The 72,089-nt window shown below is 42.1% G+C and overlaps 1 protein-coding gene and 2 long non-coding RNA genes across 3 annotated transcripts; 2 read left to right on the top strand and 1 right to left on the bottom strand.

Annotated features, from left to right (window-relative positions):
- Positions 1-38,467: 38,467 nt before the first annotated feature.
- Positions 38,468-39,875, bottom strand: LOC140120570 (uncharacterized). Its single transcript, XR_011853878.1, has 2 exons — positions 39,062-39,875; positions 38,468-38,904 (listed from the first exon to the last, which is right to left on the bottom strand). It is a non-coding gene; the product is annotated as an uncharacterized lncRNA (long non-coding RNA).
- A 1,631-nt stretch (positions 39,876-41,506) lies between these two features.
- On the top strand, positions 41,507-42,898 carry LOC140120569 (uncharacterized). Its single transcript, XR_011853877.1, has 2 exons — positions 41,507-42,304; positions 42,462-42,898. It is a non-coding gene; the product is annotated as an uncharacterized lncRNA (long non-coding RNA).
- A 16,318-nt stretch (positions 42,899-59,216) lies between these two features.
- PTMA (prothymosin alpha) lies at positions 59,217-64,757 on the top strand. The gene is made up of 5 exons (XM_072142460.1): positions 59,217-59,419; positions 62,074-62,145; positions 62,776-62,863; positions 63,174-63,253; positions 63,757-64,757. Exons 1-5 carry the CDS (start codon positions 59,375-59,377, stop codon positions 63,805-63,807), a joined length of 336 nt encoding a protein of 111 aa, XP_071998561.1. The 5' UTR covers positions 59,217-59,374; the 3' UTR covers positions 63,808-64,757.
- The last annotated feature ends 7,332 nt before the right edge of the window (positions 64,758-72,089 follow it).

The following is a 72,089-nucleotide window of genomic DNA, read 5'->3' as shown; positions in this document are numbered from 1 at the left end:
ACTACTGGGGGCAAGCTGGGCTGGCTGTATACTATAGGGGTCTGGTTGGCTATATACTGGGAGGGGTCTGTGACCAATGCATTTCCCACGTTCGGCTTATACTCCAGTCAATATGTTTTCCCAGTTTTTGGTGGTAAAATTAGGGGTCTCGGCTTATACTCGAGTATATACGGTACTTTATATTTATATGTTTCTACACAAACCTACTTATAGAAATCTCAGCTGCCTGTGATAGTGAAAGACACCATCAAGATTATACTGGAAATGGAAAAGCAAGTATACTCCCACCTGGAACAGTGCAGGGGCAACTGTCACTATAGAAGAGGTCATTCTTTTGGAATCCCTAGAGAATGAATTGATTGATTATTTCTGCTTCCCCAGGCAACAGACTAAAATCGTCAAAGGTACTAAGTTCTGTTTTTATCCCTTTTATTTTACCGAAATTTTATTTTGCATTGTATGTATTTGTCTGTGTATTGTATGTTAGCTTTTCTATAAAACCCCCTTTGTTTGTGGGCACTGTCATGCTTTTTTTGTATAAAAACGTAACTTTAAAAAGAGCCTTCTTGTTTTCCATTCCATGACCTCTGAAGAGGTTTGCTTAACCTAGTGAGTATTCAAGTTCATTGGGACATTGTTTTTTTTAGCCTTTTATGATGAGTGAGTAAAATTGCTTAGGTTTGAAAGATAGAGTCCTGTCAAAGGACAGTCCATCGTGAATCTGCAGGATCCCACCCTAGCGTCGCGTGTGATTGATAACCAATCGCATGCGTTTCTCTGGAAACACATATACGATCGCCCCGAGCCCCTCCCCCTGTGGCTAGCATCACTTTATGTACGCGACGCTAGCGGAACGTGTGAACGCGCCCTGAATCTTAGGTTGAAGTTGTGATTCTATGTTTACGGCCAGGGCATTCGGCTCATGCAAATGCAACACACCTGCCAACGCAGTGTAAACCAACATCAGTTGTGAAATCAACATCCCTCTCCATTCAATATGGTTTTCTTTATGGCCTGATCAACCTAGGAAGACGTCTAGTGTCTGAAAATGGTAATGCAGCTGATAAAAATCTGCCTGAGAATGTAGCTGTAACTGTGTGACCAAATCGCTGCCGGTAGTACGGACCCGCCATGTGCTGGCAAGTCCATACTACATGAAAAATGAATTGCATCAGTGCCAACGTAATTGATAGGCAGAGCGGTGCTGCACAGCGTGCATGTGTCCATTGCTCTGCAGTACACAGGCCGGCGCGTTATAACATAATCACACGTACCGGCCTGTGTCTCTACACAGAATGAGGCTGCTGGCGCCAGCATGAGGGGGCCAGAGGGAAGCGCTGGGACTGGAGGTAAGTACAATGTTTATTTTTTTAAACATTTTAGTTTCCTCTTGATATTACCACCTCGAATGGGGGAATAACTTTCTCAATGGCCAACCAACAAAAACTATCCACTTTGTTATTGTGAAATTCATGAAGCTGCAGAGATATTAACTGTCTCATTGTCTACATCTTTAAGGGTCCCGTCGTGTTTCTCACTTACTGTTTTTGGCACGATGAACACTATGAACACTATTGCAGTTAATATAGGTTTTGATAGGTTTGTAAGTACAGGAGGAGATGATATTACCCGTTTTTATAAAGGAATATGCCTTGCAGTGTTTATGGTCACATTTATGAATGCCTGGAAAGTTTATCCAGGTATAGTCTTTAGTAGTAATCTCTTGACTTTTAAATAGACTAGGTGACACATTGGTTCCTATCGTAGGGGCCTTTTTAGCTACGTATTTGACACCTTGATCCACTAACGATGTTAACGAAGTATCACGTAGTAAGATGGCAAAATAATTTTTTATTATTTTTTTCAGAAAATTTCAGAAAACTGATTATTGAACATCGTTGAGAAGACCAAGGGTTTGTCTATTTTGTTGTTATTTCTAGTTATATTTTTATTTTTTATTAAGGCAGATTGTGAAATACAATTTTTTTTTACATCACTCTTGGTATATTTATGTTCAAATAAATGTCTTTTCATAGTGTTTTTTTTCCATGGTGAACTGACTATCCTCGCTACAGTTTCTCCTCAAATGTGAAATTTCTCTATAAGGAATGTTACTAATCACATATACAGGATGACATGATAAGGCCAAAAGTATTGAATTCCCTGCAGTATCTTTTGCGTATGGAGAAATCATCACCTTATTTTCTTTACCTTTCATGTTCATATCCAAAAAATGTATGATGTCTTCCCCCAAAAAAGTGAGTACATTTCAAATTCATAGTACTGGCGTTTAGATAAATCACCAGATCATTAAAGTCATTCTCTGATCCTTTCCACACCCACACCAGGTCACCTATGTAATGGCCAAGCCATACTATAGACTCCCAGTGTGGGTTGGTGGAACAGAAAATGACCTGTTCCTCCCACTGTGGCATATAGATGTTGGCCAGAGATGGGGAAAATTTGGCCCCCATCGGTGCCCCCTCTACCTGTAAATAATATTTGCCTTTGAATATGAAAAAATTGTGTGCAAGCAGAAATTCTGTGGCCAATAACATAAATCCTTTTAATTCCTCTCCATAGGTACTGTACTTGTTCATATGCAGACGCAGTTTATGTGGAATAGATGAGTAAAGTGGGACATGTTGTCTACTTATACTCACTACTTCAATGAAAATCCTCCATAACTAGGAGTAGGTGTTTGGTATCTTGGAGAAATGTGGGTGTGACCCGTGTTAAGGGTTGAAGGTGGTAATCGACCCATTCTACCAATTTCTCACCCAAACTCCCAATCCCAGCAACTGTGGGTCTGAGGGTAGAGGAAAAAATCCCTGTGTGGATTTTAGGGAATGAGTGGAATACTGGGGTAAAAGGGTGATTTACCAACAGATATTTTTTTCAACTTAGAAGTGATAATTCCTAAATGTTCACCTTCTTCTAATAATTTGTTAAATTTACCAGAAAAAACATCTGTGGTATTACTGGTGATAGGGCGGTAGGTGGTGTCACCCCGTAATGTCTTCACATTCAGAGATTTGTACAAGGAGGCATCAAGGACCAGCACCACAGCGCACAGTGTGGCCTCACGACTACATTAGTATTTTTACTTAACTGTTTCATGGCCTCTCTTTCTTGTTTTGTCAAGTTTCCACAACAGAAAGGGTGGATAGAATTCTGCCGATCTGCAATACACTTATTTCTTAAGGAGACTAAGTCTCCCTCCACAAGCTCCTGAAAACTATCCACTATAGGGGGCCAAGAAGTTACTGGGAAGAAATCAGGATTACGCGTGGAGAACGGCTTGCCCACATAATCGTTAGTAGGTGCTTGTTCACACCACAATTCCCGCAACATGAGAGTATTATTTTGTTGAACAAAGTTATGGCAAACATTTTGGGTAGATGACATTAGAGCATTTGTGTATTCATTTTAATAAATCTAAGTTAAAAATATTACAAAAACATAAACTACCATAAACACCGTATTCTGTTTATTAATGTTTAGATTTCACCCATCTTGCGAGTTCTTTAGAGGGAGGCTGATGACAGCAGGTTGTAGGTTCATCTAGGTCAGGATAAAGATGTAGGCACTGCCCCTAGTATGCCCTAACTCAGCTCACCCTCATGTCACTAGTACACCCTTATAATCAAAAAAATACAATGCTCCCGACACATCCCCAACACGTCTTTCATCAGGGGAATCGGATCCAGAAAAAAAAAGATGCTGCAGTCGACTAACAGTGGTCAGTAGGGTGGGTAAACAGTGGTAAGAACTACTGTAGCCAGGAGTGGGTCTTACCCTAGAATCGCTGCTGCTAGAATCAGCCCTGCTGTTATTGTTGCAATGTAAAGAGAGTGCTGGTTAGATAAGAAGCTTGCCACCTCACAAGGGGAGTTTATAAAACCCCTTGTGACTGGAAAGTTCCAGGTCAGTCCAGGAGAAGGAGAAAGTCCTAAGGACTTCTATTGATTGAGCTTCATAGAAGCAGGTGTGTCTGTGACATGCTGCCCTTACACCAGGCCCGGCACCAGCACCCAGCTTACCCAGGCAATTGCCGGGGCCCATGGATCAATTGTACCAGCTTTGCTTTTAGACAGTGGTACAAATGATCCCCTTTCGGCTGATGTTGTTTCCTGCCACTATGCTGCGCTCGACGGGAGCGCAGCATAAAAGCAGAATCCGAAACTCACCTGTCCTATTTCCCCCAAAGCGGCGTTCCCCACTGTATGCGATGGCTCTGAAGCCGGCGCACATGATGACATCATCGGATCACGTGTGCCGGCTTCAGAGCTGGTGCATACAGCGGACGCATGCCAAAGAAAGATGGTGGTTGTTCCTGTGCTGCTTCCGGGGAATGGGGAAAGGTGAGTTTTTTTTCTTGCCTGGAGGGGGGGGGGGGCAGTGAAGCTGGAGTGTGGCCCATGAAGGGGCCCACTGAGGCTCTATCGCCCAGGGGCCCACTAAGACCTGGAGCCGATGCTGCCTAACTAGCCAGCTACCTTTATCAGTCTGTGAGCACCTCCTGTGGAACTATATCCAACCAGCCACCTCGACCCAGTTGAGGTAACTGCTGTTGTGGCTGTTGCCAAGTTCCAAATAAATGAACTGTAAGTTGAATACTTTATATTCCCTGCCTCAGAGGGATCCCTGTGTAAGGCTGTTACCACCAAGGGCGCCCCATTCACCATGACCAGAGATCCCTACAACTACATTGGGGTGGTCCCAGGGAGAAACCTTCTACATCTTCAGCCTCTCACTTCTTTCTTGTACTTGCTTCTGTCAGAGACCTGCCAGGCTGTGGGCGAGGCCTCTGTTCCTTGGTACCCAGCACCGTGACCACAGACGAACACTAGGCTGTGCTCCACCAGCCACTCATGTACCTAGGGATCCGGTTGTTCCCAAACTACAAAAAGGCTAAGCCCTGGTGTGGGGATATTGCACAAGGGGCTCTGGAATCATGAGCTGTAGCACAAGCGTTTGAAATACATGGGGATGTGTGTTAAAGAGGACCTGTCAGATCTATTTGGGACCCTAAACCAACCACAGGCACTTATGGACTTGTGGTTTAGGGTCGTAAATGGACTTTTTTTTAAGTCTGTACATGGAGGAAATTGAAAAAAATTTACTTTTATAATTACCTCAATGTGAATTAGATGAGGCAAAATCTTGCACTTGCTAGATAGTCCCCAGCTTCCATTTTCGGAACACATAGGGGTGACATGGTGAGTATAAATTGCCCCCCTAAATCATACACTAGCCTTACACATACTGTAGACTTTTGTGGCTTTTCCATGTTCTGATTGATGCTGGATATTACCGAATGCAAACAATAATACTACAATTCCAGCTTTCCTTACATTGCCTAGTGAACACCTTTTACACAACTAAAGATAGCTGACTGCATATGATTGACAGCATTTTTTAATCATTCTCATCTATATGACATCATATGATTTCCTAAGTGAACAGTGTGTGCGGTAGAGATGCCACGGAGATGTGATCTGGTGACACCAATTGCATAAATAGATAGTAAGTAGTAAATATGAAGACTGAATTGATTGTATGAATTCATTTCCTGCCAGTAGTGCATCATGGTCCTAAATTTGAAGTTGGATACTTTGACTTAGTTTCATTTTGTATTTTTATTGTCTAGAGGAAATGTTTACCTTTTGTTGTACAGCTGGTTCTTTTTAATAAATATACCCTTCTCCTTTGTTTTCTGCTTCCCTTCTGTCTAACTTACATAGTAACTACAGCACAGATACAAAACAATAAAGACACACCCTTAACAACGGCGATGTAGGCATGCCAACACACCTGGCCCTACATCCGCCCATATTATATTTTACTTGCCATGTTTCAGGAAACACATTGCAAACTGCTGAACTACTTGTACTGAAGAGAATGGTGATAACTGTAATTCAGTAACTGTAAAATAAATCTCCAATTCTTACCATCAGATTGTTTGCAAGTGCACAATTCTGATCATGTTCTATGTTTTCTTTCTAGAAGTTGGAGCTTTTGTTATACAGACTTGTGTACCTGCCACTAGGGGGAGCTTACTGCATACTATATGGACTGGGTTCAGTTTATAACATATTGCAGTTGGCTAATCTCCTGGGTGCTACAGATAACCTGATATATTCTGAATGTGTGCCTATGTAGATGATTCTGAGCTCTGACAATGCAACAAATTCATTTTAGGGGTCTTAAGTTAAAATGAAACCTACCATGAGGAATGTACTATCAGAAATAAAATAAAGTTTTTAACAAGTTAGGTTAAATTCCAGGATCACTGAATTACAGATTAGGGCAGAGGCAGCGGGAGGAATCTACCATCTAATTCTGATAGTAGATTGCTCATGGTAGGTTTCCTTTAAGTGATATCCCCACATTCAGCCCTCCCTGGCACATAGATGTGGAATGAAATGACAGGACACAGGCTCACCCTACAGCTGCATTAATCAGGGGAATATGACACCATTTCTAGTGATTGTTTGGTGTCCTGGTAGTCAGACCACCACTGATCAGTTATTATGGTCTATCCTTTGGCTATAGAGAAAGAGTAAAATATACAGCAACCCCTTTATAGAAGCTTTGTCACCAAGTACAAAATATGGGATGTTATACATAATTTGTGTCCCTAAAATTGAAAAGGAATAGTGATGAAATGGTCCTATCTCAGAAAACTGATATTAGAAAACTCTGGCAGAGAGAGATTACAACCCATGGCGGAGTATCCCAGTAAAACGGCATAGCACAATAATAACAAAGACTCTTTTTTTGACTTTCATTCAAAAAACTCAGTAGAAACATGACCACTTTATATTAAAATTATTGACCATATTTTAAACATATTTGGAACACGGATTGAAAGATTAAATACATTTTACTGTATCTCTAAATGTACTAAAGTGAATCTACCATCCAAATCAAGCATGATAAACCAGGGACACTTACTCATATACCCAGCCAGTGTGACTGTGGTAATCTTGTTGTATTTGTTATCCATGGCATTCTTCATTCTAAAATCAACTTTTTAAATAATGCTAATGATCCAGAAAAGCTCAGGAGGGCGCTACCAGTGTAGCTCCACAGACTGTTAAATGGACTCAATGCAGCAGGGGGAAGTGCCGCTGCACACAGCAACAGCCTGTGAATCTGCAGCACGGTTGGACTCTGGTAATCCCCCCCCCCCCCCGCTCTTCTTGCTCATTAGTGTATTTTTAAAAGTTGATTAGAAGAAAGGAGGCCATGGATAACAAATATAAGAAGATCACCAGTGTTACGGTGCCTGGATCTATGTGTAAGTGTCCCAGGTTTATCCTGCTTCATTGTGATGCTAGATTTCCTTCAAAGTTAACCTTTCATGAGGGAAGACATTTTTACCTAATGACAGGTTGCAGTAGCCTATGGCATGTTCATTTCAAAAAATGCCTCTGTCAGCAATGTGAATAAATCCAGTGCTCAATTGATTATTTTACATTACCTGGCTCCCTGCCTGCAGTGTGGCAAGTCCCCTGGGGGGAGTCCAAATGGCATGAGTCATCTTCTCCTCAATCCTTCCTCTGCTCCTCCTCACTTATGGCCCTCCTTCAGCTATAACCTGTGTCATTCACTGTAGGGGTAATTATTGTAAATTAGACCACCCAGGGAGCCTCCACCCACCTTATCATAAGTAGCCAGATTGGTAGAATTTGCTCAAAAAGTCTAAAAATCCAAGCGTACATCTGGATTTGCACTTTTTTCATGCCTTGTATCCCAGAAAACAAAGCCTGATAAATCTGCACTCCATAAGCAGATTACAATATGAGATAAAGAACACAATACATATCTCAAAAGCAATGCAGCATAAAGGTTAAAGTTATATAGTATGGTCATACTGTATAACTTAAATGTAATGGTCATTCATGTACCATCACAAAGTAAACATTGAAAAAGCTAAAAGGCTTACATGAGCCTTTGGGTGCTGAAAGTCAGATCCTCCACATATCTATTATTGATGACCTGCTCTAAAAAAAAGACCATCAATATGTTGATCCCAAATACCCTTTTAAGTAACCAACAGAAATATAAAAAATAAATATGGGAATAAACTAGTTTAAACCAATACATACAAATAGTGGGAAAAGAAGTAGACTGCCTATGTGATTATACACTTCAAACTAAAGTTCTATGAATCGACAGCAGATGGTAGTAGTAGACAGTAAAATGTGTGCTGAATGTGTAAAGCAGTATAATTAGGCAATTTTATTTCTATGTCTTATATGACTTTAGACAGTGGCAGGTCACAAAGCATAAAACAAACATTCTACAAGTATAATAATATACATTGCAACATGAGCTTCTGGCAGTGAACGTTCCCTTTAGCTTTGATCTAAATAATGGGAAATGATGGACGAAGAACAACAACTGTCACGGAAGAAGTTAAGGACGCATTCACGCGTGGCATTAACGCATGCGTTTGGAAATGCATTAGAACAGCAGAGAAGCAGAAATTTTCCTGATTATGCTGCTGTCAACATTGCGTTTACAACTGTTAACACATTATTAACGTGTGTGTTATAACAACGCTAACGCATGTGTTAACAAATGTGTTATCATTGAGTTAACACATGGGTTTTTTATTTTAAATGCAATGTAGTAATGTGTCTCAAATGCAAGCGTGCGTTTCGCCCGTGGCTTCGTCAGGAGGATTACTGTCAGCTAATGTAGTTTTCATATGTAACATGGAATCTATGAACAGGATCCACACTTGTGTAAGGGGAAAGAGACTGCATGGTTTATAACGTTCAAATTAATATTACTACAAAACAACAGTGTGAACCCCAATAAGAATGAATCTCATCTTTATAGCAATCAGTATTGTGTATACATGGGAAACACTGTTTATGGTCATTATTTGACTTGTGAACAATATTTTACTACATTACCACCACTGTAGTCTGAGAAGACGTTTGTTTCTGCTCACTGTGTATCTAGACAATATCATATAGTTATCTACTATGGGTTGATCTGAATTGCTGTGTTTAGCTGCCAAATTTATATATAATATGCTGCCTGATATATCTTTTGGGGCCTGAGTGGGGACAAAATGTTTATCTTGGGGGGTGTTACCAGAGCCCCTCTGTACTTCAGCTTCATAGGCTGTTACACTGTGCAGGAGCATATCTCACCTTACCCAGTGCTCCGTTCTTCTTCTGTTGTAATCGCACACAGTGGAAGTGGGAAGGTGCTCCTGCACAGTGTACCAGCCCGTGAAGTTTCATCAGGGAGGAGCACTGGTAACTCCCCAAAGACCCTCTGACACATTAAAATAATTGTAAAAGAAAGAGGTCATAGATAACAAATATAGGAAGATTACCACAGTCACATTGACTGGATTTATGAGTAAGTGTCCCTGGTTTATCATGCTTGATCTCGATGGTAGGTTTCCTCTAAGTAATTAGTAGCTTTAACAACCTGTCTACAGAGAGAGTGTAAGTACATAGGGGAAGTTTACAGAGAAACGGTAATAAGTAGAGAAAAGAAAGGAGGGAAAAGAAGTAGAAGGAAAAAAAACTGGTGAAAGAACTGTTTTTTTCTTTTATAAAAACATGACAAGATTCAATATTATCACCTGGGCTAAGTATTTAGGTTTAATCATTGAATCAGATTCTGTGTACAAGGGGTGTAGATGTGGGGTTTGCAGAGGAAGCTACTGGGGCCTGATACTATTACTATTATGGGGGTGGTACCTGGCTTTATATACTATCTACTGTGTGGCCTACCTATATATACTATCACCTGGGAGGTCTGGCTGTATATACTATCTACTGCAGGGTCTGGCTGCATATTACATCTACTGCGGGGTCTAGCTGTATATAATAGCTACTTGGGGGGGGGGGGTCTGCCTGTATATACTATCTACTGGGGATGTCTAGTTGTATATACTATCTACTGAGGGATCTGGCTGTATCTACTATTAACTGTCGGGTCTGGCTGTATATACTACTTATTGTGGGGTCTGCTTGTGTATACTATATACTTGGGGGTTCTGGCAGTAAATACTATAAACTAGATGAGAGGGAGTCTGCCGGTATATACTCAAGCAATGTGATACTATGACTATTATGGGGGTGATACCTGGCTGTATATACTATCTATGGGGGTGGGACCTGGCTTTATATATATTGTGAGGTCTGGCTGTATATACTATTTACTTCGGGGTCTGGCTGCATATACTATCTACTGCAAAGTCTGGCTGTATATATTATCTACTGCAGGGTCTGGCTGTATATACTAGCTACTGAGGGATCTGGCTGTATATAATATCTACTGGGGGTGATAGGTGAAATGGGGAAGCTTCTGGCACTGGCTTAGTAAGTTAGGCGGAAAAGTCCATAGATAGAATCCAAAAAACTCCCAAAAAATTCAATTATGTTAAAACTGTTCTAAAAGATACTCCATCATGACAGAAAAAACACATAAATATACTATTTACTGTGGGGTCTCCTTCTGTATACTATCTACTTGGTGGGTTTTGGCAGTAAATACAATCTACTGGGGGGGGGGGGCTCTGGCTGTAAATACTATCTACTAGGGGGTCTAGCTCTATATACTATCAACTGGCTTTATATACTAATAGCTGTAGCTCCTGGCGTTGCTGGGGATAGTAAATAACTGCTCTTAGCTATAACAAAAGAATGGGTTAACAAAAAATATTTTGTGTGTCTCTCTCTCCAATTTTTCCTATGTGTGTTTCTCTCTCTCCGACTGTCTCTGTGTGTGTGTCTCTCTCTCCGACTGTCTCTGTGTGTCTCTCTCCGACAGTCTCTGTGTGTCTCTCTCTCCGACAGTCTCTGTGTCTATGGGGAGATTTATCAGAAGCGTCAGAGAGAAGAACTGTTCTAGTTACCCATGGCAACCAATCAGAGGTCAAGTTTCATTTTTCCACAGCCGTTTATAACATTACAAATGATCTCTGATTGGTTTCTATGGCCAACTGGAGGAGTTTTACCTAATTTCTGATAAATCTCCCCCTATCTCTGTATCCCTCTCCATATTACCTCACACATAAGTGTCTTATACTCATTTCCTATACTAACCAATCAAAGCTCAAAGCTCAGAGCTTAATGACTTGTGGCACAATAGCAACCAGTCACGGCTCAGCTTTTAACTGCCACAGCAGCAGCAGACAATGGCTTCTGTATATGGTGGTTAATAAGTGCATTTTGGAACGCTTGGGGTGAAAATTTCAACTCAAAACTGAGTCTATGACGTTCACTGAGTCACAGAGAGCAGCCGTGCAAAATTTGGTGATTGTAAACGGGACGGTGCAGATTCCTATAGCAGACATACATACATACACTCAGCCTTATATATCAGATCTACTGTGTGGGTCTGGCTGTATATTCTATCTACTGCGGTTTCTGACTGTATATACTATCTACTGTGGGGTCTACCTGTATATACTATCAGCAGGGGGGTCTGGCTTTATATACAAGCTACTGCAGGGTCTGGCTGTATATTCTATCTACTGCGGGTTTGGCATTTCAATTTTCAACTCAGGCTGCAAAAAGGCCAGAATCAGCCCGGTCTTAATACATTCATTTATGGCCTCTGTGTTGGCTGTTAACCAAAAAAATTGTATAGGGTAAAAGAACATCTCTGATGCCAAGTTCAGTATTTTCTTGCAAACATTTGGTGACGCAAAAAAGAGCAACAAACTAATATACAATATGGATGATAAAGGTTCGACACAAGGCTAAGAAGTTAACACGCACATTAGCCTTATTGGAGTGTGTATGTGCTCTCATTATGAAGAAATGTGTTCCGCACAATCTGCAGTTTGGGAAACTGGATGCACCAATATGAATTAGGAGATTAGTGATTTATGCCCAAATGGTGGTTAGGTCAACAATATTCTAATTAAAGTGTATTACAATTAGGGTAAGGGTCCAAGATGGAGGTGGCAGACACACCTGGTGACTGGGAAAACCCAAAATCTTGAATATTTCCAGGATAAGTTCTAGATGTATTTTGATCACAAAATTGAAGTTTATTCCATAGTTTCACCAGAGCTGAAATTCCATGTACCAACCTGTTGATGGAGCTCTTTACTGAGTCACAGTAACGACCTTCTCTATTAAACTGGCTGATTTCTGACTTTGCACTAGAACAGTGATGGGCAACCTTTTGAGCTTGGTGTGTCAAAATTCGCCAAAAAACCGAGCATAACTCGGATGGTGTGTCACCTTGACAAAAAAACATAATTTTGTGATATTTATAGTTTAAATAACAAATATGTATACTATTTAACTTCTAGGGTAATTTAACCGTAGATTGACTGATTGGCAGTATATGGGGATTTTCCCAATCATCTATTACTATGTGCAAATCGCACATTGTAATAGATATGTTACAATCAGACATGTGTGGAAATGCTTAGTAACCTGTGAACTTTCTGTCATGAAAGTTCACAGGTTATAGCGAGGGCGCAGGCACCGCTGTCTGCATCTCCCTCATGCCCTCTTGGCATGGAGAAGGTGTGAGGAGCAAAATAATCGCAATGTCTGGCGATTTGCAAGGTGTTGCGACTATTTCAGGGCTTGTACATCACAAAACTGACACACAAGCCCTGATGACTGCCTTCTATCATACAGTGCACTGACCTTACTTACTATATGATGGGAGTTGTTGTCCTCCCTGGTCCCTGCTGTGGAGATGGTCAGTGTAGAGGTGGCAGCTGCTGGGACATCACACAAGGCAGCAGCGATGTGACCTCTGACTGTGCTGCCATCTTCCCCCCACCACAACTATCAGGAGCTGCAGAGGAGTCTCCTGGGTGTATGGCCGGGTCACCTCTCCTGCTGTGCCCCATGCTGATACCTGTGCTGACTGGAGACACTAGGCAAAGCTCACACATGGGGAGGGGCCGGCCTGGGGGAGGAGGAGGAAGGGGGAGTGCTGGAAGCTCAGTGCAATCTCTCAGCCTCCCGGCTACTGCACCTGGTCATGTAGGATGAAACTTAACTCTCAGGCAGCCGTGTGTCAGTGAAAATGGCTACGCGTGTCAGCACTGACACGCGTGTCATAGGTTAGCCATCACTGCACTAGAAAGAACATCTTTGGAGCTTCCACATGTATTTAAGAAACTTCTGCCCCAGTGGAACTGACAGTACTCACCCCACCTCTGGTCCTCTTTTGCTCTTGTTTGTAAGTGCTCTATAGCACAGCGTGATGGAAAAAGAAATAAAAACAGGTGCAGTATATAAGGTGCAGTATATAAGCTATGCTAGCCCGGCTTGTTTAGGAACATTCTCTTGTATGGTATAGAGAAGGAGTGTCTGGTGCTTTTGGCTACATTAAAAAACAGAGAAATATATATAGAAAAATAATGCCTCCTTAATCAATATACTGTAGCTGGCTGTAAGACAAGTCACTATAAAAGAAGCCCCCCTATTGTGTCCTGTCTGCAGTTATTTTTCTTTTATGGAGCTTCAGTACTAATTTAGTGCTGCTTTAACCCCTACACACACCAGGACAGTATAGTGCGTCCTGATGAGTGGTACATCACAATGTACTATATGTCCTGAAGATGGCACAGGCTCTGAAGCAGCAGGAGCTTAGCATACACTGACAGCTGGGCTCCTGCTGCAGCAGCTACGGTCAGTGTACTCACCCATGCCTTTTCCTGTAGTGAACAGGGTTTCTGAAAGCCTTCTGGAGTACATACACAGCAGATAAGGAGAGCTTAATCATTTCTCCTCATATATCCAAGGAATATTCCACTTGATAATTCTGCTCCGAGGAGATAAGACTCTATTTGTAAGGAGTTAAAGGAAAAGTCTACTATAAACCAGGGACACCGACTGATAGATCCAGACACCTTAACTGTGGTCATCTCCTTATATTTATTATATGCTAATGAGCCACAAGGGCTCTACCAGAGACCCACCATTCTCTGGCTCACAGTCTGTTACACTATGTGCAGCACCTTCCCCTTCTCATTGGGGCAGATTTATCAAGCTGTCTGAAACTCAGAATATTCCTAGTTGCCCATGGCAACCAATCACAACTCAGCTTTCACTTTACCAGAGCTCATGAATATTTTAAAGGGGAGCTGTGACTGGTTGCCATGGGCAACTAAAAATATTCTGAATTTCAGACAGCATGATAAATCTGCCCCATTGTGTTCTACTTCTGAGAAAATAAAGCAGGCAGAGGGAGGGGGAACTGCCAGGTAGCAGGGGGAGATTGGTGAGAAGAGGTCTGTGGAGCCAGAGAATGGATGGGCTTTGATAGAGCACTGGGTGGGGGGTGTTACCATAGCCTCTCTGTGCTGCAGCTTCAAAGGCTTCAACCCTCCCGCTATATGAGAGTACAACAGGCAGAGGGAGGACGCTGAGGGTTCAACTAACTCCTGCACAGTGTAACAGCCTGTGCATATGGGAATATGAATAAGGAAGGATTCAATGGATAACAAATATAAGAAGACTACTGTGCCTGGAGTAAGTACCCCTGGTTTATCATGCTTGATTTGAGGGTAGATTTACTTTAAATCATTAGAAATTTTAATTTTAATCAACTGTCAGCTTGAGTACAAAAGCCTGGTTTATACCCACTGCTAAAAGAGGGGAATAATAAACTGAAAAGGTATTCTACAAAGTTCACTGATATCATGTGTGGTATTGTTGTATGCAATAGAGTTTAAAAGTTTAGATACGCATTAATCATTTCTACAGTCCCAGATGTGCAATTTGAAACATTCTCAATAAAATTAAGTTAAGTTTTAGTCCCCCCTCCTCCAAAAGTTTTATTTCAAGTGGTAAAATTACTTTGCAAGTCATTGCTGTCTGAGGTCAGGGGCGCACAGGGCGCACTGCACAGGATGAATGCAACGCCTAAATCCATCATAGACACAGCAATTGTATGATAAAATTAAGTGATCCATTAAAGTCAGGAACACAAACAACAAAAGGACACTCACTAATTTTTATTTTGGTGCACCTTATATATATTTTGTCAGACACTGCATGATAAATGTGGCGCAAGATCCAACTGTGCACCAAAATGCCCCTTTCAGTGCACTACAAATGTGTCATGTGCAACACACATGTGCTGTGGACACTGTATAAATACAGAAAACTGGTGCAGGGGCTTTAAAGGGGTTGTCCAAGAGCATAAAAGGGAAACTGCAAGCAGCACGGCTTTCGTGTCCGTTTGTTTACATGGAGCACGGACCAGAGTGATCGCAGTGTGGGATGCCGGGAGGGACCGCAGTGGTAAGTAAATGTTTATTTTTTTTAACCAGCCCCCTCCCGGCAACCAATGGTTTTTTTATGCTCTTGGACAACCCCTTTAATAAGGGGACAACCCCTTTAATAGAAGGCAATTGTCTTTGTGCAATCACTTCAGCACCGGTGGTCTTATCTGAAGACAAGAATCTTGTTTCTATGGGACAACATGGCTACATTTATGGGAAATTTTCTTCACCCAATTAAAGAAATGGATCTGTGTGACAAGTGAATTAAATTAAATGTCAAAGCCCAGATGAGAAAACCCCTTTAAGCCATGCCTGCATTTTATTTTTAGAAAGACATGGCTTGCACCTGACACTGTCATGTTCAGTTTTTACTAATTTTACTGTTATGAACTTGATCATGTTTTAATGCATGACACCAGGTTCTCTTTACCGATTGCACGCCCGATTGTGCTGCATTAATAAACTCAGCCCTAGCGGTACCTGTGACCGCACCCTAACTGTTGATCAATTCATCACGGGCATTTGATTTGTTAATATGGTTGTAATATGGGATGTTTTCATTCCTTTTTTTTTATTATAAAAGGAAATCAAAATGAAGCATGATAGACCAAGGGCACTTACTCATAGATCCAGGCACTGTGATTGTGGTTATCTTATATTTGTTATCCATTGCCTCCTTCCTTCAGAAATGAACTGTTACAAATAAGCTAATGAACCTGAGGGCTACTGGGGTGGTTCCCATAGCCCCTCCATGCTGCAGATTCATAAGCTTTTAGATTGCCTCCCCCTCCCCATCTGCTCCCTCAGCACTTCCTCCTTCTTCTGCCTCATGTAATCTTACTGCAGCAGAGGAAGTTTCAGCATACAGTGTGAGTAGGGGAAGTGCTTCTTTCACACTGTGACAGCCTGTGAATCTGCATCATGGAGAGGCTTTGAGAACTGCCTCAGTAGCACTTCAGGCTCATTAGCATAATTATCAAAGTTGATATTAGAAGAAAGGAGGCCATAGATAATATGGTGTATAAATGCTTGATTCTGATTGTAGATTTCTTTTAGTAATAAAAAAGGAATTTCTTTTAAAGTTTTACAATCACATATACAAACACAATAACATTGTCAATTATCAGTTGAGATGTACTTATTTTTTTAATACACTGGTGAGATATTTGGCCTAGTTTTGATAGATGAATACTGACACTGCGCAATATGTTGTCCTGGTGTGTAGAGCTAAAGAATTCTGTTTCTCTAAATCCAGTATAGATACATAATATTAGTAGCACATTACTTACAACCTTACTGACATTATGGCTAAGTGAGGTGCTGAGAAAAATAACATTAAAAAGGCGAGTAGGGACTTGTTGCGTAGGGTTAACTCTGCCGATAGCAATATATTTGACATAACTTCTAGTGAGTATAAAACCTGTAATTCTGCTTAGTATCTGTGACATACACTGTATCAGATTATATAAGGTAAAATGTAAGAGCTCGTACTTGTTCCAACACTACAGAAAAATCAACTCTAAATTATAAAAAAAAAAAATGTGTAACTTTTGGCAGGGATTGTGTTTCTATTTTATTTCAGAGAAGTTGATAAAATTACAATTGTCCAGTTTTAACCCTTTGTTTACTTGACAATGTTTTGGACCTTAATGGCATAATATCTGCAAATTTTTTTTTGTCAGTGAGGGAATTATGTTCCTTTTTTCAATCTATTTACTTACATTTATTTAAGAGGAATGTTAATATCTTCTGTACTGACAGGATACAAAGTCGCCGCATTTCAGTATTATGAATATTTAGGCACTTCTAATGCCACTGTATTGTGACACTTTGAATTTTAAAGTGCTGCAAAATATTTGGCGCTATATAATTAAAAAATTATAATAATCCTGAGTCACAGGATCAGCTTCATCCAGTTACTAGGGGAAAAACCCTTTATCACTTCTTTTCAACTGTACTATGTAAAGAGGGTAGTGGACCCACTGGACCACCGCAGACGCTGACGTAAGCCGACACCTGGGACCGGAGTCTAGGTGGTACCTGGTTTTTACCAGAGCCCGCCGCAAAGCAGGTTGGACTTGTTGCGGAGTGGTACCACCAGGTCATTCCACAGGCACAACTTTGTGCGCCAAGGCTTAGTATAGAATCATAAGGCAATCTCATGATCGGGGACAGGCAGGAGGCAGAAACCGTCAGCACAGGATCAGAGTCAAGACGTAGCGGTAGGTCAGGACAGGCAGCATGGGGTCAGAGTCGGGAAGGGATCGAGGTCACTACAGGAAATCAAGTTAATCTCAAAGGGCATGATACAAAGCTTTCTCTTATAGAAGCACAAAGATCTGGCAGGGTGTGCAGGGCCCTAGGACACGGAGATGCTCGCGCACGGTCTGAGGACCAGGATCAGGGACAGGTTAGAAGCGTGGGCACCGCACCAGCACACACGGGGGGCACGGGCGTCCCCCACCACATGTGTGCGGGAACGTCCATGAAAGGTGTCCTGTTGGAGAGGTTTTACTGTATGATGCACATTATTTATTACCTTTAAGACTACATAGAGCCCAGCAAATTATGAAAGTACCTAAAATAAAGATTTCAATCTTTTATTTACATGTGAATAAAAAGCTAGGTGTCCCATTATACACCAAAGCATTTTCTTTACTAACTTCACTTATTTAAGACAATCAACATGAATGCACTTGGCCTGGGCTTTATGCATCTTTTTTTGACAAGCTATGGAAAGCACAAAGAAATGTTGGTGTTTACCCATGAAAATGAGTTTAAACCCTAACACCATCCCCTAATGGCCACCTAAATTTTGCTTTCCTTGTTGAAATGTCTTCTTCTGTCTGTAGGAGGTGTGGGTCATGTGAAACCTGGTAGTTGTTTTTGGGACTTAAAGTGATGTCCAGTGGCACTTCCAGGTGGTCATGGCACTGAAATGGGTGCAATTCCCAGCAGATGGCCAGGAATTGCACCTACTTCCCCCTTACACCACCTACATGCCTCACAGGCGTAGATGGGGGTGAAAGTGGCGAGACTGGTTGCTCAGTGGCAGTTAAGGTGTAGGCAAAGTGCCGTGCCAGCGTAGTGTAATGCTGCAGCCCGCAGATTTATCTGAAAAATGGAGCCCCCTGATAAATCTGTCCAGTGCTGGAGGGTGGGCACTTTGCCCAGCGTATGATTAATGTGCCCCATGTAGTGAAATCTAAGTGAAATGTATTTGCATTGATAAATGCTCTGATAATACTGCATTCTCACTGCATACTTAAGCCATGATGAAAAAGAATGTATGGGTTTTCTTGCTCTTGAAAAGCACAGTTGACTGTTTTCTAATACAAGTTCGATAAAACATGCCAGCCAGGTGAGAAGGATTCTATTGTGGCCTATAGAATATTTGATGGACGCATGAGGCAGTGCACACATAGCCCCACCTTCAGTAGTCAGAAAATCTAAGTCTGACTAAGCTTAGAGAGCTGTTACCTTAATTGTATTGCTGGCTATGTCTCTAGAACATCTTGAGTACAAAACAAACTCTATTTCCCCGAGGTTGGTCTGTCTAGTTTAACTACTTTCAGTGGTTGGGTTATGAAATAGTAGGAGGATCATAAACCACTGAATCACTGAGATGACTTGTTTTAAAACTGCACTTCCTTCTTATTTCCTCAATCAGACTGCAATGTTTTATGTGTAACAGCCAGATCTTTTTCTGTAATGCACAGAATTATATTAGTAGAAGATGGCACTCAATATATAATTGAATATAATTGTTCTATAAGAAAAACTACCAAAAATCAAGCATGGATAAACCAGAGACACTTACTCACAGATCTAGACACTGTGGCTGGGATAATCTTCTTATATTTGTTATGTATGGCCTTCTTTCTTCTAAAATCAACTTTAAAAATTATAATAATGAGCCTGAAAGGCTTCTGGTTCTCCATGCTGCAGCTTCATAGGCTGTTAGACTGTCTCACCATGTGCCTCTGCTCCTGCTCGGTACTCCCCCCTACCTCTGTCTGATTTAATCTTACTGCAGCACAGGAAGTTGCAGCAGACAATGGGAGGAGGGAGTGCTTCTTGCACACTGCACAGCTCATTAGCATCATTTTAAAAATTGATTTTAGAAGGAAGGATGCAATGGATAACAAATATAAGAACATTACCACAGTCACTGTGCCTGGATCTATGAGTAAGGCCGCATTCACATGACTATAGGGGGACGTATGTAAGGCTGCAAGATTCATGCAATGGCCGCATGGAGCGATATGGTGTCACATGTACGCTTCGTACATGAGGAAAAGACAGGGCATGTCCTATCTTTCCCCATGTTATAGGGCGGCCGTGCGCCATAGATCACTATGGAGAGGGGTGGGATCACCCCTCCCTCCACTCCATCGCAGTTGATGTATGCCCACCTGGCCTTAGCCAAGCGGGGATACGTCAGTGTGAATGTAGCCTAAGTGTCTCCGGTTTATCCATGCTTGATTTTGATGGTAGATTTAACAACTATTTAAAGGGAACCTGTCTCCAGAAATTGGCCTAATATACCAATGTTGTCAAGAAGCTGTTCAGCTGGGACACTTACTCATAGATCCAGGCAACGTGACAATCTTCTTAGGTATGTTAGCCATTAGGTGTCTGGTGGGTAATATTCTGATCTGGTAGTGGCTTTCCATTTTATGGTGTGAACACAGGGAATGTGCTAGCGATATGATATTTATTTTGTATGATTAGTGATATGCACTATCCTGTTGGTTAAAATAGCATTGAGCCCAGCATTTTGATATGGAGAATAAAAAAATAGTGATTTTCCTCTCTAGTTATATATCCACACTGTCTGTTTTTTCTTGTATTATGTTTTTATGTATCTCTTATAATGTATTTTTTTTTAATCAGATGTACTTTGTGAATAATTTAATGTTATTTGTTGTTACAATAAAGATTTAGGTGTCTCTATGACTTTGTTATGAATTATTGGATAATCAGTATTTTTGCTCTAGTGGAGGTTCTTTATGGGAAAATAAATTCCATGTTAGCCATGGACTACTTCCTTCTAAAAACAAGTTTTAAAATTATTCAAATGAGACTGAAGGGCTCTGGTTACATTAGCAGAGCCCCTCAGTGCTGTAGCTTCACAGCCTGTTACAATGAGCAGAACACGTCTCACCCAACCCCTCTCTGTCTTCCTCCTCCCTTTGCCTGTGTAATCTAGTAGCAACAAGAAGTGCAGAGGGGAAACCTGCTCTGCTTATTGTTACAACCTGTGGAGCTACAGCACTGAAGGGATCTGGAAACACCCACCAGAGCCATCAGATACAGCACAAATGTCCAGCAGCTCAAGACAATTTCTTACATGAAAAGTTACTTCCTCTTTAATCCCTAATTGCTGAGCAGCCAAGGCTCTAATCTTCTTAAATAAAATCCGACTCTTTTACTTAGTCTTTTACCAGGCGACTACTGCTTCGATTCACTGAAGTTGACCTCTTGAACCTCAGCTGTGACTTTTAGTTATGGCTTATTCTAGTGGTGAACAAAAAAGGAAGTTCTATTAGGAATAATATAGTCTTATATTTACATTGGTTTGCACTATTTCATCTTCAGGATTTTAACACTTTTTCAAAAAGAAATGTAAGAGCGATCAAAAGTGGCATTCATTGTCAGCCTTCTCTCCGGGAAAGCCCTGGCCTGGGCTACTCTTCTTTGGGACAGAGACTACCCGATCACGGCTACTCTACGGCATTTCTGGCGGAGTTCTGGTCCGTTTTTGAAGAACCTGCACGGGCCTCTTCTGCTGAGACTGCGCTGCGCAGGGGAATATGCTGTCCAGTTCCATACACTGGCCTCGGAACTGTCCTGGAACGATGTGGCCCTGTCAGCAGCTTTCCAAAAGGGACTCTCCTCTCAAATTAAGGACGCTCTGGCCACTCGGGATCTGCCGTCTACCCTGAGTGGTCTCATCACCTTAGCCACCCGGATTGACGTGTGGTTTAGAGAGCGTGCTGAAGAGTTAAGCCTCGAACAACCCCAAGTCCGCCCATGACGTTGTACCAGTTGTACCATCTGCAGAGGAGCCAGACTTTCTTCCCAGGAGCCTATCGGAAGACGTCAGGGAAACCTGCCTGTATTGTCCCAGTCCTGAGCACTTTCTTGGGTCTTCTCTGGTCCGGGAAACGCCAGCACCCAAGGTTCTTGGGAGAAGCAACCCTAAGTGTAAGCAAAGCTTCACCACGCATGATGATTCCATTGCTTCTCAGCATTGGCACCGGCACCCAGATCCAGTTCTCTGCTTTCTTGAACTCTGGTTCTGCAGGGAACTTCTTGGATGCTGCTCTGGTCTCCCGGCATCACATCCCCGTGGTTTGCCTCGAGAAGCCTTTGGTCATCTCCTCTGTCAGTGGCCAAATCCTCTTTGACCTGGTCCAATACTGCACCCAGCCTTTGTCCTTGCAAGTTGGTGTGCTGCACAAGGGAAGGCTGTCTTATGTACTACCACGGTCCACATCCTCCTTCCTGTTGGGTCTACTATGGTTTCAGCTTAATGCACCCGTTCTTAACTGGAAGAAGGGGGAGATCCTTTGATGGGGGCCTGATTGCCAGTCTTGCTGTGTGGAGATGCCTCATCCAGTGCCAGTCATGAATTTTTCTGTGGCTCCAAAGGCCCTGGAGGGCCTTCCCGCTTGCTATAAGGACTTTTTTGATGTCTTCTCGAAGAAGCAAGCCGAGACTTTGCCACCTCACCGACCCTACGACTGTCCTGTGGATCTGCTGCCGTGTACGTCCCCTCTGCAGGGGGGGGGTGTACCCACTCTCAGTACCAGAAAGCGCAGCCATGTCAGACTATATCAAAGAAAACCTGAAGAGGGGAAAACCTCTTCTCTGGCTGGTGCAGGTTTTTTCTTTGTGACCAAGAAGGACGGGTCACTCCGTCCATGCATTGACCAGCACCGTCTTAACAAGGTCACAGTTAAGAACCGCTATCCGTTGCCGTTGATCACGCAGCTGTTTTACTGTCTTCATAGAGCCAAGATCTTTTCCAAATTGGATCTTCGAGGGGCCTACAACCTCATTCGAATCCAATACAAACAATATGATACCCTCTACCTGCAGACACTAGTTTAAAAGGAAAGAACGGCGCAAGGAGGAAAAATGGTCAAAAAAGATCCAAACTGACCACCACGTTTCTAACAAGACAAACACAGATTAACCTCCGCCTCTACGTTCTCCTATTATCGCTAAATGAAAGAGAGTAAACTAAGCATACCGCACCGCAGTATCTTTTTTTCAATAAAAAGTCCCGGTACTCACAAATCTGAAGAAGTTCTGGATGGAGAAGGAGAAGTTCTGGATCAGAAGGAGAAGTTCTGGATGAACTGCCGGTAGTAATTCGCGAAGCCCAGAAACAGCTGTATAGCACTTAGTCCTACAGGACGAGGCCACTGAAGAACAGCAGACAGCTTGGCAGGATCCATCTGGAGACCTCTGAGGGAGATGATATAGCCCAGAAATCGAAGACTCCACTGATGGAATTTGCACTTCTCAAGTTTTGCTTAAACGACTGAGGACTTGCCGTACGTGGACTTGGTGAGTCCCAAGGTCCAGCGAGAATACCAGAATATCATCCAAATAGACCAAAACATAGACATAAAGATGTCATTAACGAATTCTAAAGTTTCTAAAGATTCTAAAGATGTTTCTAAGTTGTCATTAACGAATTCCTACCGATGGTGCATTACAGAGACCAAATGGCATCACCAGGTACTCAAAGTATCCATCACGGGTATTGAAAGCGGTCTTCCACTCATCTCCCTGGCGGATTCGAATGAGACAAACACAGATTAACCTCCGCCTCTACGTTCTCCTATTATCGCTAAATGAAATAGAGTAAACTAAGCATACCACACCGCAGTATCTTTTTTTCAATAAAAAGTCCCGGCACTCACAAATCTGAAGAATGTCCTATTCGATCAGTGTCCCGAGACCCTCAAATGATTAGAGAGATATGTAAAAGTCCCCTTTACATACCTCTCTAATCATTTGAGGGTCTCGGGACACTGATCCAATAGGACATTCATCCAGAACTTCTCCTCTTTGGTGTCACCAAGAAGGGTGCCAACCCCCGACTCTGGCCTTCGGCAGTTGAGGAGGCCTTCAAGTCTATGTTTGCTTCAGCTCCAGTTCTTGTACGTCCCGACACAGAGAAGCCTTTCCATCTGGAAGTGGATGCCTCCTCAGTAAGGGCCGGTACAGTGCTCACGCAGAATGGCGCCAAAGGCCGAACTCACACCTGTGGTTTTTTTCCCAAGACCTTCTCCTCTGCAGAGAGGAATTATTCTATAGGAGATCGAGAACTGCTCGCCTTAGAAGAGTGGCATTACCTCCTTGAGGGAGCTCTGTTTCTGGTCAGCATTTACATGGACCACAAGAACCTCCTCTATCTCCAGACTGCTCAGCGACATAATCCACATCAAGCTTGCTCTTCTTTTACCGGTTCGATTTCCTCATTCATTTCCATCCAGCTGAGAAGAACATCAAGGCTGACACCCTCTCTCGTGCTTCGGATGTCATTGGGGAGGAACCGGTTCCTCAGCATGTCACCCCGCCTCAACGACTGGTACTGGCTGCAGCTGTGGATCTTCGTCAACTACTTCCTAGCAAGACCTACGTATGACCTACTTTGCGGAGGAAGATTCTGACTTGGGGACATTGCTCGCGTGTGGTTGGGCATCCTGGGGTGCAGCACACTGTCGCCCTCATTTCCTGATTCTACTGGTGGCCAGATCTGGCCAAAGATGTTTTCGGGACTTTGTGGCTTCCTGTGCCCGGAATAAGCCATCACGTCTCAAGCCTGCTGGTCTTGTTCTGCCGTTGCCGATACCCAGCTGTCCGTGGACTCATCTGGCCATGGATTTTATCACGGATCTGCCGCCTTCATCAAGCAATACCGTGATCTGGGTGGTGACTGACGTTTTTCAAAGATGTCCCATTTTGTTCCTCTGCCAGGTCTGCCATCTGTCCAAGTCTTGCCAGCCAGTTCTTTTGTCACATCTTCCAACTCCATGGACTTCCACCAGCACATTGTCTCTGACCGTGGGATCCAGTTTGTCTCTAAATTCTGGTGTTCTCTCTGCAACTAACTTTTCTTCCGCCTATCACCCCCAGTCTAATGGGCAGGTGGAAAGAGTAAATCAGACCCTGGGCTGCTATCTACGCCAATTTGTTCTCTTATAACTCCTTGGACTCTGCATCCGCGGGCACTGCTCCATTTTTTGTCAATTATGGACTGCATCCTCTCCCTCCTCTTCCTGTGTCATCGGATGTTCATGCCATTGAGGAATTGGTACGGGACCTGAAGACCATCAGGGAGCAGACTCACTCTTCCTTGTTACAGGCTTCGGCTCAAACCAAGCTCCAAGCCGATAAGAGACACAGCCCTCCTCCTGTCTTTGCTCCTGGTGACAAGGTCTGGTTGTCCTCCAAGTATGTCCGGCTGAAAATCTCTGGCTACAAATTGGGACCCCGGTTCTTGGGTCCATTTGAAGTCCCCAATCGCATCAACCCGGTGGCCTACAAATTGCGACTGTCCCCTAGTATGCCATTCCCAACTCCTTCCACGTTTCTCTCCTCAAACCAATCATTTTGAACCTCTTCGCCCAGCAAGTTCCTCCTCCTCTGGTGCCTCAGGCCAATTTCACCAATGTCTTTGAGGTGAAGGAGATCCTAGACATGAAGACGGTGAGAGGTAGGCGGTTCTTTTTTGTGGAATGGAAGGGTTTTGGTCCTGAGGAGAGATCTTGGGAGCCAGAGGATAATCCTGGACTAGAGCCTTTTTCAGCGATTTCTTAGGCCCAAGATGAGGGTGAGGCCTGTCACGGGTGCCCCCGTGATCCGAGACAGGGATTGCGGGCGCACCCATGTCCCTCTGTGTGCCCCCGCTCCCCGGACTCACCTGTACTGGCTCCTGCTCCCTAGAGTGTGCACTCGACGGCTGTCGAAAATTTAAAGGGCCAGAGCACTGCTGATTGGTGCGCTGGCTGAACACCTCCTCTTTATAATCCCGCACTGCCCTTCCTGCCCTGCCGAATCTTTGTGTGCCAGCACCATTGAGAAAACTTTCCTGAGGATTTCCTGCATTCCTGTGTGTTCCTGCTCCTGAGTTCTGCGTTCCTGTGTTCCCGTCCCCATCTGCCTGGACCTCCCGTTGCTAACCCCGGAATGGACTTGACTTTGCATCTCTGCCGCCTGCTCTAAACCCTGACCACTAGACTGTCAACCTCAACCTCAGCTGCCACCACAGGCTAGTCGCACCTGTGGAACGACCTGGTGGTACCCTGCCACAGCAAGTCCATCCTTCTTTGCGGTGGGCTATGGTTAAGACCAGGTACCATTTAGACTCCTTTCCCAGGTGTCGGCTAGTACCACCTCCTGTGGTGGTCCAGAGGATCCACTGATCCTGACAACAATCCACAGTTGCCACACTTTATTTATCAGAAGAACCAGCCACCATAGCCATAAATACCTCTATACAGAATATTTGTAGCATGTCTTGAGCCGATACAGATATGGTGGGCATAGGCTCCATAGGTGTTAATGTAGACTGAAGCCCCTCAAGCTCATTTGCATCCTTCTTCCTGGTGGTAGATATCCTTTAAGAGCCACAGCACATTTTTGTGTGTTTTTTCTCCATGTTCAGAGAACCATTTATTGGCTACTTTTCTCAATTAGAGTTTTTTTTTACTGTTTAACATAGTGCACAGTAGATGAAAGAAAAATAAGCGGATGAGGTTAAAAATATCATTCAACTGTTATTCAAAGTGTTAACTTTATTATGTGGGTCAGTGGAATAACAGAAATAACTAATCTTTATTCTTACCAATTAAAAAAGAATTATTAGTATTGTCATATGTGTAAAGCCAAATTTTTTTGTAGGGAAAGTTGTATTTTTTTATTGGTATCATATAAAAGTTATAAATGATAAATACAGTCCATTCCATTTTTTGGAGGAGGCAGTGTGATAGAAACGCTATTCTTGCTTTTAATAATTTTTTTTTATAGTGTTCTCCTTGTGGGAGTAATAACATGATAGTTGGTAATTGTGGACATAAACAGATTTACATTTTGAATATTTTTGTTCCTCTGGCCAAACCACCCCTTTGAAAACCTTTCCAAGATTGTTTCAACATGTAATATTCTTATAAAGGTGTCTGCTATAGCAACATACAGTTGTTTGTACCACAGTTACTTTTAACATGCATGGCATCATGATGTTACTGGGGCACTAACTGGTTGATTGAGGGCACATCTGGGAGCATAATTATTTAATTGCTGCAATTGCCATTAACCATGAAATCTAAGGAATTTTGCCCTAAAAATTCATGTCCGGCTCTCTAAAAAGTGACATGTCGAAGTGACATGATTAGGCTTGTTGGAAGGTTAAGCAGACAAACAAAAACAAAAAAAGGATTGCTCCAGAACTCAAAATAGAAGTATGTCTATTACTGTTGTTTTTTTTAACTTTTTTACAACTTTTTTTCTTTTTCTATGTACAAAGCTGAGGAGGGCTTGGAAGTATAAATTGACGCCAATTTACTATGCACAGTTTAGACAAATTTAAATAGTTTTTGACAATTTAATATAGGTTTTATTTATTATTATTCATTTGCGCTATTCTTACACCAATTACTTTTTCAGCTGTGCAAGGTGTCATTTGTTGTGGGATGTGATGGAGTTTTCATTGCTACCATTTTGGGGACTGTATGAACTTTTGATCACTTTTTATAAAATGTTATGTATTGTAAAAAGAGGAAAAAATGTTGTTTTGGACATTTAGGTGCTATTTACCATTACAGGGTTTCCCACTGGGAATAATGTCATAATGCGTTAGAGGTTAGAATTCACACTTCACCTTAATTATTTTTATATTATATTCTGAAAATTTTCTAAACATTTTCTAAACATTTTAAAGGGAACCTGTCACCAGTATACCCCGATTTTAGCCCTCCACCCTTCCCCATAGAGCATTGCATGTACACTACTAAACATCTTTTGTTGCAAAAATCGGCTTTACAGAGAAAAAGATAACTTATATTTTACCTTTGAAAAACCTGTGCAGTGTGACTACTCCAGTCGCCAAATGGGCGGGGTTGAAGAGGAGTATATTCCCCCCACCCTCTGGAAACGTCTCCTCACTGCCGCATTTTCAAATCAATATTACCGCCCCTCATCCGCCCTTCGTCTTCATTTCAACGCCCCCTTGCTCGGCCCTACTGTTGACGTCACCTACTCACGTCCCGCCTGCTGCCCGCAACTCTCGCTGACCGCATCTGGCATTCTCGCGCCTGCGCGGTCAGCATCGCTTGTGCTCTGCGCATGGACATGCGCAGATGAAGCGGTGCCGGCCGCAAGGTCCCCGCATTCATCTGCGCATGCGCCACACTACGCTGCCAACTCGCACTAGTTACGTTGTTTGCGTAACCCACAGCGCCTCTCTGTCTATTCTCCCAGTTCCTACTCAGTCAGTGATTGCTCCTGACAGGGTGAGGCTGCAGATACAAACCTGTGAGGGGGCTGACTGTATTAGTATAGTGAGATCCAGACTGGCACATTATATACTGGGCAACTTTATGGCATATAATAGACCGGGCAGTGTGGCTGGCATATAAAATACTGGGCATGTGGATGGCATATAATAGACTGGGCATGTGGATGAAATATAATATACTGGGAATGTGGATGGCATATAATATACTGGGAATGTGGATGGCATATAATATATTGGGCATGTGGATGGCATATAATAGACTGGGAGTGTGGATGGCATATAATATACTGGGAATGTGGATGGCATATAATATACTGGGAATGTGGATGGCATATAATATATTGGGCATGTGGATGGCATATAATAGACTGGGCAGTGTGAATGGCATATAATATACTGGGTATGTGGATGGCATATAATAGACTAGGCAGTGCGGATGGCATATAATAGACTGGGCATGTGGATGGCATATAATATACTGGGCATGTGGATGGCATATAATATACTGGGCATGTGGATGGCATATAATAGACTGGGCAGTGTGGATGAAATATAATATGCTGGGCAGTGTGGATGGCATATAATAGACTGGGCAGTGTGGATGGCATATAATAGACTGGGCATGTGGATGGCATATAATATACTGGGCATGTGGATGGCATATAATATACGGGGCAAGTGGATGAAATATAATATACTGGGAAGTGTGGATGGCATATAATATACTGGGCATGTGGATGGCATATAATGAAAATGCGAAGAGTTAGGATAGCATAATGTCCTATAAGGTGCCATCCAGCATACGCAAGCCCCAATTATATGACAACCACATGCAACTGTTATATCCCAACTACTTGCCCGTTATATGCCAGCCACCTCCAAGTAAATATCCCAGCCACACCGCCCAGTCTATTATATGCCATCCACATGCCCAGTCTATTATATGCCATCCACATGCCCAGTATATTATATTTCATCCACATGCCCAGTCTATTATATGCCACCCACATGCCCAGTATTTTATATGCCAGCCACACTGCCCAGTCTATTATATGCCATAAAGTTGCCCAGTATATAATGTGCCAGTCTGGATCTCACAGTCAGCCCCCTCACAGGTTTGTATCTGCAGCCTCACCCTGTCAGGAGCAATCACTGGAAGAATAGACAGAGAGGCGCCGTGCGAGTTGTCAGCGTAGTGTGGCGCATGCGCAGATGAATGTGGGGACCTTGCGGCCGGCACCGCTTCATCTGCGCATGTCCGTGCGCAGAGCACAAGCGATGCTTACCGCACAGGCGCGAGAATGCCAGACACGGTCAGCGAGAGTTGCGGGCAGCAGGCGGGACGTGAGTAGGTGACGTCAACAGTAGGGCCAAGCAAGGGGGCGTTGAAATGAAGATGAAGGGCGGATGAGGGGCGGTAATATTGATTTGAAAATGCGGCAGTGAGGAGACGTTTCCAGAGGGTGGGGGGGAATATACTCCTCTTCAACCCCGCCCATTTGGCGACTGGAGTAGTCACACTGCACAGGTTTTTCAAAGGTAAAATATAAGTTATCTTTTTCTCTGTAAAGCCGATTTTTGCAACAAAAGATGTTTATTAGTGTACATGCAATGCTCTATGGGGAAGGGTGGAGGGCTAAAATCGGGGTATACTGGTGACAGGTTCCCTTTAAGGGTGAGGTTTAATTTAACATGGACTATTATTTTGTGATGTAAATGATAACAAAACAGGACCACTATGTTTCATCTTAAACTTTCTATAGTAAAAAATAGGCAAAATTGAAATGTTATATTTTTACTTTTTCATTTATAATTCCATTTTATCAAAAAAGAATGTAATAAACATCGTACACTTCCATGTATAAAGATACCAAGCACGTGTACTTTGTTTAACTCTTATCATCGGTGTAAGACTTGGAATTCATACCTTGGTTCTCCCATACATTTTAGGGTAGAGTAGTAAATAGTAAAGACATGTAAGGTAACAATGAAAATTAAGAGACCAGAATTTGTTTAAAAGTATCCATTAAAAGATTTTTTTCTAAAGTTACACAAAAAAGATAAAGTAATAAAAAGTAACATATAATGTTCAGGGTCACTAGAGGTTGTGTTGGTTATGATTAACAGGTTAACCAGGATATAAAACATAAATAACCCTTTCAGTGAAGACCATGAGGCAGTCCTATGACAATTCATCTAATAGCTAGGTTTTAATCAGGGCAAAGAACTTCTAAACAGTATACCAGAAGTTAATTTTTCATGTGGTCTACCATTTAAAATGAAAAGCCAAGAGTTGTCTTCTTCCAAGGGAAAACAATGATCAGTGTATTAAAATTTGAAAACTACATTTAGTTTTGAGAGGCAGATATTCTATAGATTTAAAGCTTGTTTCACGTCAATTTGTTTTAGAAATGACTTCCAGCCTGCATTAAATTTTACTGTTATTAATCTATGTCTTATGTGAAAATGTATTTAAAATATGTCCACAGACATTGTCCACTGATTTCAAGAAGAACAGCAGATCCTAGAACTGCTGTAAAGAAACCCTAGGGGGTGGTCCAAGGCACTGCTTCTTCCCCGGACTGCCCCTCCCACTTCACAGGCCGGAGGTGACTGGCAGGCTTCATGCGGCAGGCACCGCCTCCTGGTCCCACCCCCCATGAATACGCCAGACCACTTTGAGCGCAGTCCGCCATTCCTATTGTACTGTGCGGAAGTGTCTGCTAGCTTTATCGGAGGGTTCCGATTAAGCTAGCAGTTTATCACCGCTAAAAATGGGGTAGCACTAAAGTGTCCTAGTGACTTTTTTATGTCTCTTTTAGATGACATTATGGGGCACATTCACAAAGGGTTTGCGCAGGTTTTCTGTCAGACTTTGCACATTTGCATACATTTTGGGGAGCAGCTGCGCTTGCCACCATACAACACAAATTAGGGGGCGCTCCAGCACTCAGTCAGACCATACGCCAGATTTATCATGCAAAGTCTGTTGCATGCCCTATGTTTAAGGTGCACCACAAAAATGTTGGTGAACTCTGTCGGGCCTCTGCAGGGAATAGCCTGATTCATGATTTCTGGCACACGTTCTTAATGAATCTGTTGCATCCAGCATTATGCACTGCATAGTGCAGTTTCCTACATTCTTAGTTAATGTGTCCCCATATGTTCAACCATATTATGAACTCTATTTGTATATACTAGCCACACTAGCTTGGTCTATGTGTAATAACCATGTAAGAGATGAGAAATTATGAGATTATTGTGGTTTGCACCAATGGAACTAAGGGCACTGCCGCCATGTGAACAAGATGCTTCTTGGCAGCAGTGCCCGCAGTTCCATTGGTGCTTATCTCATAATTTCTCATCTCTTACATGGGCAATCCGTTTCTGATGATTTGGTCATGTGATTTGACCAAATTGGAATTTGGATTGCATATGGAAAGGAAAAATGTAAATATCCTTTTGTTTAATCAAAAACGCTTGCATCGCATTTGAGTGCCAAGTGACGTGTATTCAACTATTGCTATGTGTAATAACCAAATGTTGTCAGTTAGTATACAAAGACTAAAATCAAGAGAAAATAGAAGTTTACCCCCTTAACTTTTGTAAGGTCATTTACATCTAGACTTATGGGGCTGTATATTTAAAAGGCATGGATAGATTCTCCTGTACCTTTTCTTTTCTGTTGGGCACATCACTGTAACATGTACATTTGACAACTTAAATATAAGATACAATTTACAAAAAAAATAACTGAACTTTCAATTTATTCCTTGGCTAAAAAGTAAAATATTCTGCTTGGCTTGTCCCATTATTTTAAAACATTCAGTAGGCCATGACCATCTGAGTTTAATTTAGGCCTCTCTAAATGTAAGAAGAAAAGGTCTGAAAATCTGCTGCATATCCACACATGTGAGCAACTGTACATTAATTAATTTGTGAACAAACACTTTGGTGTTCGGGGTATTGAAGTTTTCTGAAAAATAAGCAATAAGATAAGTGTTCTTCTTTCTATCAAGTTTATACAAATAAAGCATAAGCTGCTTTTTATCAACATAAACACTTTAATAACTCCTTAAAACATTGAACATAAAAAGAATAAAAAAAAATATGTACAGTATGTATATGGATGTATACACAGTGGTGGCCAAAAGAATACTCGTTTTCTTCCAGAAAATGATTGCAATCACAAATTCTTTGGTATTAATATGTTCATTTATTTTGCTTGAAATGAAATAAACACAAAAGAGAATGAAAAAAAAAAGTCAAATCATTGATCATTTTACACAAAACTCCAAAATTGGGCCGGACAAAAGTGTTGGCACCCTCAGCCTAATACTTGGTTGCACAACCTTTTGACAAAATAACTGCAAACAACCACTTCCGGTAACCATCAATGAATTTCTTACAATGCTCTGCTGGGATTTTAGACCATTCTTCTTTGGCAAACTGCTCCAGGTTCCTGAGATTTGAAGGCATCTTCTCCAAACTCCCATTGTGAGATCTCTCCACAGGTGTTCTATGGGATACAGGTCTGGACTTATTTCTGGCCACTTTAGAAGTCTCCAGTCCTTTCTCTCACACCATTTTCTTGTGCTTTTTGAAGTGTGTTTTGGGTCATTGTTCTGCTGGAAGACCCATGACCTCTGAGGGAGACCTAGCTTTCTCACACTGGGCCCTACATTAAGCTGCAAAATGTGTTGGTAGTCTTCAGACTTCATAATTCCATGCACACGGTCAAGCAGTCCAGTGCTAGAGGCAGCGAAGCAACCCCAAAAGCTCAGGGAACCTCCTTCATGTTTGACTGTAGGGATCGTGTTCTTTTCTTTGAAGGCCTCTTTTTTTCCTGTAAACTATTGCTGCCTTTTCCCAAAAAGCTCTACTTTTGTCTCATCTGACCAGAGAACATTCTCCTAAAACGTTTTAGGCTTTCTCAGGTAAGCTTGGCAAACTCCAGCCTGGCTTTTTAATGTTCCTGTGTAAGAAGTGGGGTCTTCCTGGGTATCCTACCATACAGTCCATTTTCATTCAGATGCCGATGGACACTGTTGTACCCTTGGACTGCAGGGAAGCTTGAACTTGTTTGGATGTTAGTCGAGGTTCTTTATCCACCATCCACACAATCTTGTGTTGTAATCTCTCGTCAATTCCACATCTAGGGAGGTGCCACAGTGCCAGGGGCTTCACACTTCTTCATCTAGGGAGGTGCCACAGTGCCATAGGCTTTACACTTCTTGATGACACTGTGCACGATAGACACAAGAACATTCAGGTCTTTGGAGATGGACTTGTAGCCTTGACATTGCTCCCTCGCAATTTTGATTCTCAAGTCTTCAGACAGTTCTTTGGTCTTCTTTCTTTTCTCCATGCTCAATGTGGTACACACAAGGACACAGGACAGAGGTTGAGTCAAACATAATCTATTTTAACTGGCTGTAAGTGTGATTTAGTTATTGCCACCACCTTTAAGGTGCCACAGGTAGGTTACAGGTAATGTAAATTACACAAATTAGAAAAGCATCATATGATTTTTCAAACAGTGCCAATACTTTTGTCCACCCCCTCTTTTTATGTTTGGTGTGGAATGTTATGCAATTCGGCTTTTTTGACAATTCTTTTTGGGGTTTTCCATTGAAGACAAATTAAATGAAAATAATATCAAGGAATTTCTGATTGTTTTTTCCAAAACATGATTGCAGAGTATTATCTGACAGAATTGCAGTGGTGCCAATACTTTTGGCCACCTCTGTGACCCCGGTTCTGTGTTTGACTCTGATCCTGTTCCGCCTGCCCTGACCTCCTGCTTTGTTCCTGACGTTGATCCTGTGCTGCCTCTCTCAACCTCCTGCATGTCTTCGACCACGAACCTGGGTCCACTACCCCTGGAGCCTGACACCTTGTAATGCAGCTCTGCTATTGAGGCATTTTTTTAGCCAGCACAGTCTACAAAGGGAATAGGAATAGGATGTATACTTGTCTTTCTTTTGTGTTACTTTGTGTAGTGATTAAAAAAACATATATGATCTACATTTACCTGGATTTTTGTTTTGAGTTAAAAAAAATTTTTATCGTCTAAGTCGTAATCTATCAGACAACTAAGAAATAGCTGTACATTTATGTCATTTTATTAAGCATACACATAAGTAAATCTTGGTAGTGATGTTAACTATCTCCCCCAATAACTAACTGGCAGAAGATGAGATTATTATATCATGTGTTTTGTCCATTGGAGGCATACAAAGCCTGGTTATGGACCGATTTATCACTTTATGGACAGACAGCCTTCAGGTATAATTGACACTTACCATACAACTTTTAGAAGAAATGTTATATACACATAAAACAGGAAATGTCTGCAAGACTGGAGGCTACAACAATCCATGATTAGACAAGCTGCCTGCAAACTCATCCTATCTGTGAAGCACAGTAAGGGAAGCAACATGATTTGAAGCTGCTTATCAATATTGAGGGAACAATAAATACAACAGTGTATCACAACATTTAACAAGAATATCTTTACTGTGCTGCTGCTATATTTCCGGTACAAAGTGGGAGGGAGGAGAGCAGAGGGACTTGGAGGGGCTCTGGTGACAGAGGGAGACCCTGCAGTTCATTTACATAAAAACATTTAATAAAAGCACAATGATCTAAAGCACATGAGTAAATTATTGGATTATGTACAAGTTAGACAATTTTCTAGACACCATAGGCACCGCCTACCGATATTGTTTATATAAGTATGAAGCAGGTTGTAACTTGTTAAAGTGTAACCATCATTCTGAGCAATAAAATACTAAAATACATAATTCTGCTCCAGGTGTCCCTGGGAATCATTCCTCAAAGTATTTTGCCTCTAGGTCCTCATTTAGTACCTCTTTTGGCCCATCACCTCATCACAAGCACCTGCTGCTGACCAATGACACCATATCTATCTATCTATCCCATATCTATCCATCTATCTCATATCTATCTATCTATGTACAAAAAGAAAGTCCAAGCAGCACAAACCTTCAGAGAAAAAGAAAATTGGGTGCAGGCAACCCAGGACCGGGCCTCAGGTCCTCCAGTAATAGTATAAAGAAAGCGGGCAGCACTCCGTTGTAGATAAAAGTAAAAAAGTGTCTTTATTCCATAGTGAGCAACTGTGACAGCGACGTTTCGGCTCTGCAAGAGCCTTTCTCAAGCCATTCAAACAGTGAAATGGTGGCCATATTTAAATACAACAGGTGATCACATGACAAATTGGGATACTCCCACCATTTTTGTATAACTGTGATATAATGCTTATTACATAGTCAAATTACATATCGTGAACATTAAACATAGTGCACAATGTAAAATACATGTATATGTATGTGATAGACGTTAAAATTGTGTTATATATAACAAACAGCTTTATTAGTGACACAGATTAGTCCAGCCATTGGTCTTGTCTGTGTAAAGGTGCTCAAGTGCTTCTGTGTTGACAGCAATGCTTCCCAGCTGTTTCCACGTGTCGACCTTCCCTGATCAGCAACAATGTTCTCCGATACATATAAAAAAATTTTTTTGAAAAAAAATTTTTTTGAAAAAATTTTTTTGAAAAAAGAAAAAAAATTTTTTTTAAAAAAAGGAAGAAAAAAAATTTTTTTTGAAAAAAGGAAGAAAAAAGGAAGAAAAATGCTCCATGGAACGCAAGCTGAGCGCCAAAATGTGCGCATAAAAAATATGTCGCACGGTGGGACACACACTATGCGCCTGGTTCTGCGCATGTGTATTATGCCCCAGCAAGAGCGTCTGGTGCTATGGAAACCAAAAAATGAAAAATTATCAGATACAACATAGATAATTCTGGAATGCAATATTCATGCAATTTACATAAAGGAAAAGTCCACGATGTGTCAGCCATAAATCAGGACCAATTGGCTGTGATAACAACCATGTTGGATGCACGTTGATATTGATTCACCAACGATTGTATAACTCGCAAATATAAGGGACGACCTTGCTGAATATACCCCTAATAATAAACGGGGCAGACGGCATCATCAATCCCCTAAGTTTTTGACTGTACTTGTATAAAAGACAGTGTGGTCCCTGGCTAGACACACCAACCGTAACCTATGAAAGAACAACAATATACAAAATATAGGGAAATGGATGGAAATACGTTTACCATAGCACTTGACAATTGCATGAACGGCGCATCGATTTGCGCTCTTGAAGCACCAAATGACAAAAGAATATTTTAGGAGTTGTGTAGGGAGGCTTCCACGAGGAGACATCTGGGATAGGCTCATATTCTAAAAGAAGAAAAAAAAGACATATAATGTCAAAATTGTTATATCACAGAAAGTTACTCATTGCTACTCTGATGATGGACTATAGAAAAGGAACTACAGCTGGATCAACAGGATCATAGGGACCAAAGTTTAAAATCCACATTGAGACCCTGTGGTCTCAGTGTGTCAAGGGTATAGATCCAATGTAACTCACGCTTTTTTAGAATAGCTACTCTATCACCACCACGTCTAGGAAGTGGCACGTGATCGATGAGACGGAAACTGAGATGTTTCTCTAGATGTCCAGCTTCTGAAAAGTGTTTCGGTACCGGGAGATCTTTGCGGTTGGATCGTATCGTGTATCTGTGTTGGTTGAGGCGCGTCTTAAATTCAAGTGTCGTTTCTCCCACATATAATAGCCCACATGGGCAACTTAAAATATAGATCACAAAAGAGCTATCACATGTCAGGTAATGTTTAATGTCATAACGTTTGCCTTTATGTTCGAAAAAGGAACCTTTAGTCATATATTTGCAATTGATACACTTGCAACATGGAAAACAACCCTTCTTAAGTTTGCCCAGTATGCCTGGTTGTATGCTGCTTCTGCGTGGACCAATGTCTGCTCTAACTATTCTATCCTTGACCTTTTGAGCATTCCTGTAGGACATTAATGGTGGAACTTGGAATTCAGGCGCAATTTTATTGCAACCTGTTAGTTTAGACCAATGTTTATTGATTATTCTAGCGATGTTATGGCTCTGGGTATTATAGGTGGTAACAAAAGGTATTCTATCTTGTCGTTTTTGTGTGCTATTTGTAGAAAGTAGCTCCCCCCTATTCTTGGTGTTTGCTTTATGTAGGTTCATCTCAATGATGTGCTTAGGGTAACCTCGTTTCCTGAATTTGTCAGTCATTGTCTGTAAGTTTGTCTGAAGTTTTTGTGGTTCACTGGTAATTCTTATTACTCTTAACAATTGACTATAGGGCAACGAGTTGATAGTTTTGCGGGGATGGCTACTCTCGTAGCGGACCAGAGTATTCCTGTCCGTTGGCTTCGTGAATATATCAGTCTCGAGTGTGTTGTTACTGATGGATACTGTGACATCCAAGAACTGTAGTTGCGTTTCAGAGGAAACTACCGTGAATTTAATTGACTCATCAATGGTGTTCACAAAATCATGAAACAATTCTAGTTGTTGTTTAGTGCCTGTCCACAGGAGGAAGACGTCGTCTATGTACCTCCACCACCTTAGGCAAAACCGAAAAAGTGGGGAGGCATAGACGACATCTTCCTCCAGTACCCTCATTACAATGTTTGCATAGGTTGGTGCCATGTTGGCACCCATGGCAACCCCCATGCGTTGTACAAAGAAATCATCTCCAAAGAGAAAATAATTGTTCGTAAGGACAAATTCCAACAATCTGAGAACAAAATCTTGCGCGTTAGGGGTAAACATCTTAGTCTTCAATAATTTGTCAACTGCATTCAAACCTCTCTGATGATCAATAGAAGTATATAGAGATACCACATCAAAGGAAACAAGTAGGATGTTATCAAAAGAAGTAATATCAACACTATTCAGCTTATTGATAAAATCAGTGGTGTCTCGTATGAATGAAGCGCCTGAGGTTGATAGGTCATTGAGTGCCCTGTCCAAAAAAGTTGCAACATTAGAGAAAATAGAATTGGTGCCGGAGACAATTGGTCTACCCGGTGGATGTAGTAGATCTTTATGAATTTTTGGTAATGTATATAACACCGGTGTGACAGGGTTTTCAATAAGCAGAAATCTATGCATATCATCATCAATAATCTGATGTGCTAATGCTTCATCTAAAATGGATCTGAGTTTCCTTATGAGAGAGAATTTGGGATCACATGAAATTTTTTGGTATACTTTGGAGTCAGCCAGTTGTCGGTTGATCTCCGCTACATACGAGCTGGTATCCATGACGACGACAGCACCGCCCTTATCAGCCGATTTGACGGTGATGTCGCCGTCACGGGCCAGCTCACACATAGTAGAGACCTCACCACTGGTTAAATTTGGGTGACTCAGTGGCATGTCTTTAGTGGTGTCACGTAGTGTTGCTATATCCATTTGAACAGCAGAAGCAAAAGCCTCAATATGTGGCATTTCAATGTCAGGAATGAATGTACTTTTGTTACGTAATTGGAACTGTCTGAGATTAAGTTCAGACGACCTCTGTCCTGGTGTGAAAGTTTGTGTGTGAAAAAAGTGTTTCAATTTAATACTACGAATAAATTTCTGGATATCAACCTCAATTTGGAACCAATCTGGGTGTGAAGTTATGCAGTATGACAATCCCTTAGATAATACACTCATTTGGTCAACAGTTAGAATTTTGGAAGAAATATTTACCACCAGTTCATTTAAGTCCTTTTGCGTAGTGCCATTTTGGGTGCTGGTTGACTCGACCTCGGTGGGATGGAATTTCTTGGACCTGTGGTGTTTACGTCCTCCCCGTCTTGTTCGGGTACGTCCTGGGTATGTGCGGTCTTGGGGGTCCCTAAAAAAGGGGTAGATTGATCCTTGCGTTGTTTGTTCTGTGAACCTGAAGTGGATCTGGTATGGGCGGTTTTTCCTCTATATTTGATGTTATCCCTTTGTTTGGGAGGGAGGTGTTCAGATTGCCAATTGTAAATATGTTCACTTTTGTAATCCTCAATGTCACGTATCCATTTATTACGCTTGGTAAGTTCTTGTTCAGATTTGCCAGTTTTCACATGCGTCTGAACCGTAGCCAAAAAATCGTTATACTCATCTGTGGTCAAAATCGACTTCAATTGTGTGTCCATCTCAGGAAGATTAGTTTCCAATGCAGTGATCTCCCTTTTTAGAAATTCAATATTCAGTAAAATTAAATCCATGGCATATTTATTGGAAATTTGAGCAAATTTCATGCAAAATTCTTTATCTTGCGCAAAAAGTGTGGGCGAGACTCGAGACCGCATGCCTCTCGGTATCATGTGATGTTTATAATACTCACTTAATGTGATGAGATGCAACTGTAAGCTGGTGAGTCTTTTGGATTCATTTTCAAATTTACGTTTGAGTTCAGCCGTTCCAGGCGTAGTGAGGAAAGTGGAATCACCTGTTAGGCCATGTAGGATCCTTTCGCCGTCCGCATCAGTGTAGGCAAAACTCTGGAACCCATTGCTGTGGGTAGACTGTTCCATTGTGATGAAACCGAAGAAAACAAAGAAAAAAGTTCTAGGGTGCACGCTTTTAGCAGCCAAAAAATACAAAAAGAAAGTCCAAGCAGCACAAACCTTCAGAGAAAAAGAAAATTGGGTGCAGGCAACCCAGGACCGGGCCTCAGGTCCTCCAGTAATAGTATAAAGAAAGCGGGCAGCACTCCGTTGTAGATAAAAGTAAAAAAGTGTCTTTATTCCATAGTGAGCAACTGTGACAGCGACGTTTCGGCTCTGCAAGAGCCTTTCTCAAGCCATTCAAACAGTGAAATGGTGGCCATATTTAAATACAACAGGTGATCACATGACAAATTGGGATACTCCCACCATTTTTGTATAACTGTGATATAATGCTTATTACATAGTCAAATTACATATCGTGAACATTAAACATAGTGCACAATGTAAAATACATGTATATGTATGTGATAGACGTTAAAATTGTGTTATATATAACAAACAGCTTTATTAGTGACACAGATTAGTCCAGCCATTGGTCTTGTCTGTGTAAAGGTGCTCAAGTGCTTCTGTGTTGACAGCAATGCTTCCCAGCTGTTTCCACGTGTCGACCTTCCCTGATCAGCAACAATGTTCTCCGATACATATAAAAAAATTTTTTTGAAAAAAAATTTTTTTGAAAAAATTTTTTTGAAAAAAGAAAAAAAATTTTTTTTAAAAAAAGGAAGAAAAAAAATTTTTTTTGAAAAAAGGAAGAAAAAAGGAAGAAAAATGCTCCATGGAACGCAAGCTGAGCGCCAAAATGTGCGCATAAAAAATATGTCGCACGGTGGGACACACACTATGCGCCTGGTTCTGCGCATGTGTATTATGCCCCAGCAAGAGCGTCTGGTGCTATGGAAACCAAAAAATGAAAAATTATCAGATACAACATAGATAATTCTGGAATGCAATATTCATGCAATTTACATAAAGGAAAAGTCCACGATGTGTCAGCCATAAATCAGGACCAATTGGCTGTGATAACAACCATGTTGGATGCACGTTGATATTGATTCACCAACGATTGTATAACTCGCAAATATAAGGGACGACCTTGCTGAATATACCCCTAATAATAAACGGGGCAGACGGCATCATCAATCCCCTAAGTTTTTGACTGTACTTGTATAAAAGACAGTGTGGTCCCTGGCTAGACACACCAACCGTAACCTATGAAAGAACAACAATATACAAAATATAGGGAAATGGATGGAAATACGTTTACCATAGCACTTGACAATTGCATGAACGGCGCATCGATTTGCGCTCTTGAAGCACCAAATGACAAAAGAATATTTTAGGAGTTGTGTAGGGAGGCTTCCACGAGGAGACATCTGGGATAGGCTCATATTCTAAAAGAAGAAAAAAAAGACATATAATGTCAAAATTGTTATATCACAGAAAGTTACTCATTGCTACTCTGATGATGGACTATAGAAAAGGAACTACATTGTTCCATTTGACATTATATGTCTTTTTTTTCTTCTTTTAGAATATGAGCCTATCCCAGATGTCTCCTCGTGGAAGCCTCCCTACACAACTCCTAAAATATTCTTTTGTCATTTGGTGCTTCAAGAGCGCAAATCGATGCGCCGTTCATGCAATTGTCAAGTGCTATGGTAAACGTATTTCCATCCATTTCCCTATATTTTGTATATTGTTGTTCTTTCATAGGTTACGGTTGGTGTGTCTAGCCAGGGACCACACTGTCTTTTATACAAGTACAGTCAAAAACTTAGGGGATTGATGATGCCGTCTGCCCCGTTTATTATTAGGGGTATATTCAGCAAGGTCGTCCCTTATATTTGCGAGTTATACAATCGTTGGTGAATCAATATCAACGTGCATCCAACATGGTTGTTATCACAGCCAATTGGTCCTGATTTATGGCTGACACATCGTGGACTTTTCCTTTATGTAAATTGCATGAATATTGCATTCCAGAATTATCTATGTTGTATCTGATAATTTTTCATTTTTTGGTTTCCATAGCACCAGACGCTCTTGCTGGGGCATAATACACATGCGCAGAACCAGGCGCATAGTGTGTGTCCCACCGTGCGACATATTTTTTATGCGCACATTTTGGCGCTCAGCTTGCGTTCCATGGAGCATTTTTCTTCTTCCTTTTTTCTTCCTTTTTTCAAAAAAAATTTTTTTTCTTCCTTTTTTTAAAAAAAATTTTTTTTCTTTTTTCAAAAAAATTTTTTTTCAAAAAAATTTTTTTATATGTATCGGAGAACATTGTTGCTGATCAGGGAAGGTCGACACGTGGAAACAGCTGGGAAGCATTGCTGTCAACACAGAAGCACTTGAGCACCTTTACACAGACAAGACCAATGGCTGGACTAATCTGTGTCACTAATAAAGCTGTTTGTTATATATAACACAATTTTAACGTCTATCACATACATATACATGTATTTTACATTGTGCACTATGTTTAATGTTCACGATATGTAATTTGACTATGTAATAAGCATTATATCACAGTTATACAAAAATGGTGGGAGTATCCCAATTTGTCATGTGATCACCTGTTGTATTTAAATATGGCCACCATTTCACTGTTTGAATGGCTTGAGAAAGGCTCTTGCAGAGCCGAAACGTCGCTGTCACAGTTGCTCACTATGGAATAAAGACACTTTTTTACTTTTATCTACAACGGAGTGCTGCCCGCTTTCTTTATACTATTACTGGAGGACCTGAGGCCCGGTCCTGGGTTGCCTGCACCCAATTTTCTTTTTCTCTGAAGGTTTGTGCTGCTTGGACTTTCTTTTTGTATTTTTTGGCTGCTAAAAGCGTGCACCCTAGAACTTTTTTCTTTGTTTTCTTCGGTTTCATCACAATGGAACAGTCTACCCACAGCAATGGGTTCCAGAGTTTTGCCTACACTGATGCGGACGGCGAAAGGATCCTACATGGCCTAACAGGTGATTCCACTTTCCTCACTACGCCTGGAACGGCTGAACTCAAACGTAAATTTGAAAATGAATCCAAAAGACTCACCAGCTTACAGTTGCATCTCATCACATTAAGTGAGTATTATAAACATCACATGATACCGAGAGGCATGCGGTCTCGAGTCTCGCCCACACTTTTTGCGCAAGATAAAGAATTTTGCATGAAATTTGCTCAAATTTCCAATAAATATGCCATGGATTTAATTTTACTGAATATTGAATTTCTAAAAAGGGAGATCACTGCATTGGAAACTAATCTTCCTGAGATGGACACACAATTGAAGTCGATTTTGACCACAGATGAGTATAACGATTTTTTGGCTACGGTTCAGACGCATGTGAAAACTGGCAAATCTGAACAAGAACTTACCAAGCGTAATAAATGGATACGTGACATTGAGGATTACAAAAGTGAACATATTTACAATTGGCAATCTGAACACCTCCCTCCCAAACAAAGGGATAACATCAAATATAGAGGAAAAACCGCCCATACCAGATCCACTTCAGGTTCACAGAACAAACAACGCAAGGATCAATCTACCCCTTTTTTAGGGACCCCCAAGACCGCACATACCCAGGACGTACCCGAACAAGACGGGGAGGACGTAAACACCACAGGTCCAAGAAATTCCATCCCACCGAGGTCGAGTCAACCAGCACCCAAAATGGCACTACGCAAAAGGACTTAAATGAACTGGTGGTAAATATTTCTTCCAAAATTCTAACTGTTGACCAAATGAGTGTATTATCTAAGGGATTGTCATACTGCATAACTTCACACCCAGATTGGTTCCAAATTGAGGTTGATATCCAGAAATTTATTCGTAGTATTAAATTGAAACACTTTTTTCACACACAAACTTTCACACCAGGACAGAGGTCGTCTGAACTTAATCTCAGACAGTTCCAATTACGTAACAAAAGTACATTCATTCCTGACATTGAAATGCCACATATTGAGGCTTTTGCTTCTGCTGTTCAAATGGATATAGCAACACTACGTGACACCACTAAAGACATGCCACTGAGTCACCCAAATTTAACCAGTGGTGAGGTCTCTGCTATGTGTGAGCTGGCCCGTGACGGCGACATCACCGTCAAATCGGCTGATAAGGGCGGTGCTGTCGTCGTCATGGATACCAGCTCGTATGTAGCGGAGATCAACCGACAACTGGCTGACTCCAAAGTATACCAAAAAATTTCATGTGATCCCAAATTCTCTCTCATAAGGAAACTCAGATCCATTTTAGATGAAGCATTAGCACATCAGATTATTGATGATGATATGCATAGATTTCTGCTTATTGAAAACCCTGTCACACCGGTGTTATATACATTACCAAAAATTCATAAAGATCTACTACATCCACCGGGTAGACCAATTGTCTCCGGCACCAATTCTATTTTCTCTAATGTTGCAACTTTTTTGGACAGGGCACTCAATGACCTATCAACCTCAGGCGCTTCATTCATACGAGACACCACTGATTTTATCAATAAGCTGAATAGTGTTGATATTACTTCTTTTGATAACATCCTACTTGTTTCCTTTGATGTGGTATCTCTATATACTTCTATTGATCATCAGAGAGGTTTGAATGCAGTTGACAAATTATTGAAGACTAAGATGTTTACCCCTAACGCGCAAGATTTTGTTCTCAGATTGTTGGAATTTGTCCTTACGAACAATTATTTTCTCTTTGGAGATGATTTCTTTGTACAACGCATGGGGGTTGCCATGGGTGCCAACATGGCACCAACCTATGCAAACATTGTAATGAGGGTACTGGAGGAAGATGTCGTCTATGCCTCCCCACTTTTTCGGTTTTGCCTAAGGTGGTGGAGGTACATAGACGACGTCTTCCTCCTGTGGACAGGCACTAAACAACAACTAGAATTGTTTCATGATTTTGTGAACACCATTGATGAGTCAATTAAATTCACGGTAGTTTCCTCTGAAACGCAACTACAGTTCTTGGATGTCACAGTATCCATCAGTAACAACACACTCGAGACTGATATATTCACGAAGCCAACGGACAGGAATACTCTGGTCCGCTACGAGAGTAGCCATCCCCGCAAAACTATCAACTCGTTGCCCTATAGTCAATTGTTAAGAGTAATAAGAATTACCAGTGAACCACAAAAACTTCAGACAAACTTACAGACAATGACTGACAAATTCAGGAAACGAGGTTACCCTAAGCACATCATTGAGATGAACCTACATAAAGCAAACACCAAGAATAGGGGGGAGCTACTTTCTACAAATAGCACACAAAAACGACAAGATAGAATACCTTTTGTTACCACCTATAATACCCAGAGCCATAACATCGCTAGAATAATCAATAAACATTGGTCTAAACTAACAGGTTGCAATAAAATTGCGCCTGAATTCCAAGTTCCACCATTAATGTCCTACAGGAATGCTCAAAAGGTCAAGGATAGAATAGTTAGAGCAGACATTGGTCCACGCAGAAGCAGCATACAACCAGGCATACTGGGCAAACTTAAGAAGGGTTGTTTTCCATGTTGCAAGTGTATCAATTGCAAATATATGACTAAAGGTTCCTTTTTCGAACATAAAGGCAAACGTTATGACATTAAACATTACCTGACATGTGATAGCTCTTTTGTGATCTATATTTTAAGTTGCCCATGTGGGCTATTATATGTGGGAGAAACGACACTTGAATTTAAGACGCGCCTCAACCAACACAGATACACGATACGATCCAACCGCAAAGATCTCCCGGTACCGAAACACTTTTCAGAAGCTGGACATCTAGAGAAACATCTCAGTTTCCGTCTCATCGATCACGTGCCACTTCCTAGACGTGGTGGTGATAGAGTAGCTATTCTAAAAAAGCGTGAGTTACATTGGATCTATACCCTTGACACACTGAGACCACAGGGTCTCAATGTGGATTTTAAACTTTGGTCCCTATGATCCTGTTGATCCAGCTGTAGTTCCTTTTCTATAGTCCATCATCAGAGTAGCAATGAGTAACTTTCTGTGATATAACAATTTTGACATTATATGTCTTTTTTTTCTTCTTTTAGAATATGAGCCTATCCCAGATGTCTCCTCGTGGAAGCCTCCCTACACAACTCCTAAAATATTCTTTTGTCATTTGGTGCTTCAAGAGCGCAAATCGATGCGCCGTTCATGCAATTGTCAAGTGCTATGGTAAACGTATTTCCATCCATTTCCCTATATTTTGTATATTGTTGTTCTTTCATAGGTTACGGTTGGTGTGTCTAGCCAGGGACCACACTGTCTTTTATACAAGTACAGTCAAAAACTTAGGGGATTGATGATGCCGTCTGCCCCGTTTATTATTAGGGGTATATTCAGCAAGGTCGTCCCTTATATTTGCGAGTTATACAATCGTTGGTGAATCAATATCAACGTGCATCCAACATGGTTGTTATCACAGCCAATTGGTCCTGATTTATGGCTGACACATCGTGGACTTTTCCTTTATGTAAATTGCATGAATATTGCATTCCAGAATTATCTATGTTGTATCTGATAATTTTTCATTTTTTGGTTTCCATAGCACCAGACGCTCTTGCTGGGGCATAATACACATGCGCAGAACCAGGCGCATAGTGTGTGTCCCACCGTGCGACATATTTTTTATGCGCACATTTTGGCGCTCGGCTTGCGTTCCATGGAGCATTTTTCTTCCTTTTTTCTTCCTTTTTTCAAAAAAAATTTTTTTTCTTCCTTTTTTTAAAAAAAATTTTTTTTCTTTTTTCAAAAAAATTTTTTCAAAAAAATTTTTTTTCAAAAAAATTTTTTTTCAAAAAAATTTTTTTATATGTATCGGAGAACATTGTTGCTGATCAGGGAAGGTCGACACGTGGAAACAGCTGGGAAGCATTGCTGTCAACACAGAAGCACTTGAGCACCTTTACACAGACAAGACCAATGGCTGGACTAATCTGTGTCACTAATAAAGCTGTTTGTTATATATAACACAATTTTAACGTCTATCACATACATATACATGTATTTTACATTGTGCACTATGTTTAATGTTCACGATATGTAATTTGACTATGTAATAAGCATTATATCACAGTTATACAAAAATGGTGGGAGTATCCCAATTTGTCATGTGATCACCTGTTGTATTTAAATATGGCCACCATTTCACTGTTTGAATGGCTTGAGAAAGGCTCTTGCAGAGCCGAAACGTCGCTGTCACAGTTGCTCACTATGGAATAAAGACACTTTTTTACTTTTATCTACAACGGAGTGCTGCCCGCTTTCTTTATACTATCTATCTATGTACCTACCTAAGTAAAACTTCAGCACAGCACATGAGGGGACAGCTTGCAGACTTGGAGAGTCTCTCCTGCCATTTCCTGCTGTGGAGTGTGAGGTGATGGGGGGAGGGAAGGCTGCAGTTTCTTTCTGTGTGCATTATTTGTTTATACACAAGTGTAGGGGAAGCTGAGGGAGAGATAGTTTAGGTGTTTGGTTATTACATTAGTTAGAGCTTCTCTCTGCACAGGGACTGAGTGCTGGAGCAGTGAGACATGAGGTAATAAGCTGATTGCTGGGAGAGAAATGGGGGCGTATCTCTAGCTCCGTAGTCTAAGCTCCTTTCTGAAGATGGGATGTGCTTAGCAACAGCTATCTGAGAGACTACTGACATCTAGAAAGGAGAAATATTTGGGTAACTAATCCAATTGCAAAAGGGCTTAAAATTACCTGCCCTACAACATATCAAATGTTTTTTGAAACGATGGTTACACTTTAAGCATCTTGCATGAATTAAAACATAAGGATGTTCTAATTAGAATTTTCACATTTTGAAAATGAAATTATTATTCAGCCCTAAAATATACTAATTCATGTAGGTGAAAACCCTTCCTGCCACATGTGCATGTAATTCACTGTATGGACCCACAACAGGGCACAGAAGGGAAGGAGGCCCTTTGAGAGTTTGGAGGGAAGAATTAGAAGAAATTGTTGTCAACACATTTAAAAAGTTCCTAAGGTACAGAACAATTTACCCCCCCCCCCTCAACAAATTATTCTAACTGCTATTTTTTTTTTACAAGAAATGTAAAATCCTGAATGTTTAGTTTTTACAAGAGAGGAAATTGTTTGTTATTTAGTTTTTCTCAAAAGTAGAAATACCCAACACATGGTCTGAAGCTGCTGTAGGGTGAAACAATGGGGCAGATTTATCAAGCAGTCTGAAAGTCAGAATATTTCCAGTTGCCCATGGCAACCAATCACAGCTCAGCTTTCATTTCACCAGTGCTCATGAATATTTTAAAGGGGAGCTGTGATTGGTTGCCATGGGCAATTGGAAATATACTGACTTTCAGACTGCTTGATAAATCTGCCCCAATATGTGACTTTATAGAGAAGGGGCGCATTTTGGAGGGTGAATTTTGCTGGAACATATTTCAGGTGCCAGAAAAAGGAAACCCCTAATGAATCACCCCCGTTTGGGAACTAAACCCCTCAATTAATTTATCATAGGGTATGGGGAGCATTTTAACTCCACAGGTGTTTCAAAGAATTTGTTAAAAATGGCCTGTGATAAAGAAGAATTTTTTCCCCCCAAGAAAAGCATAGCCTTGGACGAACTTCATTATTGCAACACCTGGGAGGTCAACATGCTTTCTGCATCCCTTGATAAATTGATTGGGGGTTGCAGTTTCTAAAATGTGGTCATTTATAGTGGATTCCACTACACTAGCACCTAAAGCTTTTACAAAATGAGCAAGTATTTGCATACCATGACACAGCAGATTATCCATACGAGCAGTTTCTCTCACTCAAGTAGATGGAATGAGCTACAGCCCCAGGCACATCTAATTGTAGAAACAGACTAGTGTGCCTGCATACAGGCTTGGACTGCCCCACAGGTGAATCCGGCAGTGGGCCCCCGAGCTTGTTGGGTCATCAGTTGTCCAGATCTCCCATATTATCCAGTAAACTTTCTTTTTTTTATGTACTGTAGATGCACTGGATGACTGAGATGACATATATATATATAATGTCTAGCCAACCAGTATCCTTCCTCCCTTCTCAATCACATTGAGCATCGTTCTTCTGCCTGAGACCTGCTACTTTATCAGCATTTATTCCTGGATCACAGAGCCAAGAGGCCAAAGACAAGTCAGCCGGTTACTGACTTAGGGCCACAGCAATCCAAAGCAAGGACTAAACCAAGAAGTCAAAAGTCAGCAATGTTTTAGGAATTTATGAAATAACAAAAAATTTCATGTGCCTGTACAGTGGTGGGCCCCAAACTGCCTGTATAAAGAATGAATGTGATACGGCATGCACAGACATGACTGGCTGGGATCCCAGAGGCTGGATCTCACTGTTTAAACATTAAAGAGGTATTCCCACGAATACAAGTTTCTTATATGCACTTAGGATAGAGAATAACATATTCTCTAATTCACTGTTATAAACAAAAATACAGCTTTTCACAAATATAATTCCAACCTGTCTCCATCAGTCCTGCTGTACAGAATTTTAGTTTCCCCCTAGACACGACCCTGTAACTTGTGACTTAGGGTCGGGGGCCGCTATCTTGGATTCCTGTGTGACTCTGTGTTGCTGAGTTTCACACTGTCACCCCACAGAACTAGACGGATAATAATGTGTCTGGTTACAGAGTCCCGCCCACACCCTGGAATTTTGAACTGAGCAGCCTAGGGATTGATAGGAGTGAAAACAGCAATAACACTGAGTAAAATTGTAAAGTAAGGGGTTAAAATTATCTTTATTGTGTTAACATCACTAGGGTATGAGATTTGAGAATTTTGTGGGAAACCCCCTTTAATGGTATCTAAGGATTAGCTATAAATATTTCAGTTATAAACAAAAGCAGAGCCACCTTAATACTTATTTTTTTGCAATTACATGATAGTTCTTACTATTCATTTGTTGGGGTTTCTAGAAGCCAGACACCCACATATTAAACAGTGACAACCTATTTTAAGGATTGGTCATAAACTTGTTCATGTAAGGGCAATAACTGAACTATAGGGCACTGAAAGGTGCCGGCTTTGTCTAAAAAATATCATTTGACCTGTTGCATGTCTGTAACTATTTGGGGGAGAAGTAACAATATGCACTATGACAAGAAAGGAAGCTATACAATTTTATGCTGGGAAACCTTAGGTTTTTACATTTGTGTTGCTGTTTTTTTTACACATATGACCTGAGTAAAAGGAAATTAGAAGGTGGACACAACCTGCCATACTGTAGAAATTGTTTTGGAATGATTTGAGGAACATAAAAAATGTTCCAAGCGTCTGTCTTTTCAATTGATGTAAAAACAGTGTGGATTATGATGCAGAAGAAAGTTCAAGGATCCAGCTCATCATCAGATTAAAACCGCCTTTATTTTACATCCATGGCGTTCACAGGTAAAAACAGGTAAGTAATAGAACAGTCAACGCGTTTCTAGCACCGTAACGTGCTCTTACTCATGAGTAAGTCATGAGTAAGAGCACATTACGGTGCTAGAAACGCGTTGACTGTTCTATTACTTACCTGTTTTTACCTGTGAACACCATGGATGTAATATAATCCAAAGGCGGTTTTAATCTGATGATGAGCTGGATCCTTGAACTTTATTCTGGTCTATACGTTCCCCCAGCAGCGGGGTAGATCCGTGCACTCACAGGTGACGCCAATAATCTAGGTGAGTTGTTTGTGGATTATGATGCCACTGTAGTAAATACATCCAAGTATGGTTTAATGGTGAGTATCACTTTCATAATAGTCTGATTGTTGCTGTTATGTCAGTAGCTCACTTTCCTTACAGCCAATAAATGTATTCTGGGGATGGTTGAGCTTGACTTCATATCACTATCACTTGTCCTCCTGCAGCTGTTCTATTATAATGTATCAGTCCAGTTAATGTACATTTCTTGTTAATTTTCATAACTGTAGTCCTTAGATTAACCCCTTCAAGACTGCCATACAGCTATATACATCCTATTTGCACATCCCCTGTGCAGAAAGGACATTTATAAACGTCATGACAGTGACCAACTTCAAAAGTTTATATCTCCTGAACCCTGGAACCTAGAAACATATGGATGATGTATGTATTGTGTATGGATGCTTAACAGAACCGGAGATATCCACCCTTAAAGTTGTACTACAAAATTATTTTTATGTACAGCTTTCTATTCCCAATTGTAACTATAAGAGTGGATATCTCCGATTCTCTTGAGCATCCATGCACAATCCATATTAAAGGGAAGACTCACCTGTTTAATACGATACTAGAATTGTGTTTCTAAGTGCAAGGGTTGGGTTTAAGATATATATATGTGTTTGAAGTGTGCCCCCTATAGCCTGTCAGCTGAATCTAGAAGGAGCTACTGGAGACTTTTGCTTTCAGTTTGCGGAAGTATATGAACCCTCTGCTTATAGCTTTACCTGGGAAAAAATTATGGAATAATGATGTACATATTTATAAAATATTTTTGTAAAAGTTACCACTTATTTAAAAAACTTTAATTGGAAAAAAAAAGCTTATTTTTGGACATTCAGGCACCAATGACCATCGGTCATGAAGGGGTTAATATTTGTGATATGCTATAAATTTAGGAGATTTTCAGGCCACTATTACATGTAGGTGTTCTGCTCAGTATTTTGTACTAGCATGTGTAAGTTCAGGCCCGGAGAAGGCTCAAAACATGAAAGAGGTAAGGCTCATCAGACTGAATCATAGATGTTCTGATTATAGGTTACATTATTGGTATAGCACTGCTGGTAGCACTGTTTCTGGTAATTATGTGACATATAATCTTTATTTCCTGGTAGCTCATTTTTGCCATCTGTATCTCTAGTTTGCAGGCCAGTTTAACCCCTTAACGTTTGCCCTTTTTCGTTTTTGCATCCATTTTTCACAGCCTACCTTATTTGTTTACTAATCTTATTATCTGTGTACTCCTTAGTGTTAGTATTTAACCCCTTAATGACCACCCTATCGGCTTTTTACGGCGGTCATTAAGGGTACTTCTTCTGACGCGTACGCCTTTCTACGGCGCCGCGTCAGAAGAAGATTTCGGGACACCGGGTCTCGCTGGTGCCAGTGTTGGGCTGTGATCTTACAGCCCAGACCCGGCACTAACACCCGGGATCGGAAAAACCCGATCCCGGGTGTTTACAAGCATGTGTAAGCGTGTTCCGCGTGGATCGGACCCCCCCGGTGTGCTTACCGGGGGATCCAATCCCTCCTGCCGCTGCCCCGGGTCCCGACGAGTGACCTGAGGATGAAGGCTTCTCTCCCCGCCGGGTTCTGCCTTCCTGGCAAGACCCGGCCGTAAGTAACTGAGCATGCGCAGCATGCTCAGTTACTTTCACTATACACTGCAATACAAGTGTATTGCAGTGTAAAGGCTTGAATAAGCGATCGGACGATCGCTTGTTCAAGCCAAGAAGTAGAAAATGTAAAAAAGTAAAAAAAAAAGATGAAATCATTTTATTATATAATTAAATAAATAAAAGTCCCATAATCTCCCCAGTTACACATAAAATGCAAATAAAGTATATAAAACACAAAAACACACGGAAAATGTACATATTTGGTATCACCGCGTCCGTATTAATCTGTACAATAAATCTAAATCAATCTTGAACCCGCTCGGTGAACGACGTAAAAAAAAACCTCGAAAAACTTCCCGTAATATACAATTTTTATATCAAACACCATCACAAAAAATGTTCTAAAAAGTGATCAAAAAAAGTTACGTTCCCTAATATGATACAACTGTAAAGAACAACTCTTTTCGCAAAAAATAAGCCCTCAACGAGATCTGACAACAGAAAAATACGGAAGTTATGGCCCTAAAAATGTCAATAGTAAAAACAATGCGATATTCTCCAATAATGGTTTTGATCAGGAAAATTGAGCAAAGATAAGAAAAACTATATAATGAGGTATCACCGCAATCGTAGTGAACCAGAGAATAAAGATAAAATATTATTTTTATGTTACGGTGAGCGGGGGAAAAAAAAATGCTAAAAATCCAAAATAAAAATTGATGATTTTGTTTGTGTCCCCCTTGAAATAGTTAATAATATCTCATGAATAAGCTATAGACCCCAAAATGAATTATCTATACATTGTATCTCATCCCGTAAAAAATAAGCCCTCATATGTTTGCATTACCAAAAAAAATAAAAATGTATAGGTAGTACAATGTGCCAATACAAATCTGCTGTGAATGGCGCCTCCATTCATTCTATACATGGCCGTGCGCCCGTACAGAAGTTTACCACCACATATGTGGTATCAGTACACTCTGGAGGAATTGGGCATCAAACGTTGCAGTGCGTTTCATCATTTAATTTATTCTGAAACTGTCAGTTTTGGCCTAGATGAATGTATTTTCCAAAACAATTCCATAGATTCTAAATCGCAGGTCCATATTGTTTTAACCCATGTGAAACACTTAAAGGGTTAATGGACTTAATAGAAGTTGTTTTACATACGTTGAGGGGTGAAGTTTCTATAGTGGGGTAATTTATGGGGTTTTACTATTATTTAGGCCTTACAAAGTCACTTGAAAGCTGAGTTTTCCCTCAAAATGTGAGTTTTGGCAATTCAAGAAAATGAGAAAAATCGCACCTAAAGTTCTGCACCTCATAACATCCTAGAAAAGTGACAGGACGCATAAAATATCATCTCAACATAAAGAAGACAAATCCCGTAAATGTTAATTATCAAGCTTTTTGGGTAGTTTTACTTCCTGTCTGGAAAGCAGAACAAACCTGCAGAACAAACATTTCAAACTTGGAAAATGAAGAATTTTTACAAACTTTTGCCAAATTTTCACTTTTTTTCAGAACAAATCGCAAAACTTATCACTTAAATTTTATAACTAACGTGAAGTACAATGTATCACGAGAAAACATCCTCAAAATCGCCTGGATATGGTAAAGCGTTCCGAAGTTATAACCAATTATCGTGAGACATGTCAGATTTGAAAAATCTAGTCTGGTCATTGAGCTGAAAACTAGTGTCGGTGATAAGGGGTTAATAAACCATGCTATGTAAATAGAGTTGTGCCATTTTCTTAGGGGGGGGGGGGGGGGGGGCTTGTAGATTTCACTGTGCAATCCAAATAAAAAATCTTTATTTTTTAGTGTGATCTTGTTTATAGTAAATTTATATAGTTTATAATTATGCATATTGTGAGGCCAATAACTTTTTCATACTTTAGTGCACAGAGCTGTTCAAATTATAATTTTTTTGCAGGACGATCTGATACACTGTACAACTGTCTGAAACTTTTCCATTTTTAAAAGTGGTGGTTTGGACATTTGTATTCACCACAGGGAATAATCATTTTCATACTTTGAAAGATTGGCCATAATTTTTATTTTTGTTCTAGGGAAAGGGGGATATTTGGAATTTTAGTTTAAAAAAAACAAAAAAACATTTGTAATTGGTTTTTTAGGCCCTTAAGGAACTTTAACCCTAGGGCAGTGATGGCAAACCTTTTAGAGACCAAGTGCCCAAACTACAACCAAAATCCACTAGTTTATTTTAAGCCGTAACTTAACTGCTCCCTGTTCTTCCTCATCTTTCAGTCATATCAGCTCCCTGAGGCCACCAATACAGTTCTAAGAAGGAAGGCAAATTCAGACTCTGGTTGTAGCTTCTCTCCAGGGTCTCTCTGTAGAGGAAGAATGAAAGCTCCAGCATGATGACCTCCAAAGATAATGCAGCCCTGTTCACACCTTCTCACTTTCCCCTCAGTTCCATACAGACAATGGGGTGTTGCTTTAAAATAGTGCTGAGAACAGCATCTTTTAAGTTACCTGGGACTGCAGGAAGATTCAGTGTTTGGTGAACTCTGTGGTGAGGTGATGGCCTGAGTGTCCGCAGAAAGAGCTCTGAGTGCCACCTCTGGCACCTGTGCCATTAGGTTTGCCACCACTGCCCTATATTTTAGTGACACTAAGCTGGATCTGTTTTAGACCCTGCCTCCATTACAGATCCTCCTTTAACATCCAAGGACCAATCACCCCCCAACAATGCCTCATGCCTCGATGCCCCAAATGCTCTGCCTTTATTTAAACCCTGCTCCGCACTTGTTTTCCATCTTAATGTCTGGACTATTTTTTCCATCATTGCCTTCTACGGGCTATAACTTTTTTTTTCTGTTACTATAGTTGTATGTAGTTTTTAATAGCACAATTTTGGGCTTCATATATCCTACTGGACCTTTTCTGAGCAGCATATTTTTTTTAAAAAGTACCATATATACTCGAGTATAAGTCGAGTTTTTCAGCACAAAAAATGTGCTGAAAAACTCAAACTCCACTTAAGAAAAAAAAAAAATCAAAGATCACGCCTCCTCCGCATGTCTTCTCTTCTTCTGTCGTCAGCAGCAGGTCCGAAAGAGTAAAATCTTTCATGGGCAAACCCCTTTAACAGTGCTGCAAAGTAATAGTATGACGGGCATCTTTAAATGAAATCTACCATCAAAATGAAGCATTGTAAACCAGGGACACGTACTCATAGATCCAGGCATTGTTTGTGGTAATGTTCTAATATATATAATGATCCAGAAGGGCTCAGGGGTGTTATCAGAGCCCCTCTGTACTGTAGCTTCACAGGCTGTTACACTGTGCAGGTGTACATCAGGCAAAGGGAGGGGGGAAGTCCTCGTAGAGAAATGAGTGGGGGGGGGGGTGCAGCAATTTAACAGCCTATGAAGCTGCAGCAAAGAGCAGCTCTGGTAAGATCCCCCCCCAGCTTCCTTTGGGCTAATTAGCATAATTGTGAAATATTATTTAAGAAGGGAGGAGGTCATGGATAACAAATATAAGAAAATAACCACAGAGACAGTGCCTGGATCTATGAGTAAGTGCTCCTGCTTTATCAGGCTTGGTTTGGATGGTAGATTTCTTTTAAGGTGTGTAGCTTCTGGGAGAGGTCTGCACTTCTGTGACCCACTAAGGCAGCGATGGTGAACCTTTTAGACACCGAGTGCCCAAACTGCAACCCAAAACACCCCTTATTTTTAAAGCAGTAACTTATTGCTCCCTGTTCTTCAACAACGTTCGATCATATTGGCCTCCTCAGGACAAGATGGAAAATTTGCATCATTTTAGCTTCTTTCTAGTATCCCTCTGTAAACAGAGAATTGTGGGGCCAGCAGAAGGTCTTCCAAAGATAATTCGTCCCTGTCTACTCATTCTCCCTCTTCCTATAGTCCCAAGTAGCGAAGTAAGTGTCACTTAAATATATGACTGAAAGCAGCATCTTTAAAGTTGCTTGGAACTTCAGGAAGATTCTTTGAGTCCTGTCTGGTGTGCTGGAGTGGGTTCTGAGTGCCACCTCTGGCACCCGTGCCATAGGTCCGCCACCACTGCACTAAGGCCTCTATATAATCTGACACTTAAGCAAGCATCAATCCATTGTAGAAAGATGGAATTCAGCAGGGTTTTTAGAGTGAAAAGCAGATCACAGAGGAAGAGAAGATAACAGTACAAGGATGCACTTCTCTCTGATAAAATATTATACAAATATCTTGTATCAACAGACTTTCCAATGTACTATTCCTTCATGCAAAGTTTATTGAAAAGTTATTTTTGCATGTTTCCATTTCAATCATTGGGGTGACCCACACTTACATGTTCAAGTTGCCAATTCAGTAAAAATCATGGCAAATAGACTTTCCCTGGCATTAAGAGTGGGTTGAATACCACAAGGTCTACGCAAAATTCGGATGATTCATGGGCAACTGGCTATAGGCTCCATTGGATTTGACATTAAAGGGAACCTACCACCACAAATCTACCTATAAAGGTAGATTGGGTGGTAGGTGGATCATTGGGACGTGAGGATAGCCCTTTTAAGGGCTAATCCTCACGTCCCTGCACTTTTTTGAGAACTTTAATTTGATATTTATTCAAATTTACTTATGTGGCTACCGGGGCGTGGAGTAGCCGCTTATGAGATTACACGAGGCGGCTACTCCACGCCCCGGTAGCCACTTTACCCCTCCTACTCACCCATCTTCGGCGCGCAGCTCCGCGTAGCTGCGCGCCCTCGTCCGGGGAGCCTGCCGTCTGCGCATGCGCAGAAGAGCAGGCCCGCGCCTGTTTCGGAGTTGTGACCGCGCAGGCGCGGGCCTGCTCTTCTGCGCATGCGGCAGGCTCGCCGGACGAGGGCGCGCAGCTATGCGGAGCTGCGCGCCGAAGATGGGTGAGTAGGAGGGGTAAAGTGGCTACCGGGGCGTGGAGTAGCCGCCTCGTGTAATCTCATAAGCGGCTACTCCACGCCCCGGTAGCCACATAAGTAAATTTGAATAAATATCAAATTAAAGTTCTCAAAAAAGTGCAGGGACGTGAGGATTAGCCCTTAAAAGGGCTATCCTCACGTCCCAATGATCCACCTACCACCCAATCTACCTTTATAGGTAGATTTGTGGTGGTAGGTGCCCTTTAACGAAGTTCCCATCAAGTAGGAAACCTTTCCTTTGCTTCCTAGTGATGGGAGGTCCGGCTCTTTGTAGTGAGCTGGATCATTATATGTCCACTATGATTTGTAAAGTGCTACTGACTACGATGGTGCTATATAATTAAAGATTATTATTATTGTTTTGGCGTGAACAAATCCTATGTCTACAGCTGCCTGTCACCAATGTGGAACAGTAAGACTGCGTTCACACTTTGTTTTATTTACATGCAAAACACATGTTTCTACTTATCAATCGCATGCGTTTCATCCCCCCTGCCCATGTACACTTGAATTGCGATTTTAACGCGATGCAAATGTACCGTGTGAATGCAGCCTCACTGTATGATAAGAAAAGATGCATCAGGCTCAGCTGTATTCAGCGCTAACCATTGTACACAGGGATTCCATCCATGGCCATTCCTAATCCGTCAGGTAGACAAATCCTATTCCTGACCTAATACTCTCCAGACTCAAGTCTGAACTCCAGGCTCCGCGTCCGTTCTCCGGGTTTTCCGAACACCGCACAAGAGACAGGGAATGTGATGGGCAGTGCTCTGGACCAATGAACAGCCGCAAAGCGTCAGTTTCGTGTTCGTTCTGACACTCTAACCAATCACAGAGCTTTTAGGCGTGGTTAGGAGGCAACTCCGTTACTTGCGCCAATCATGATAAAGAGGGCATTGGGGCGTCACGATTTTTGACATATTCTCACGCCATTTTGGATGTGGCGCAAACGTCGCTGTTTTTCAGTCATATTCGTCGACGTTTTCGGCCAACCGACTGCCTTTGTTGCAGGTTTCTCGGCGGCTTACTGCTTGGCCGCACATTTTCTATGCATTGCTGGCGAAGAGTGGCACTTTTAATGGGAAGTTAGTGGTATAATTAAAGAAATGTGCGACGCTGGTCGAGGAGGCGCCATATTGGATGTGGCGATGTCCTTTCCCTCGTGCACATGTGCCCCTGCGTGTCCAAACATTTATCTTTATAGCGATGTTTGTGGCCCACATATAACTCGGTATTCTCAGGCGGCAGTGTGTGAACCCTCTCAAGAAGCGCTAGATGTGGTTTTGGCTATTTTCTGTGGATTTGTGCGAGTCGGCAGTGTGAAGGGAGGGGCTAGGTAATCTTCCCCAGCAGCTCGGATAAGAATAGACATAATGCACGTATCCGGCAACAGGCACTATATACACTGTAATGTGTGGCGTCCATTGACTCTAGCTACAAAATGCAAGGAGTGCGTTTACCCGCAGTGTAGCTGACGGGCTTGCACTATGATTACATGTACCGTTTTTTTTTCTTTTAACTCCTATGTGCCCAGTGCATGAATACCTAACGCTGAGGTAAAGGTTGGAAAACCTAAGCGCTCGAATCTAGTCCCGTCTACATTCCCGACGTCATCAGCTGGTTGGCGCTATTAGAGAAAGGAGGCTTCTGAGGTAGCTGATTATCGGGCAGTTATCGGTTCTACTGTTGTTACGGGGTGATGGAGTCGTGCTGGTGACACAGGGACAACCAAAAACAATATCTGTCACCTCACAGTGAATAGACTGTAAAGTATCGAGAGGCGCGCATAATAGGCGATCGTTGAGCTCGTGCCTGCGTCGGGTGAACCCTAGCGGCGGAGCGCGGCACTACAGCCCCTCCCGCGGCAAGGAAAGGGTTCGCTGAAGGCGGGAGACATGACTGTGAGGGGGAGGGTTAATGTCGAATGGAAAATTTCCACTCCGTCTGTCCTTCACCTGAAGAGTTAAAAGATGGGGATGGGGGGGGGGGGACAAAAAAAAAATTCCCTCGCAAAATGATCCTCGTGCGGCAAGGTTACCGCGCGCGGTGTGTCCCCCAGTATGGCGCAGGGTGGTGTAATAGCGCCGTACTGAGGAGCACTCCGCATGGGGACACCTTGCCCTGTCATAAATCGCTCAGACAAAAATTGACGCTTTTTATGCGTCACTGCCGCACTGCCCGACACGATCGTGCGATGCAGCGCCCCACACTGGATACTTTTGTACAGCCGATGTAGTGCGACTTTTACCAGAAATAAATTTGCGCATGTCCTTGCACACCAGGATAATAGACAGAGGGCAAGTAAATGCCCTGGGGGCATGTAGCACGAAGTAGGGGGTAGCTTTGCTCCTAGGCGCTATCCTTTTTTTGTGTGTAATTTTGCACACGCCGCCACTATCCCGCTCCCCCTCCTCCCTCTCCAGAAGAAGGAAAAAAAAATAATGTTCATTTGCATTGGATTGCCAAAGCTAAGAGCTGCTAATGCTTAACTGCTGCGCATGCGCCAACGAGCAGCCAGGAGGCGCTGCGGTCGCTGGCGGTACTACACTTCAGAGAGGGAAGGCAAACAAGCCCCCCACCCCCATTGTTTGAGCTTGGGCCAATCAGGGGCCGGATCTGTCTTAGCCCCCCTCTCTCAGGGGCTAGTAGCCAATGAACAGGCGAGGTGCCGGTGCGCTGCTCCTCCCACTAATCTATATTAAAGTCCCTGGCGCCGCGTGAGTCCTTCACTGGCAGTCACTATAAAAAATAAAAAAAGCCATCTTTGTATTGTTCCCGCACCAGCCTCACGCTCCTCCGAGTCCCCGGATCTAGCGGCACTTTTCTTTTTTATTTTCCCTCCATCTTTAGACTAGACTCTTATCTATTCACCATGTCAGACACCGCATTGGACACCAGTGTAGAGCCGACAACCAAGGTAAGCTCCGTGTTTTCGCGCTTTGTGTCCCCATTGTTGCTGCACCTGCCCCGCTGCTCTCGCGTCTCGGAGACGTTCAGTAGCGGCTGCCTCGTCAATCATTAGCCGGGCAGGTGTCACACTGATAAGATGAGCGGCGCTCTGCCTTCTCGCTGCTGGGTACCAGATGTCGCCCTGGATCGGGCATCCCTCACATGCCGAGGCTGACGGGCACTTCTTCCCCTGAAGTTTCCTCGCTGCCGGGGAGCGTCGTGTTCCTGGCCGGTGCCCACGCACACATGGTGGGTGGACTGCATCCCCCGCCATGGAGCGATGTGCCGGGCGATGTACCTGCTCCTCTTGTGGCACCTCACTGATGGAGCCGCGATCCGGGATGCGCCCACCGAGCACCCTCGCAGGACTCGCGGGGGATCCCATGTAATCTGTATGTAGCCTGTCTATATACATAGTGTGAATGGTCAGTGTATACATGACCGATCGATGTGTATCCAATGTGTCGGTGGGTGTTCGGTATGTGGATATATGGTCAGTGTGCTAGGTGTATCAATATTAGTGGGTGAGTGCTCGGTATGTGGAGACATGGTCAGTGTACTCGGTGTATCTCTGGTATGGGTGATCCCTAGCTGTGGATACATAGTCGGAGGGTGCTCGGTATATGGATATACGGTCAGTGTGCTAGGTGTATCTATATAGTGTGGATACATAGTCGGTGGGTGATCGGTATGTGGGTATATGTCCAATGTGCTAGGTGTATCTGTAATGTGGGTGCTCGGTATGTGGCTACACGGTCAGACTTCTAGGTGTATGTATATAGTGTGTACATAGTGCCCAGTAGATACATAGCCGGCGGGTTCTCGGTAGATGTCGGCTGGTACCCGGTGTAGTGTCAGAGCTCATCCCCTCCTGTTCCCGGTTACGTGCTCTGTAAGGCTCGCAGCAGGGAGAGCCCAGATTGCGGCGCGGAGCCCGCGGCTGTATTGCATCGGTGCTGACAACGAGACGTGACTGAGCAACCTTCCGCGCTAGATCGGTGCGGATTTGATCGGTCACAGTGCTTGGAGTCGCTGCGATTCCCCAGCGGAAAGCCTTTGTTGCAGCGCAAGGGTTAATGAGGTCCCAGCTGCGCGGATGAGTTATGATAGGAGGGGGGGGGGGGGATGGGTCCTGCCACTTGTTTGTGTTGTACACAGTTCTTCACGTCCACCGGCTCAGTCCCGGGGGAGAAGATGAATCTCCAGGGAGCAGGGGAGGGGGACAGATGGTAACCGGATTAAGACTGTAAAGGCAGAGCCTTTAATTAGAGGTGGGGGAGGGTTAATTACTGTCTACCTGGGATGTACCGCGCTGTTATTTCACACTAGGACAGCGGTAAATAAGCCCTCCGGTGCCGCGCTGTGTGACGGGGGAGGTCTGGCGCATCCACTCATCATCTTGGCAGCTGCTATCATTTACAGTGAGGGCAGCTCGTCAATTACAATGTTACCTCGTTTATTCTATACATCATTGTTCATCCCCAGCGTGGAGCCTGTGCGTCACTCAGCAGAACTTGCTTTGAACAGCCTATTGGGAGTTGTAGTTTCTCCGCCTTTTCTCCCCGGGCGTGTCTGCATAAGGGAGCAAGGCGAGCCCGCTGTGAGCGCTTTACAAATCCCATGAGCCTGTGCGCCATATGTGGGCTGGGACAAGGAGGCGGCAGCCAACCAGCGGCCCCGGAACGCGGGAAAAGGGCATGGGCGGAGCTAGACGCCCGGAGCAGTCCTATAGCCGCCTGTAGTAAGGGGCTCCAAATTTGAAATGGGATTTAATGCGTGGAATGTAGCGAGCTCCAGGCTGCGGGTCATGTACAGAAAGATAGTTATCCTAGTCCCCCAAGTGCCGGGTTACTGTATACTGACGGGCGGGCCAAGTCTGTCACAATTTAGCTGTCCATAAATAGAACAGTCTTTGCTACTAGTCACCAATCACATCTACCCCCACGGTGGCTATGGAAATAATAGCTGCTCTCTGATTGTGGGTAAGCAGGTGCCTGGGCGTGTATATGGCTGGTACTTGGAGATCTATGTGTGGAAATGTATTGCTAATGTCAGGATAGTCCCGGCATTGTCATAAGCTGTGCTGTAGTTTGACAGGAGCGGTGATAAGTGTATTAGGTTCTGTACACCAGCGCCAGTAGTCATGGGCATATCACACAAATAAGGGGGGAAGTGCCCTTTTACTAACATGTCTCTAGTACAGTGGTTCTCAACCTGTGGGTCGGGACCCCAGCTGGGGTCGAACGACCAAAACCGGGGGTCACCTAAAGCCATCGGAGCCGAAATTTTACTGTGTTTTTACTGGGAGTTGCATGGTTTGGGGTCACCACAGCATGAGGAACTGTATTGTGGGGTCACAGCATTAGAAAGGTTGAGAACCACTGCTCTAGTAGAACTAGTACTAAAGTAACCAAGTTTTGTGAGCTGGTAGACCGTAGTAGACAATGAGCCTTGATACTTTCACTTGTTTCTTATGACTGAAGGTTTTCAGCTGCTTCCCTTTATGTTGTAACATATGTGAAGATAAACATTGCTACTTGTAGCGGATTATTCTCAATGTGTATCTCCTTGTATTTCCCAGCCATTAGATAATGTAATTCTAACGTACTTCCCTCTGTACAGGACTTGAAGGGAAAAGAGAAGGACCCAGTTGAAGAAACAGAAAATGGAAAGAAGCCTTCCAATGGAACTACAGTAAGTGTCTATTCTGTGCTCCTACCCATGTGATCCTCTGTAGCTGTAGTGTCTCCCATGGCCTCTAGAGGGCACAGATTTATAATCCAGTCTGCCTTGCCCTACAGTCCACTTACACTTAGATGTAAAGATACCATGGCTTGTGTGGGTTCAAATTTGAAGTAAAATTATGCCAAAGCTTTGTCATACACTGAAATATCAATACATGCGGTCCACTACTTAAGAACACCCGACTTACAGATGACCCCTAGTTACAAATGGACCTTTTGTAATTTGCTATACTTTAGCCCTAGGCTACAATAAACAACTAAAACGGTTATTAAAGGTGTCTGCAACTGAGCATTTAAGTAGGTAATCCTGGTTCTTATGACAATCCAACATTTTAAAAATCAAATTGTCACAGAGACCAAAAAATATTTGGCTGGGGTTACAGTTATAAAGTATACGATTCTGACTTGCATAGAAATTCAACTTAAGAACAAACCTACAGAACCTATCTTGTACGTAACCCGGGGACTGCCTGTATTTGGTATACCAGTGGACTAATATATTGTATGTCTGTAGAAAATGTATACAGAAGCCAATATTTGCCAGTTTTTCTTTATTGACTGCTTCCATAATTCCTTTTAGGAGAATGAAGAGAATGGAGATGATGGCGCAGACAATGATGGAGAAGAGGAGGAAGAAGTTGATGAGGAAGATGAGGATGAAGTTGAAGGTAGTGTTGAGCCATATAAAGACCTCTTCAGTTTGTTCAGTAATATGGGAAAGAAAGTTTTGTTCAAACATTGATCTTAGTACATTGTTTGGCATGCGTTTTTACTTAAATCTCTGGTGGAACAGTATGGGACCATAGATGGAACTTTATTGTTCTACTCCATCTTCTTCACTTTAGATCAGTGTCAGTGGTGTAATACAATGGTGGGAGTGATGGTTCAAGTTGTAAAATGGGATTTTGTAATGTATAACTTCAAGAAAAATATTTTTACAAGTGTAGTTGTATCTAACAACATGACTTATCTTGTTAGGAGAGGATGATGATGATGAGGGTGACGAAGATGATGAAGCAGATGGAACCTCTGTGAAAAGACCAGCAGAAGATGACGATGTAAGTTTTTTTTTTTTTTTTTTTTTTTTCCCCCAAACAGTAATATTTGGGCCAAATGTGAAATATCAATTTAGTCTTCATCTTTTTTCGTAGCTATTGAGGGAGATCACACTGATGCCTGACTATTTGTCTGTTCACCATTCTAACTAAAGTTAATTGTTAAAGCCATATGGTGGAGAAAAACATTTTGCCAAGTAATTAATTTGGCAGCATCATTCAGTGTTGTAATGGTGGCAATACGGCAATTAGGTGTTGGCCCTCTAACAATGGTTACCTTGCCTTCTATGGAAGGTATACCAAAGCACTCCAGTGGGCTCATTCGCACATCCATGGTTTCCACAGTCCTATGTGAGCTGACTGCTTTAGCTGCAACACTCTGCAGCTAGGGCAGTCTCAGCTGTCATCAGTGTGGACTTCACAAACTGCTGTGTTCCGTTGCTTGCGGCCCAGGTATCAGTCCTTCCAAAAAATCTTAACACATTAAATGTCTTTTCTCTCTTTAGGACGAAGATGACGTTGAAACAAAGAAGCAGAGAACAGATGAAGATGACTAGAGTGGGGTCGTTCCCTCTCTCAAAATAAATTCTATATATAATCCTTCTCCACCGCCTCCCCACCCTTATCACGCTCAGAATATGGTCACTCAAAGTGATGCATCCGTCCCACCTTTCACATAAGGCTCCCATGGCCCATTTCTCCGTCCTTGCACAGCACCACGTTTTGGTGCAGGTTGATGTGCCCTTGGTGCATTCTTTTTAAAGCAGCCCCTGGTCCTCTTAAGTTGAGTGGACCAACCCTTTCACTGCCAGTTTGGGTTGCATTCACTTGCTGTCCTCCCCGTCTGAGGGAAAAGGGGAGTAAAAATCTCAGCAGATTTTCCTTTTTAAAATTATGAAATGGGGGGGGGGGGAGGGACTAAGAAACACCCTTGGATTGGGGTTCCTATGTTTGTATTTTTTATTTACATTTTATATTTTTGTACATATTGGTATACAGCTGTCCTTTTTTCTGTACCGGGAATCCGGCTGACAGGGTGTGGGGCTTTTAAATTACACATGTAATTTTATTTGAATTTTTTTTTTTTAATTGCACCTGTAGATTTCTGCCAATTCAACCCTGATGTATTTTCTTTTTCTGGGCAGGGTGGTGGGCAAGGTGGAGTAAGACCAGGGCTGTTTTTTCTCCAAGGGGAGCAAATGGAGAAATCTTTACAAAAAATAAAAAAAAGTTGTTACAAAAAAACCTAAATAAATAAGACAAAATTCCCATATAAGAAAAAATATTCTGATCATTCCAGTAACTTTTTACTTTTTTTTTGGAGCATATTTTTAGCTGTACTTTAGATGGGTTTGGATGAGTTAAATGGCCAAAGATATAATTTTTTTTTTTTTTGTTTTGTCTGAAGTTGCTGTTTACTTTGTCATTTCTTGGCCTGGCTGGATGTGTGCGGCAGTATTGTCAATAAAACTGCAATTTTAATTTGCAGGCTTTCTTTTTGTTCTAACAGTGTGCTGTTTGAGTCTTGTGTTTATTCCTTAAGACCTCAATTCATAAAGGAAAATAAAGGTTTATACTTGTTACAACATATATCAATTAACAGGTAGGAGGGAGAATGTTACTTTAACCTGTATAGAGATACCACAGGAGCCCAGCAGCTTTAAGATTGCCCAGTTTTTGCTCTTAACAGCTGTGGTCAGTGTAAAGACCAATTGTGGTTTAACCCTTTAAATTCAGCTATTCAGTCTGCTGCATTTAGAAAAGGTATGGGTTAGGAGGGATATTTTCTTACCATTAGTCCTTTTCACTAGGGCCGCAGGGTGCTGACTGTCATGTCAGCTATAGACCCCCTCCAAGTGAATCTGATGTTTGCCTATTTGGTACCCATTCATTCAATGGAGAACACACAAATGTATTTTGATAGACACAACAGCTATGGATTACACAGTGCCATTTGAAGCTCAAGCAAGCGGCTCAAAACTGAGCAGGTCCTATGGCTAACCGTTGTTCAGCTCAGGCAGCCTCGCACACTGATGGCACATATGGCATGAACAATGGACCACAGCTTGATAATGAATACATTTGTGTGAAGTTGGGCAAAAAGTTCATTTTACTAAATTATTTTCAATCCTTGACTCAAACGATAGAAATTAAACTTATTGAATCACATGACTTAGGCCAGCGGCACACGTGGCGTTTTGAACCCAGTTTTTAAGCAGTCTGTTAAAAAAATGCATGCGTTTTTTTTTTAAACTCATCCATTTTTTTTTTTTTTTTTTACCGGTTTTTACCAACTTATCTTAATTTAAATGGGTCAAAAACGGATGCATTAATAACCGCATGCGGTTTTTAATGGACTGTTTAAAAATGGGTTCAAAACGCCACGCATGCCGCCGGCCTTAAAAGTCCTAGCTATAAAATAAGTCATACCATTAGAGAGGCCACCTTGTGAATACATTAACCACACAATGAAAATGTTATGGCCTTTGCTTGCAAATAAAGCGAAAACTATAAACTGTAAAGTATGACTTTCCTCATTGGTGCAACATGGAAAATAATGTAAATGTTACTAATGCCATTCATGGAAAGGCACAACATAGAAAACAAGGCCAGAATTGCATATACTACTGGTTTCTTTAGGTTTTATGTATCATACATTTGGTGCAGTTCAAATGCACCTGGAAAAACACCTATTCATACAGAAGAACCATCAAAATTGTCATAGTCCTCTTCTAATACATGGGGTATAATGTATATATGCTACATCCATGTTTCCTGGGATAACCTATCCATATCATTAATGTAACTTCATCACAGCTCCTATGCAGGAAAGTAGAAGAGAAGCTGCAGTAACCCAACCATCACGCAGCTGTTTTGGTCTGTGTTATGGAGACAGTCTTTAACATCTAATGGGTGGTAATATGTCAGATTTCCCACTAATCTAGTTTTTCTCCCTATGGATATATTTTGGATCATTCCCTAATTTGTGTAAAGAAGCATGTTTGGTAAATAAAGGCAATTCTTTACCATCAGTGCAATACACTCTAATACCAATGCAGAAATTACATGTGCTTTAGCTGTATCTCATACTACTACTATACTATTTTCTACAGGAAATAGGATAAAATGATAATGTAGGGAGATCTGCCTGTTGGGGCCTTCCCTTACCACTGGTTCCCTGAAAAGGCACCAAAAGTCTGAGGTCCTATAGAGATCAATGAGACTCCTTCGGATGACTATTATATCATGTGGATACAGGTGTAAATCCACCATCGGAACCTTTCAATAAAGCTGGCTAACAGTGTTAGGGGGGTGGCACACATGGTGTTTTGGGCCGTTTTTAAGCAGTGCGTTAAAAAACGCATCCATTTTTTGAAAACGCATGCGTTTTTGACAGGTTTGACCAATTATCTTAATTAAAAATGCATGCGGACTGCTTAAAAACTGCCCAAAAACGTGTTCAAAGTGCCACGTGTGCCATCACCCTTAGCCGCCCCATCAGTGGCCAAGCTTACAGTGGTCCAGTGTATTCATGAGGGGCAGTCCGAGGCGCTGCCCTCTGCGGCTTCTCCTGACTGGCACTCCTACACCATGTGACGTTGGTGACTGCCAGGCTTCAATCTGCAGTCACCGTGTCCTCCGCCCCTTATAAATATTTCTGTCATAATTCTGAGGCTATGGTAGCGCAGTGTTTGCTAGCTTTATCGGAAAGCTAGCAGTTTAAGGCTAAATTCACACGATCAATGGGGACGTATATACGGCCGCCAATGGGCGTTCAACGCGGTTTGGTGCAGCACACGTGCGGAACCGTTTCGTGCCCGGGAATAGATAGGACATGTCCTATCTTTCCTTGTATTATGGTGCTGTGTGCCATATATCGCTGTGGAGAGGGGCAGGGGTGAGCAGCCAATGCGTGCCTACCGTGCTACGGTACAGCAGGCATCCATTAGTGTGTATACAGCCTAACACTGCTCTTATTTGGGTATGGCTAGGGACTTCTTACTTTACATTGTGTGTCTGCAAAATGAGGTCTTAAAATGAGATCAGAAAAGATGCTCTAGAATTGTTATTTCAATGGAATGTGGTTATTTCATAAATAGTCATTATCCATTGGTATAAAGGTGATTCCGGGCAGAGCATAGCTCTTCCACAGCACATTTGGAAATCTGTTTTAAAAATATGGCTTTATACATGTTGCATTATTATTCACAGTCTTCTAAAATATTGCTGCACCCCTGAAAATATCTATTTTTAGAGTCGGATGCAGTCCTGTAGAACATAAGGCCACACTTGCATTTATGGTGTGTAGCAATTTCAGATACAGTACATTGTTTTAGGACATTATGTTGTATGTTTCTTGTTTAATACAATACACAGGTAGCATTATGCTACAAATTCTAGGGAGAGATTCATAGTGGAAAATACTTGCTACATCCAAGTGCCTTGTGCTGGCCCAGCCCCAACACTTAGATATTCACCACCCACAGAGTTACTACATTCTAAAACTTAGAACTGGCTCCATATATTTTGGTTAAGAGCATTATCTACCAAGCGCAGATTCACAGCTCGATAGTGGTCAGGATATCCTCGCTGTTGCTCTTGGTGATCTCAGTTTTCTGGTCAGCCACTCGGCAACCTATCATGTTTCTAACAGGAAATTCATATGGGGACATGTATGTTTGTTTCTTTTTGTTTCTTAAATTGTTTAATTTTTGCGACTTTGGTTGTGTTTGCGACTTTTCACTGCTACTTTTGCTGTTGTTTTTCAAGTACACCTTGGTATGCACCATGTGCAGTGTGCCTTATGTATCTTTATTTTCCAGATGTCCCGTGCAACATTTCACTTAAGTATAACTTTTTATGTAAGTTTTTATTCGCAAATCTGCACCTGGTCCAGAACAGGTGCAAAGGAGGGATTTTTTTTCATTGATCCTATTTTACCATGTAAATTGGAATTATTTCACTTGCTTAAATGTTTGAAATTTTGCACATTAACCTGGCTTTTTAATATTCATACATTTTTGCATGTACCTTTTTACATTTTTTCAATTTATTGGTTACTTCTAAGAGTGAGGTCACACGTGGCGTTTATCATTGCGTTTTGAAACGCATTACAACAGCTGAGCCGTTAGGATTTGCCCAATTACATTGCTGTTAACATTTGCATTTACAAAACGCGATGTAAACACAATGTTAACACATGCATTAACACCACAATAATGCATGTGTGAAAAATGAGTTAACATGTAAGTTTTTTAAACTCAAATGTTAATAGTAATGTAATTAGGCAAATCACCTATCCTCAGCTGCTGTAATGCGTTTCATGCAATGTTTCTATAACCCCCTCACATGACTTGTGTCCTCTCCTGCATATAACCCCCTCACATGGCATGTGGATTTGAGACATTTGCAACAAAAAGTCTCAAAAAGAAGCCAAAATGTGCACCTGCCAGGACAGGAAATACTGAACATGTATCACAAGTAAAAAGACATGATCATACATAAGGCGCAAAAAAGACCTTCCAAATGTCTCAATTATACATCAAAGAAAAGAAAAACTATGATACATGTCCCCCATAGAGAACAGGCCTATAGCTGAGCAGTTGCTTTGCTATATTTCCACTGCACAATGACACATAATTTCTTACTACCTTGGATTCCACAAATCTGTAAACGAGACAACTAAGCCACAAAACTCAGAGCAGTTCCTACTCAGCCCAAGTTTTTGGCTGTTGCTGTTTTCTGGTGTCATTGGTGTTTGAGTGACCTCCACATACTGATGATACGCGGGAAACAAATACAGCACCGTAGTCTGCGGCCCGAGAAATGCACATGCGACATCCCCCACCAGGGCCTAGCCTTTTCTTGGGGCCTGGAGTGGCTGGTGGTTGCGGCCTAGGCACGCTAGTGTCATGGTGCTTGGTATGGGGACCGGAGGGCTGTCCTACAGCCTGGCAGGTCTCCAGCAGGTGGTGTATGCAAGAAATGATATAGAGAGAGAGGCTGTTGGACTGATTCTCCCTGGGCCAGCCCTCAGAGTCTGTAGTGTGTGTCCCTGGTAGATGGATGGGGCGCCCTTGGTGTTACAGCCGTAGCAGGGACCAGCCGGAGGCCACGTTGTGCAAAAATAACTTATAGTTCTTTATTTGAACCAACAGCGACAGCAGGCAACGTGCCAAAAGACTCCTTACAGAGGTAGGATACTGGGAGTGCTCTTGGAGAGAGAACCAGAGGAGTCTGTTCACCAGCCTGGATGCAGGGGCAGGCTGGGATGGAGCTGTGTCCAATGTAGGAAGCTTCAGCTTTTATCCTGGAATGGTTCAGTGTTAGCCCTGAAGGTGGACTTACACTCTGTAAAGCTGCTGAGGCCTAGGGGCCTGTGGTCAGAGCACGAGCTCTGAGGTGGTGCTTCTCAGTCAAAAGCTAGATGCTAAGACACGTCTGCTCACTAGCAGAGCTGGGCCTGAAGAGAGTGACTCCTCCCCTGACTAAGGGTTTAGTTAATCCCTGGTCAGGTGGTCTCCTCCTCCAATCACACTCCAGTTCACAATTAAGTGCATTAAAGCATATTATTGGATGACAACGATGAACAATATTTAACCCTTGCCTATCCAGGCAGAATGTACCGCTTCACAATTACCTAATTATATGTGTAGTGTCCTGCAGAGGAGCTGATCAGATTCTCTATTAGGGGAACACACATAATTAGGGGCTTATTCGCAACAACTCCTCTGCCTTGCATTGGCAGGGATGTTGCACACATGTTTGTGACAGGTAGCCTCATTGCATTTATTTTGCAAGTCAGGGATCTGTTTTATATATGCAAAAACAAAACAGTGATAGGTTCTTTGGATCAGCCATTGGAATGTTTGTAACACATTTACTATGAGACTAGTTATAGGAAACATTCTGCTGAAACGGGTTGAATTCCACATTGGTTTTCAGTGGCAATTATGACTCTCTGTTTTAAATGTTTTAATTGCAAAGTAGCATCAAAATTCTCAGCAATTATTGAGAGCTCTCAGGGTCACATTGGCCCACTTACAACACCAGAGAATCCTCCAGTGGCAGGGGCGTAACTACAGGGGTAGCAGCCATAGCATCTGCTATGGGGCCCACACTGTCAGGGGGCCCAGGCAACTGGGGTATTGTATGTGAATATGCTATATGTGATGCATATATATATATAAAACAAAATGTACCTGCGCCAAACACTCTAACAAGTGATAAAAAATGTGGTATTTTGGGGTCTAGATGGTAATTTGCTATAAAATATAAGTGGATACCTGGTGATGGTGGAAACCGAACCTCCTGGTCTGAAGTGGATACAGTCCCTTTTGGTGCTGGAATCCGAAAATATGGTAAAGTCCACGATTATGGTTGTCCAGAGGGGTTTCTTTCCACAGGTAATCCAAACTGGATGTTCATAGACTTGCGGATCGCTAGTGTTTGCACGTGGAGTAGAGCCCCGGCCGGTGGCTACTGCTCCATACACAGTTCTGATTGCAATCCGTGTGGTGACGTCAACCGGTACGGTAAGTCCAGAAAGACAAAACTTCTTCCTACGGATTCCCTGAGGAAGAAGGCAGCATCACACGCAAAGCGGTCCGATGTATTCATGTGGGGGCGGGGTTGGGGCGGTGACTGCTACATGACGCCAGCAGTCACCGCCAGCCTATGGAGTGAGCGGGATGGTCCGGGGAAGAGGCAGCGCCTTGGACCGCCCCCTCATGAATATGTCGTACAGCTTTGCGAGCGGTCCGACGATTACATTGTACTCCGCTGCAGTGTTAGAGGTTTCCGGTAACACTATCACTCTAACACTGCGGCGTTTGTTCATTATGGGTGAGAGGTCCTCTTTAAAGGGGTTTTCTCACGAACATAAGTTAGGCCATATCCACAGGATATCAGTGATGAGACCCCCACAGATCACGAAAATAAGGGGTCCCATGTACCTCAGTTGAAAACCTTGTCGCTCTGTCAGAGTAAAGGATCAGACGACCGCGCATGACCATTCTGCTCCTTTACTCTGACGGAGCAACGAAGGGTCCGACGGAGATACATGGGACCCCATTGGACTCCTTGTTTTTGTGATCTATGGGGGTCTCATCACTGAGACCCTGAAAATTCAGCAAAGTAGGCCCTATTCTGTGGATAGGGCCTAACCTGTGTTCGTGGGAAAACCCCTTTAACTATGCTTCTTTATGATCACAGTGCAACTTCCCTTTATTGCAGCACAATGCCGCATCATGAGTTTACATTGACAGATTGTGACATCACAATGCCCTATTATAATTATTGAATTCATCACTGTGAAAACAAAATGACCTGTAACTACATGACAGTGCCCCTTATGACATGACAATGCTCCCTTTTGACATCAAAATGCCACATTTTGAAAATGCAATTGCTAATCATGACATCACAATGCAACCAATAAGGCAATATACTGGCTACTGTGACATCTCAATGCCTATTATGACATCAGAATGCCTCATTACATCACAACACCCTATTTCAATTCTCTGTGTGTTGTGAAGGCACGCTCCTGATTGCACCCACGGCTTCATGGGTACTAGGTGCACCAGTGGGTACATGGGTAAATTAACTGCAGAGGCTAATGTCAGACACCAGGGGTAGAGGACCCACTGGACCACCAGAGACGATAACATAAGCCGACATCTGGGACCGGAGTCTAGGTGGTACCTGGTTTTTACCAAAGCGGGTTGGACTTGCTGCGGCGTGGTACCACCACGTTGTTCCACAGTCGCGACTTTGTCCGCAGTGGTGGCAAAGGCATAGTACAGAATCGTAAGGCAAACTCTTAGTTGGGGACAGG

Source organism: Engystomops pustulosus, chromosome 3 (genome assembly GCF_040894005.1).
Source record: "Engystomops pustulosus chromosome 3, aEngPut4.maternal, whole genome shotgun sequence".
In the NCBI taxonomy this organism is placed as follows: Eukaryota; Metazoa; Chordata; class Amphibia; order Anura; family Leptodactylidae; genus Engystomops; species Engystomops pustulosus.
The sequence above is the reverse complement of the archived record's forward strand: the minus strand, read 5'-3'. Positions and strand labels throughout refer to the sequence as shown.

Bases quoted from the DNA above. Each gene is read 5' to 3' on its own strand.
- PTMA (XM_072142460.1), top strand. From the start codon at position 59,375: ATGTCAGACACCGCATTGGACACCAGTGTAGAGCCGACAACCAAG. The intron at 59,420-62,073 runs GTAAGCTCCGTG...CCCTCTGTACAG, and splicing joins GTGTAGAGCCGACAACCAAG to GACTTGAAGGGAAAAGAGAA. The intron at 62,146-62,775 runs GTAAGTGTCTAT...AATTCCTTTTAG, and splicing joins AGCCTTCCAATGGAACTACA to GAGAATGAAGAGAATGGAGA.